At 48.9% G+C, this 54,695-nt stretch overlaps 1 protein-coding gene across 1 annotated transcript; it reads right to left on the bottom strand.

Annotated features, from left to right (window-relative positions):
- Nucleotides 1-18,278: 18,278 nt before the first annotated feature.
- LOC122481139 (arachidonate 5-lipoxygenase activating protein) lies at nucleotides 18,279-47,353 on the bottom strand. The gene is made up of 5 exons (XM_043576220.1): nucleotides 47,216-47,353; nucleotides 40,880-40,979; nucleotides 30,973-31,043; nucleotides 26,630-26,711; nucleotides 18,279-18,764 (listed from the first exon to the last, which is right to left on the bottom strand). Exons 1-5 carry the CDS (start codon nucleotides 47,283-47,285, stop codon nucleotides 18,602-18,604), a joined length of 486 nt encoding a protein of 161 aa, XP_043432155.1. The 5' UTR covers nucleotides 47,286-47,353; the 3' UTR covers nucleotides 18,279-18,601.
- Between the last annotated feature and the right edge of the window lie 7,342 nt (nucleotides 47,354-54,695).

Here is a 54,695-nt window from a genome sequence, read left to right as displayed (position 1 = left end):
AACTGGAGTTAGGAGACTGCTTGTACTTGGTGTCTATTCGCTCACTCCTCCAATTTTGTTTGCTATTCAGTATGTTCTCACTATTTTGCATTTCCTTTTTCTCGAATTTTTAATCACAGTCCACAGTGGGTGTGTGAGAGGCAGGAGAGTCACATCTGGGAGTTTTGTCAGATGGTAGCAATTGAAGAACTTCTCTGACCCCCAGAGGCAGTTCTACTCCTTTGTATCCTCAACCTTCAGTATAAAAGCTCAACACACTTTTTCACATTATATGGTGACTGTCGATATGCCTTCCCCTAGAAAATAACACCATTTACCGAGCACTTCCTACGTGACAGTGTTTAACGTACATTATTTCCATTTCCTTAAGATACGTATTCTTGGGGCGCCTGGGTGGCTCAGTCGGTTAAGCATCCGACTTCAGCTCAGGTCCCGATCTCACGGTCCGTGAGTTCGAGCCCCGCGTCGGGCTCTGGGCTGATGGCTCGGAGCCTGGAGCCTGTTTCCGATTCTGTGTCTCCCTCTCTCTCTGCCCCTCCCCCATTCATGCTCTGTCTCTCTCTGTCTCAAAAATAAATAAAAACGTTCAAAAAAAATTTTAAAAAAAAGATACGTATTCTTTTTTCCCCTATAACAGATGAGAAGCTAGTGTTCAAAAAGGTGAAGTAACTTCTCCAACATCACACAGAAAAAGATTGGGCAGAGAAATCAAGCTTCCGTTGGGCAGGCCTGGCTCCAAAGCCAACTCCCTCTCTGTTCTTCACCTGCCGGTCAACATCCTATAAACCTGAGGTCTGGGCTCAGACTTTCCTCTCTGGCCTGAAGGTTAACGCTGGGACTGAGACGTTTCGTGGGACGTGGGACTTTTGGTACTAAGACCGGGACAGTTGGTCATCGAGGGAGGGTGGACATCTGGACCTTAAGGTGGGCCTCAGGTTGGAGTGCAGATGCCCGGGGGTGAAGAGCCAAGAGAAAGAATATCCACTATGCACAGAGACGCCCCCTGCAGGACAGACCCTGCAAGGACAAGTCTTCCAACTTTGCAGAGGGTTACAACTTGAGTCTCCAGGCCAGAGCACGGTCATGATCATTTGGATAGTGGACGTGGGTTTTGTCAGTGGGTAAGATTTGCCAAACATTAGAGAAATATCCCTAAGGTTTTCTTCCCTTTATGTGAACTCAAGGAATCTAAAACTAGATAAAATTTTTGAAAATATTCATGGATCTACTGGACTCACCCTCCTCGAATGCTCATCTCTAAGAAGGCTTCTGGGCCCACATGACCCAAGGTCCTTAGGGTGCTCCAGATCCGATGCCTGCCAACAGCTCCCATGCCATCCCCCTGAGCACACACACACACACACACACATACACACTCCCCCCCCGCCACATGACCTCGTCAAAGTGTCCTTGCAGCTTCACTCCATGCTTCTGCACATGCCGTGGCCATGGGTTAGACCAAAGCTTTCCTCCCAGAGCCTCTCGACTACCTGTCCCCTGCCTGGGTCACATGGCACTGTCCTTCTCTGTTGTGGATGTGTGTTTATCTCACCCCTCGAGGCTGGCACTCCAGGGCTGTGTCTTATTCCTGGGTTCTCAGGATCCTCCACGGTGTTTGGGAAGCAGATGATCAATAGGTATTTGTTTCAATGACATGGACGCAGGGCTGCAGAGGGCGTGCTGGTAATGAGCGACCCCAGCCGGAAGGGCGCCTTGCTCCGGGTTGCAGCCACAGGCAGCTCCAGGCTTACAAGCCTACTGTTAGCTTCTAACCAGGGCTACTCAGTTCCCGGCAGCTGTGGAGGCCACCCCATGGTTGCCATGGGAACCAGCCACTCACAAAGCCTCTGGGGCCCCGAACTCCACCCGTGCTCCCTGCTGCAGAGCCTTCTCAGATGCTACCGTGGGAACGGCCCGGGTGCCAGCGGCTCTCTCCAGCCCACCCCTTAGAGTTGCCTCGGGCCAGAAGATGGAGGCCGGGCCCTGGCCGTGATCCCCGTACAGCTGCTTTTATGGAAGAGTGCACTCCAAGTTGCAAAGTTCCAGTAAGTGAACTCCTGGAACACAACCTGTGAGACAAAGTGGCTTGGCTCTAGGCAGCTGGTCTGAGAAGGGTGAGAACCAAGAAGCAGGCAGTTGGGCAAATGGAAGAGGGATCGGACCTCCTTTATCTCCAGACTGGGGGTGGGAAGTCCAATGCTGGCAAATCGGGGAGTTGGGGAACGTTGTCAGACCTGCCGGTGGTGGGTCCCAGCCGTCACTTTACCAACTGGCAATCGGTGGAGTATTTCGCAGATGAGGGAACTGAGGCTCAGAGAAGTTAGCTGAGTCCGTGTTGGTTTCTTCTTCCTGGGCACACGTTGCATGGCTTCCCTTGCAACCAGGATTGGCCATGTGGCTGTCCAAGGGATCTGAGAGGAAACAATGTGGGCCCCTTCCAGGCTTGGTCACATCTCCCATGCACGCCTCCACGCCCTGACCCTCTTATGGCCGGCTGGGCTGATGATGACCCCCAGGCAACCTTGGAAATGATCAGTGACCTGGTGAAGGTAGCAGAGCCTCCACCGGTTCAAGTCCATGAATGAGTGTGCTGAGTGGGTTCCCCCACAAATCTCTGTACCTGCCCAGAAGTATTACTTGAACAGAAAATAAACTTCTAGTGTGATTATACATGTCGAGGTCTGTTTGTTGCAAGTAGCCTTCCCTAACAGATAGGACAGGACGGTCCTGTCTGGCTTTCAGCTTCGCTGTGCCACGTCTCACAGGTCAGGGCTAGTTCCCGGGCAACTCCTGGCATCCGAGATATATAGGCTCAGTTGGACAAGTCCAGAGATGCTGGGATCAGAGCTGTTTTGTTCATTGCAACAGCTGCTTCCTATGCTCTGGAGGCCTTCCAAGAAGCTGGCTCTAAGACAGAGCATGAATTGTCCACATGACATGTTCCCAGGGAGATTATGGATTTTCTGCCTGGTCTCTGGTACTTAAAAGGTGTGCTATAAATACTTATTGGATGGATGGATGGATGGATGGATGGAAAATAGCTTCTACTATAGGGTTCCTACTATAGGGAAAGGAGAGAATGTCCCAAATATAGGGCTGAGAGTCTAATTGAGACACCGGAAGGTAGGTAAAGAGAGCTGGTCACTCCAGTGACAATACCCATTTGCAATCCAGCTGGGTTGAGGGCAGTAGGTGACCAGAGATGGACAGGCCCAACGAGGCAGCCAATGTGTCGCATTAAGTGGCCCCTACTGCTGAAAATGCTTCACACCCATCCCCAACCAGGGCTGGGCTTGCCACTTCCTCAAATAAAAGCACAGGATGTCCAGTGAAGTTTGAATTTCAAATAAACAACTACTATCTGTCTCTATAAAACTTGGGACATACTGGTACTAAACCATTATTCATCTTTTAAAATCTTATCTTCAAATTTAACTGCATGTCCCATAATTTCATCTGGCAACCCTAAAGCAGGCTGCCCAGTAATTGATCTAGTCTGGACAAATGGAGGAGGGAGCTGACATGGGCTGATCAAAGACCATTGTTTCAGGGACTCAGTCTCACTGTCAGGGCGGTTTGCCTCGTGCAGATAACCAGGAGGCATAAGACCTGTAGCAACTTCATTTGGCCTCTTTCCTGCATTCTGGAAAGTATGCTAAGTATGGAAAATGGTAGGTCTATAAATAGTGGTGTGAATTAGAACAGGGGGGAAAAAAAACAACTTTGGCCTTCAGTCCATTAGATCCAGAAAAGAAATCCTTCCAAGCCAGTGACTGTTTATTAAATGTGAAACATACAACCTCATTCATAACAGAATTTATGGAACGGGGGTACAAGGGGCCTTGCTGTTTTCAACCTTTAGAAGAACTCTGTGTGGTTTTTTTTTTCAAGATTCTCGAAACAAATATCATTCACATATAGCTACTGTCGTTGTCCAAAAGCTGATATTTAGTAAACAGTCCGCTGTCGGCACAGAAGTCTTGGTGGGTCTTTACTTAGACGCTGTTGTTCTCTCCCTTTCGATTCGACACAATTTTAGCTTATCTTAATATTCCTAGGAGCCATGGGAGAAAGTTCTAGAGGCAAAAGGAATCTAACCTCACCCCTTTTCCCCCACACTGATCGCATGACAAGTTTGCAGTAAAATCTCCGAGAGAAAAGGCAAGAGGGCTGAAGGGGTAAGGCAATCGCCATCCTGGGTCGGGAGGTTTGGTCTGAGACAGCTAACACCACATGCTGGCTGGTGTTATGATGCCTCGTGTTACCAACAAGATTCGGAGCTGCATCTAAGCATCACATTGTGCCAGAACCTCCATCATAATCACCCTCATTGGCCACGTGTTTTACTTGTCACTGTCCCCCACTGGTGTCCCTATTTTAAGGCTTGCCTCACGGCAGGCCATGCTCAGCCCAGCAGCAGCCAGAGGGATCTTTGTAAAATGTCATTCTCCCATTTTAAGCCTTCCCACGATTCCCAGCCCTCTAAAAAACATATCCACACGCCTTGGTGCGGGCTACAATGCTCATGACTCGACCTCTCTGACCTCACTTTCTTCTCCTACTCTCCCCAACGGCATTCACCCCACCCTACCAACACTGGCCCGCCTTCTTCTCCTCAAACACACCAAGCCTGATCCCTGCTCAAGGCTCTGCATGAACTGGTTACTGCGTTTGAAAAATTCTTGCCCTCGGTGTTTGGCTGGCTGCTGCCTTTTGTCATTCAGGTAACAGCTTAAAATTGCCTTGGAGAGCAGCTTTTCGAGATCATGAAACCTAAAGTAATTCCCTCCCCCATCCCTCCCCCTCTCCTCACCCTATTTTATTTTATTTTTATCATCACACTTACCGCTAGCTCATAATTTGTTATTTATCTGTTTATTGTCTGTATCCTCAAAATAAAATGTAAATTCCAGGAGGACAGAGATCTTATTTGTCCTACTCAACCCATATCCCCAGTGCCCAGAACGGCATGTAGGCTGTCACTATATGAGTCTTGCAGAAACTTTTTCAAAGCTTTGTCGTATCACCAGGCACCAGATTCTTCTGAAGGCAGCATCATGAAGAAGTCCTCATGAAGACGGCATATACACAGACTGATAATGCTAGTGAATATTGATCCAGGGCTTACCACATGCCTAAGCACTTGACATGTATAATTAATTCCCCTAATTCTCACCATAGCTCTAGGAATTCTGTTATACACGATCTCATTTTACAGACAAAAGCCTGGAGCGCAGGCGGGAAAAGTAACTTGCCCATGACCACACCGGGGTAAGGAGTTGCCTGGATGTACCCAGGGAGTCCACCTCCAAACTGTAGGAACCGTTCACTGAGCTGTGCTGCTAACCCCAAATAAACCCAAATCCTGGGACATAAATGGGGCGGAGTCCAAGCTAGTTTCTGAAAGATATTCCCCGTGGAGCTTTTGGTTGTCCATGTTGGTTTGTTTCATCTGTAGAGTTTTGGTCATACATTCAACGTTAGGAAGAAGGAGAACCAATCGTGATTTGGCAAGAATTACAAGAGAGTGAAAGACAGAAGAGGATGAAGGCCTCAATAAACCAGTGTCTTCTGCGTCTCACCCATCCATCCTTCTGTCTCTGACTCAACACACGTGTTTTGACCACCTAACCACTGCCGGGCGCTATTCTAGGCACATTTGTCCATCAAGAGGCAGTAAGGTTGAGAAATATGGAGCACCCAGGAATAGAACCATGCTGCTTTATAGGTCCATGAGGGGTCTGGGAGCAGGGTATTCGAGGCAGTGGGGGCAGCAAGGGTAGAGGCCCTCAGGCAGGAACACGCCTGGCATATCTGGAAGACGAAGAAGGAGTGGATCTGAGACAGAGAGAGCAGTGGTGACGGACGAGGTCAGAGGAGAAGAGAGAGGCCTTACGGGTGTTGTAAGGTATTTGAATTTTACTCTGAGTGGATGGGAAGCAATGATTTGACTCATCGTGTTTAAAGAATCACTCCGGCTGCTCAGACACCATGGGGTCCCCGCAGAAAGCAGAAGACCAGCTATGGTGGTGGTTCTGCCCCCTAGTGGACATTTGACAACGTCTGGAGACATTTTTGGCTGCCACAACTTGAGGCGGAAGGGGCGAGTGCAACTGGAATCCAGTGGGGAGAGGCCAGGGATGCATGCTGGCCTCCTACAGCGCCCACAAAGCCCCCACGACAGAATTACCCAGCCCAGAACGTCAGTAGCGCTGAGGTTGGGAAATCCAGAGTCAGGGAATTACTACAATAATCTAGGCAAGAACCAAGCACCTACGATGTGCCAGGCAATGCACCGGGAACTGAAGATACCACAACGAACAAAACAGACGAGGTGGGCACCCTCACAGAGCTCCCCTTGAAGCGATGGCGGAAGCTGAGAACAGAGCAGAGATTGGCAGGGGGGTAAGGACGGTCAGATTTTTTTTTTTTTTTGAATGTCTGTTGAAGGCAACACTGACAGAGTTTGCTCAGAACTGGATGTGCAGAAAGCAGAGTCAGACTTGACTCCAAGGCTTTGTCCCAAGCCATTAGTACAGATCTGCCATGGGTTGAAATGACGACCCCTGGAGGAGAAAGTGATTTGGGGGCTGGAGCAAGCGGGGGGTTCTGTTTCGGATGTATGACGTAGACAAGGGGGCAACGGGATATTTTAGTCTGGAGGTTTGAAAACAAACAAAAGGCCTGGAGATGAAAAAAAATAAGAGAGAGAATCTTAGAAATTGGCAAATGTGAAGAAGAATACTCAGGGATTCGGTTTAAATGTAAGAACACATCCGAGAGATCCTCCCCCCCAAGCCCAAACTCTCCGCCGTGGGGGAGCTTGGGGAGGAGCCAGCAAAGAAGGTTGAGTTAGGAAGATAAGCAGGCATCCAGAGTCGTGTCAGAAGCCAAAGGGAGAAAGTGTTTCAGGAGAAGAGAGTGGTCAAACCATGCGAGGTAAGGGGTCCCATGCAAGGAAGGAAATCTAAATACCACCCACTGACATTTTCTAACACTATGAATTGTTCTGGTGAGGCCATCACAAAACTTGGCCCGCCCATGTTCAGTCTCTTCCAGGATATATATATATATATATATATGCACACATATATATGAGTATGTGTGTATATGTGTGTGTATATATATATATATATATACTTACATATGAGAAATGAGAAATGTACAACAGAGGCATTTGTCTCACGGAATTTATAGTGCAGTAGAGGAAACTGGGACCGGGGTAAACACAAATGAAATATTTAGAGAAGAAATAAAGGCAAATGCCCTAGGTGTCTGAGGAAGGAGGAAACCATTCATGTTAAAAAGCCTCTCTTCCTGAGCTCCAGCCTGAACTGCTTCCCCTTTGCGGTGGTTCACATAGGCGTGGGGGATGGGAGTGGCACGGAAGGCGGCCATCAGGCAAGAAGATGTAAATAAATCAGCATCTGCCCATGACAGCCTCTGAGAAAGTGGCCCCAAAGCACACCGGCCACCCGCTGCCAGTCAGAGGAGACTTTTTCTAGGTGCTCAGCCTCATGATTAAGCATCTGCTGGGACTGGTGGTGTGAGTGGAATCGGGGCCAACCAACGCGGAGCTATCTTGGTGTCTCTTCCCATTCATTAGCTCCCAGCTGTTACTTCCCCAGAAGTAACCAGATAAAAGAGGTTTTGCATTTGAAATGTTGAGGCTTTGGAAAAATCAATTTCCACACCAATTTCTCCCTCAGTCTGATATAGTAACCCAAAATACTTCTCAATTTTGCATACCCAAACATTACAGTGGGAAGTTCATGAATTTCTGCATAATATAAGCCAATCCTCATATTAGACTGAGCCGAGCTTCGGTGCTCCCTGGAACTTTTTGCGTAAGGGGCAGATGAGCCTCAAAGGACAATCAAGGATTTGCCTCTTTTAGCCTCATTTCTGGAGTACGGACGGGCTGGGCGGTAAAGCAGCAGATTGCTGGGCACGTGTAAGCAGAATTTGCTTCAAGTTACTGTACAAGTTAGATGCCTTTTTCTATATCAATTCAAACAATTTTTAAGATAACTGTGTATGACCAGAGTAGAGAAGGGATAAGAGAAACCGTATATTCTCTTTTTGTACGAATTCCTGAAATACTATTTCACTACAGCTCAAAATAGCTCAGAAGGAAGATTGAAGGACAAATTGTTTCAAGAAAATATCTACTTCCTCTATCTCCCCCCGCCTCTTCTTTTTCAAGTCAGTTTGCCTTAGCAACAGTAAGATATTTCAATTATCCGTTCTGTCAACACCCCACCAAAGCCAAAGGAAACATGATCATTTCACTTTGGTCCAGATAAATACGGGGAGTAGATTATCTTTTCAAACAGCAAAGGACCATAGAGTTAGAAATTACCTATAAAGTCTGGAAGGCTTGTAAGGCCATTATCAGGAAAATGCCTTAAAGTCTCTTGTCTTTAGCAGAGAAACAACTTTAAACAATTTTCAACCTATTTTTATTTTTCACAGTGTGGAGCCATCCTGTTCTCTTTGAGCCCAATCCTAAATTGGAAAATTCAGAAAAGTCAATTATAAATACAAAAGATCAACTGATTTCTTTTGAACGTGATTTTTCTTACCTGACATGCTTTCCATAAATTAGGATAATGTGGCTGTGTTTTTAGATTCAAAGACCCGGTTCAGTATGTCTATCCGCGGAAGAGAAAATGAAACATCTACCTCGTGCATCCATTAGGAAGATGAACTTATGACAGGCAGTTGTCAGGCAAGGCGTCTGGACTCTGATGGTGCTGATTTAGATCTTGGGGCTGGAAGTCGTCAAGAATCCATTGAAAGTCATAGAAACTTACCACAGCCCTTCCCCACCCTCCATCCCCAGAAACATCATGTACGATATGGATGCCCACACATCCACAACCCTGGGTTTTTGAGCTTCCCCACCCCCAAGGTCCAGACCTGGATCCCACGTCCACGACTTTCAAGCTGTCCGACCTGGGTCAAATGACTTGTTCTCTTTAAGGTTCACTTTCGCTTTCCCCCTTTGTACAATGGGCATGGAATAATGACACCTGCCTCATCGGTTTGTTCCGAAGGTTAAATGAGTAGATACATCTGAAGCCCTTGGCACAGTCTCGCCCATCATGACAGCTGGTTATTATGTGTTATTTTCATGCTTGGGCCGTGAGGTCAAGATTTCCTGGTCAAAAAGAACAATATAGGTGCTTTACAGTTTATTGCTACCATTTTTTAAAAAATCCATATTACAGTTTTATGGAATAACAAACAGTTCAACGTATGGGTTTATTTTACAATGTTCCTAATTCACTTTAAAATAGTTGGACATTGAGCATGAGAACATGAGTTTGTATTACGGGAAGTCTCAACTCTAGGGGCATTTAGCAGCCCTTAGAAATTCAGGGGCGGGTGGCGCGCCTGGATGGCTCAGTCGATGAAGCATCCGACTTCAGCTCAGGTCATAATCTCATGGTTCATGAGTTGAAGCCCCGCAGCCGGCTCTGTGCTGACAGCTCGGAGCCTGGAACCTGCTTCAGATTCTTTGTCTCCTCCTGTCTGCCCCTCTCCCGCTTGTGCTCTCTCTCTGTCTCTCAAAAATAAATACATGCAGGAAAAAAAAAAGGAAAAGAAAAGAAAGAAATTCAGGGGCAATAGAGAAATTCAGCCTCGAAGCGTATTACATCAGAAAGCCATCAGCTCTTCTGATCTCAATCACCACTTGAGGCTTTAAAACTCAGGATAGTGAGTATCAGAAGTGAGTTTCTTTAAGTGTTTATTTATTTTTTAAAAAATGTTTTTATTTATTTATTTTTGAGACAGAGAGAGAACATGAGCAGGAGAGGGGCAGAGAGGGAGGGAGACACAGAATCTGAAGCAGGCTCCAGGCTCTGAGCTGTCAGCCCAGAGCCCGAGGCGGGGCTGGAACCCACGGAGTGTGAGATCATGACCTGAGATGAAGTCGGACGGTCAACCGACTAAGCTCGCCCAGGTGCCCCTGTTTATTTATTTTTGAGACAGTGCAAGAGAGGGAGGAGCAGAGAGAGGGGGGGAAAGAGGATACAAAACGGGCTCTGTGCTGAGAGCAGAGAGCCCGACATGGGGCTCAAACTCACGAACCGCGAGATCAGGATCTGAGCCAAAGTTGGAGGCTTAACTGACTGAGCCGCCCAGGCGCCCCCATGAGAAGTGAGTTTCTGTTGGCCAAAAGAGAGGCTTGCTGGTTTACAAGCCCATGTCAAAAATGGGCTCTCAATGTTCAAATTAAACGTATTCATATTTTGAGGACTGGGTAAATATTGGGCAGGTGCTCCCCAGCCCAGGTGTGAATGGGCCGTAGGAATCTAGTGAGGCTTGAGACCATGTCCTTAGGGACGGCACCTGACTCAAAAGAAGCTTTTAGACGAGAGGAATCCCTGAGCTCGCAGTTATATGAACTGTCCCAGGCCTGCTTTCTAAAGGGAGGTTTGTTTAATAAAAGATCTATATTTGTGGCCAAATCTGGCCTGAGAATTGCTTCCTTGATAACAAGATAATGAGGCCGAGGACATAGCTAACTCTCACCCACCTTCAATGCCCCAGTGCCATTATATGCCCCAAATTACCCACGAGTCGTGGTTGGACCTTTTGGATAAGGTCAGTTCACAATGACCTTAAAAAGAGGTAGACTTAGAAGCCTGGGTGGCTCAGTCAGTTTGAACATCGAACTCTTGATTTCAGCTCAGGTCATGATCCCAGGGTCGTGGGATCGAGCCCCACGTTGGGCTCTGTGTTGAGTGTGAAACCTGCTTAAAATTCTCTCTCTCTCTCTCCCTCTACCCCCCTCCCCATGCTCTCTCTCTCTCTAAAATATAAATAAATAAATAAATAATAGATTTGAACTTGGATCCGGGATCTGCTCCTTGCCAGCTCTTTAACCTTGGGGCAAAAGTCCACAAGTGAGAAAGTAATAAAAGCATGGTCATGGCTATTATTAAGTGCTTAGCAATTCTTACTTCTCCTAATTATAAGTGGCTTTTCAGTGTCCCTTGATTTTCATTTTTCTCGCTGTCTTACACAGAACTGTAAGTCAAAACTGTTCACTCTTATGCGTCTGTAACCTCTGTTGCTCCGGGTGATTCCTCGACCTCTCTGGCTGCTTACTGTCCCCTTAGAATAAATGTTCCTCAAGGGTGATCTTGTCTCTCTTTGTCACTGTCGATGCCCAGCCCCTAGCCCTAGGCCTGGGATATGGTAGGGGCACTCTGGGAATTTAATTACAGACTGATTCTCTTCTCACCCAGACTCAAAACCCAGAATTCTCTTTTACTCTCCTTCTCCTTTCCTTGCTTCCATGCAACCAGTCATGCTCCCTCTTATTTATTCAAAATGTTACATCTTCTACTCGCTTCTCCGTCTTAGGCCAGGCCCCATCTTGCATTTAAACCATTGAAATTTTCACCTACCAATGATCTCCAGCGCGTTCCTCCTCCCCCACCTAGCTATTTCCTTTCCTCGGCTATCTTCAGTAAAGCTGCCAGGTTTTTCTATGAAAATCCTGCTTTGCACAAGGCATCATTCTCTTAAAAACAAAAACAAACACTTTCAACAACCCTCAACTGAGAGCATCCAAATCCCACAGGCTGGGCGGCACTGAAGGGTCCGCGACCTTAACCCGTGGACCTTCCTTTTGGGCGATCTTTCACTCCAGTCAAAATGGTTTACTCATGATCTGCTGTTGATCCCTGTGTTCACAGTCTAGCATCTCTCAAACCTTCCTACCAGTCTCCCCAAATCACGGAGGAGGTTGACCCAAGTACACAGTGGGGGACGTGACTTTCAAGCCTTGTGTTTTATATGAAAAGCTATATCTATCTCGCATATATCTGTCAGTGGTAAGAGCTTTTCTGATGCGATGCTTTAAAATGCTTCCAACAGAGGGGCACCTGGGTGGCTCTGTAGGTTAAGCGTCAGACTCTTGATTTCGGCTCAGGTCACGATCTCACAGCTTGTGAGTTCGAGTTCTGAGTCGGGCTCTGCGCTGACAGTGCGGAGCCAGCCTGGGATTCTCTCCCTCTCCTTCTCTCTCTTCCCCACCCCAGCTTCTGCTTGCTTTCTCTCTTAAAATAAATAAGTAAACTTGAAAAAAAGGAGGAATATAAGTAACAAGTAATGGCTACTTTTTAAATTAATTAATTCGTTAGCACTTCATCAAGGTCAGAGATTTATTTGACTTGTTTCATAGTAACACACTAGTTAAGAATCCCTCACTGAAGTAATGCGGAACATTCTAGAAGAGTACCCACGCAACTCTTGACTTTCTGGCGGCCCACTTCCTTTCTCTGCCTGGCCTCCCCCCATTTAATTCCTCAATAACAGCCTCACGACAGGGAAGAGTGAAGGTAGTGATCTCAGGAAAGGAAGGGCTTTGAAACAAAGGATTATGATGAGAGTAGGTTCAGGCATTAACTATGTTTTCTGTTGTCCTCATTAACCTAGGTGATTGAGAGACAGAGAGAAAGGATGTGTCAGCTGAATCACAAAATGTTATTGTGGGTTTTGTCCTCTCTGTAGGCGCGAACGAATCACACACACACACACACACACACACACACACTTTCCCCAGCTCCCCAACCCCACTGCTAATAAGGCCTTTTGCTGACGGAAGTTACAAGAATCGTCCCATTTCACGGTCAATAGCATCAGCTAGCACTCTTTTCACACCAGCTGAAGCATTGGTAAATTTGAATATAATTGAGGTGAGGGAGGGAGGCCGTGTGCCCAGTGGGCGTGGCTCTTGGGCTCCAGGTGAGAATAGACGTTTCCAGACAGTTGCTGTGGCCGCGTTCTGGTTGCCATCGTGTTGACGTCGAGGAAGCAAACATACACGTAGGGAAGGAAGTCATCTTGCAGCAAAGGTTCAGTCTTCTGCTGTCTTGTTCGTTGGCTGAGAAGTCATTTATTAGTCTGAATTCTGCGAAGGCTTATATTTCATTTTGTTTATGCAGTGGCTTCTAGTCCATTTTTGCAAGTCTTCAACTATGAAGGCCAATTTCCGTTAAAAATTGTTTCTAAAAATTATCATAAGAGAGACAGAGTGGTTGCTTTCCTATAGGTAGACCTTCTGATATGCTTGAAGCCCGCGCTGACTTCTTTTAGGCAAGTTCGAGTGCGCCCATTTGCAGGGCTGCAGGAAATCCAAACACGTGTGCTCCGTGCAGACCTTCTGCGCTCCCTGTCAGCACGGCATCTAAGTGCTTAGGCAAGGGTAACGAGAAGAAAAGGAGGATAAACTTCTCCCGGGACTCTGGTCTATTGGTGTGCCAAGCCAAATTTTTAATTTGGAGAGCAATTCTGCAGAAAATGAACAGAAACTGCTATCTAAACATTTTAATAAGAATAAGCCCCCAAGCCAATATGCAATCGAGTGCACTGCTTTCTAGTAATTTCATTTATACAACAGCTCCCACAAGCTGTTTCTCTCTCCATATTCAGATAACCCTCGCCTCTAGGGTGACCGTAAAAATGATATTTTAATAATGTGCCACATCTGTGATCAGAAATACTTAATGAAACACTCTCGTGATCATATGGTAACAAGCTTCAAAGAACTATTTCCAGATTCAGACAGGACCAGTTTGCTTCTTGTGGTAACTTTCATCGGCACATTTTTCAATATTGTCTGCAAGAAATCATCCCTGAAGATAAGTGCGCAGGGTGGGGACCAGCACTTATTTCAGCTGTGAGGCTTGCTGGCTCCCGTAGAACTTCTAGATCAATAGGAACATAATGTGAGCCGTATACGTAATTTAAAATTTCTGGTAGTCAGATTAAGAAAAGTACAAAGAAACAGGTGAAATTAATTCTAGTAATACATTTTACTTAACACCTACAGCCACGAGAGTATCATTGCAACGTGTGATCCATACAAAAACATTATAAATGAGATACTTTACATTTTTGGTATTAAATCTTTGAAATCTGGTGTGCACTCTACGTTTACAGCACATCTCAGTTTAGAGGAGCCATCTTTCAAGGGCTAGTGGCCGCCATATTGGGTGGTACAGCTGTAGAACGAAAAGCTTCTGGAAGAGTGGTCTTCAACTATCTGCCTCGGGAAGATCCAGAGAATCTTAATAAGAATGTGAATTCCTGGGCCCAATCCCTAACCTACCAGATCATATCCCTGGGGGTGGTGCTGAGGGATTTCCATTTTCTAATGGGTCCCCTAGCTGGAGTTTGGCTTACCCAAATTTAAGATCATCCGTAAGGCTCCCTGTCCTGAATTTGCTCACAGCCCTTTAGCCATCACCACTGCAACCTACCTCCCAGTCACTTAAGCCAGTAGACACAATCATCCAACCCAGTCCATTCTTCCATTGACTCATTCTGTATGTCTGGAGCACTGATTATCTGCCTAGCACTGTTCTAGGCCATGGGAATAGAGGGATGAGCAATACAGACAAAATCCCTGCCCTTTGGAAGCTTCTGTCCTTGTGCAGGAGACAGACAATGGACAAGTAGGGGACTAAATAAGTGATCTAACTTCAGGCGACAGAGAAGAAAAAGTAAGACAAGGGTAGGAGATGGTGGGCGGGGCAGAGGAGGAATTGCACTTCTATGTAGACTCCGCGCTGGTCTTGGAGGGCTCTGTGAGGAGGTGACCACTGGCAGACTCTGAGCGCAAGGAGGGAGGGAGCCACAGAGCACCCGGGGGAGGAGCCCCGCATTACAGCCGGCAGCAGGAGGGCCAGCGGGGCTGACGCCCAGTGAGCCAAGGCGGGCAGCTCGAAGAGGAACACCGCCACCGACCGCACAGGCCCTGGAAGGCCACATCAAGGCACTTGGGGTTTATCCTAAGAGTGATAAAAATGCCCTGGCAGGTTTCAAGCGAGGGCATGTGATGTAGCACCCAATGGAGGTGGCTACGGAAATGGTCCAGGAGAGACATAACGTCGGCTCAGGCAACGGGGACAGCCAGTCAGGGACATTCTTATGAAAATAGCGTATTTTAGTCAAAATGGAAGGGGAGGGTGGGGTTCATTTCTTGTTTGTCTCAGCTTCATCTGTTCTATCACTGCACTGTTTCCCACAGGGGATAGAAAAGGTTATGAATGAAGCTTCCCTGCTCCTAAGGAGTTGGGAGAGACCCCGGCCTCCTTCCTAGTAGAATTCTCACCCAAATGTTCACACGTGCACGAGCACACACACACACACACACACTCCACCCTGCTTCTGCCCAGAAGACCCATAATCTCACCATCCATCCCGCTCCCTTTGGCTCCTCTGAGACTGGAAGGTAAGCTGGGTAGTCAGAATCCTAAAATGACTCACCCTTCTGCATCATCTGCCCCCCGCCTCGAGGGTGAGCAGGGCCTAGATTGTAATCTCACTAAGTTGCATTATAAGGTAAAAGTGAAGGGGTTTGGCAATGTCACTGTGGTGCCAAAGCAGATTTTAAGTTCATCAAAGGTGAGCTTGACCTGGGTGGGCCTGGCCTAATCAGGAGAACCTTATAAAAGTGGGTCTAGAGGTCAGAGATGAAAAAGGTACCAATGTTGCTCTCCTGTTGGCCTTAAAGAGGTAAAAATGCCATGTTGTGCAGAAGCCCATGTGTCAGGGAAGGGGCTACCAGGAGCTGAGGGCTTTTCTTCTGGAGTGGCAAAGAACCGAGTTCTGCCTACAACCAGTGAGCCTGAAGAGAATGCCAAGCCTCGGCGGAGATTGCATCCCAGGCCGACATGTTGATTATGGCCTGCTGAGACCCTGAACAGAGGACCCAGCTCAAGCATATGACCTCTGACCCAATGAAACGGTGAGGTGGCAACGTATGGGGTGATAATCAACTAAGGTTGTGGGAGTTTCTTATGCAGCAATAGAAAATGAATCAAACAACGTAACGATAATAAATATAATAAGTATAGCAATACCAGAGGATAATATTCAGCAGGTATTATATGCTAAAATTTTTCAATTGCTTTCTCTCTTTATAGCAACCCCATATTTTGACGCTATTATTATCCCAATTTAATAAATGCAAAACTGGAGGCTTGGGGGGAAGTCACAGAATGGAGGGGGTGACAGGGCAAGGGTTGAGCCCAGGCCTGGAACTCTGAAGACAGAGTCTGACCACTAGGCAGGGTCGCCTCCGACCAGACAGCAGGAGTTCTGCCCCGAGACCCTCTTCTTCGTAACAGTCAAGTCTCCTCTACCTGCACCTCAACCCCTGAGTGCCCTCAGTCGTGGACTCTCCACCCAAGCCAGAGTCTGCAGAGCCTCTGATGGGCCATGACGTCATTTCCTGTCTTTGCACTCTGGAGGTCCCATGGTCAGTTCGGACGATGCGGCCTCTGGGAGCTAAGGGGTCCCCAGGCTCCCCCGAGCGTATCCTGGCCCAGCTCGCCCTTAGAGCAACCCACTCATCTTGGTTTTCCCAGGACTGTCCCAGTTTTAAAACCGAAAGCGTCTCCTCCCAGGAAATCTCTTAGTCTCAGGCAAACCCAATATGGCGGCCACTAGCCCTTGAAAGATGGTCACCTTGTTGCCCTCCACACCAAGCCAGGCTGAGGTGGCCCTTGGAGCTCCCTCCACCTTGTGGTCTGCGAAGCCCTTTCTTTCCCACTGCCCAGTAGGACATTTGGGTCCTGGTCTCTACAGAGAGCTAAGAGCGGAAGCAACTCTGCTGGAGCCATGGGCACGGAGAAGCTTCTGCTGGTTGGGGTTTGGCCAGAAGACCCCAAGCGGGGCTTTAGTCTGGACCATCAGATAGGCCTAGGAAACCATGCCCACATGGGGGTTTTCCCGCGAACTGAGAAATCTGCTTGCCTTGGGCATTGCACGCGAAGCAGACGTCACACGGGCCGGATTCCATGTTTCATTCCCTCCACGCCCCAAGCAGGCAACTCCGAGAAAACTGGGGAGCTGTGGCCCCTGGATTTGTCTCATTCTGCCTAAGACTGTGACCATCATGACACTCAGCGGGGGTAGCAGGGACTCATCCATCGCTGTTCACCTCAGCCGAGAGCTCAGTCCTCAGGAGTTGCTGGCTTCTCTCTGTCGGGAGTCCTGGACCCTTGACCACACCCAGCTATTATCTAAATTGTGACAAGGGACACCGTGTGTGTGTGTGTGTGTGTGTGACGATTGCACCACCGTGAATCCATCTTCAATATGGGAAATGGCTCGCTCTACAGACATATTTTATTAAATACTGCTAGCCAGTGATTTATAAACTCATTCATTCATTTATTCAACCAATACTTGGGGGCCCCACAATGGGCCCGGCATTATCCTAGGCTCTGACACTGAGTTACGGCATGTTTCGTTTTGTTTTGTTTTAAATGTTTATTTCCGAAAGAGAGCACACAAGCAAGGGAGGGGCAGAGAGACAGGGGGACAGAGGATCTGAAGTGGGCTCCCTCGCTGACAGCGGTGAGCCCGATACGGGGCTCGAATTTACGAACCGCAAGATCATGACCCGACGCTCAACCTACTGAGCCACCCAGGCGCCCCACAGCACATTTTAAACTGAGATGATACGATGGGTGCTGGGCACGATGCTAGCACATAAAGATACCAACCTAATCCTCATGGGGTGTGTGAAGGATTCTTAAGGAAGTCAACAAAAGATCCTTCAGGAAGTCTGTCTAAGGAAGGATAGTGTGGGGGGCGGGAGGTTTGTTTTCGTTTTTGCTTTTGCATTTCTCCACAATTAATCCCATTAAAACATCGAAAGAAAACATCTTAATCTCCTAAAACACCCCAACTGCCCCCTACCATATATCACTTTGCAGGACGTCTGTTTGAGTTCTGAACTAGCTTGAGGCAGGATGCCTGCGATGTGACAGTCTCCGAGCTTGGCACAGGAAAAGCAAAATAGATGGGACATCAGGGATATCCAAGAGCTAATGATTTAGTGGGACGGGGCGACACGCGCTAATAAACATCTTTCCATTGTAATATGGATTTGCTGCGGTTGAGATGTTCAGAGGGTGCTGTGGGAGGTCAGAGGGCAACACTAGACCAACCGGGAGATGGGAAATGCTTCCCAGAAAGGCCACGCTCTGGCTGTGTCTCCTCTGGTTCTGTGCTGAGTGCCATTTATTTGCCGCAAATAATACATGAAAACATAAACACAGAGTAAAACTCACCCCCAAATCACTTCAGCCCAAGATAATCCTAATTGACATTTTGGTGAATGCCTTCCAGGCACGCCTGCGTGTAAGGACAGTATATTTTCTATTATCGTCGTCGAGGTTGACGAAAACCGACTAGGTGTTCAAATGTAGCAAGAAACCCACAAAAAAACTCGACCCCCAGCCTGAAACATGTCTCTGCGCTTTATTTGAGGAAAACATAAATGTGGTCACAAAACATCTTCGGGAAGTGGGGTAACTCAGGAAACCTACAGAACTACCGAACGGGTCTGAGTAAGAGATACGGGGCCACTGCCATTCTCAAGGGCGGGGGAGCGGACACTAAGTTATTTTCTTCCGGGGAAAGCGAGGTTAACTCAAGCTGCGGAGCCCAGATGGTCATTCGATTTACAGCTGTCTAAAGAGGAGCTCTATCTTTCCAAGGGCTGAGTTATGATGACTTTAGGTATCGATCAGATGGAAATGCCGACCCTGTATTCGGCGGAGAGTCAGGGGATGAGGAGTAGAGGGGAGACGGTGGTGGTTACTGTCTTTATGTAGTTTTCGAAGTCACTTCCGAAAAAGAAGATGAGATAATAGTTGAAGATTCCGGCAAGGGACATGAGGAACAGGAACAGTATGATTCGCTTCCCAAATATGTAGCCCGGTGTGCTGGAAAAGAGAGAAAACAGTAGAAGCGGCAACTGAGATGGGCTTAACAAAGAACGTCACCAATTTGAGACACAAGGGGTTTCGATTATAGTTCCTTTTACTCAGGCATGCTCCATTGACTTCCTATGAAGAATGGAAGGGTCTCTGCTACTATTAGTCACTGAACGTATTTCAGAACCAAGCTACGAGAGCCGAGACCCCAAACCCCATCATCGTTAGGGCTCTGCTCTACAGCTTCTCTGCGTTCCCCCAGTGTCCTTCTGAACCCTCATGGCGGGAAGTCAGTGGGTGCTGTCGGTCGGTCGTCAGGCCTTCTGACCCGGGATTAGGAACCCCAGTGACTCGTTCCGACCCTTTCTGCAGCCGCTCTGCTCCAGGAGTGCCTGCGAGGCCGTGCTGGCCGCTGTGTCTCCCCCAGGACTGAAGTGCCTCTCCGAGACAGGGGCTGGTTTCACGAACCAGTGAGGCTGATGGAATCTAAAAGGTGCTTCAGGATCCGAGGGTTCAATCTATTCTCCTGAGGCTGCTTGGGAATGAGCCATGTTCACACTAATGAAAGCTGGACCCCTAGCAGCGGAAGACAGGCTCTTACATTTTAAGCGAATGGAGGTGGGGCAGAGATGTTTTAGTACATTCATATTCTTCTCTCAAAGGCTCTAAATCCTACGCTGCTTAGGCAAGTCATCAGCTGGGGTCAGGAGGTAGCTCCCCAGTGATAGGTGACCACCTAATTGTGCACAGCGGCTGCCCTGGCTTCCCTCTGAATGATCCTTTTGTGACCGCTGTGGCCGGATCCAACCCGGGTAGCGTTAGTGCGTTTGGAAAGTCCAGCCAAATGGCTCGTTAAGGCTGTTAGTCACGACCCAGTGAGGGGACCCTTTGGCAATCATGGCTGCTCAACGAGAACAGCCAACTCAGCTAAACAGGTGCGTCAGTGCTGCTGAGCATTATGGTTTTTGACATAATCGAGAGAGAGCAGAATTTGGCATCCCCAGGCTCGACGTTAGAAATTTTATCTTTTTGAAATGGACCCCAAAGCTTCATCACGGAACTCCTAACTTCCCTATGTCAAGGGTCTGAAAAACGTTCAGCGGTGCGACTATTTCCTTGCTACTCAAAGTGTGGGCCGCGGACCAGCAGCATTGGCTTGTTAAGAAATGCAGAATCGCAGGTCCCTCTCTGGATTCAGCGGATCCAAATCTGCGTTTTGACAAGTCCCTCCGTGACTCACAGGCCATTAAAGCTTGAGAAACATGGCTGGCCGACATTGTCCCTGCTCCTTGGCCCGCTGTGTTCTTCTGCCCCGTTCTGACCTGTTCTTCTGTCCTCGGTTCCCTGTTTACAGTCATGCTCATGAAGTGAGACCTCCTGTTTCTTTACTGGGGAGAAAAATAATATGCTCTCTAAAGAGAGCATGGTGGGCTAAATTGTGTTCTCCCCTCCCCCTCCCATTCATGTGTTGAAGTCCTAACCCCAATTCCTCAGGACATGGCCGTGTTTAGAGACAGAATCTTTAAAGAGGTAATTAAGGTAAAAATGTAATCACCAGGGTGGACCCTGACTCAATATGGCTGGTGTCCTTTAAGAAGAGAGGATCTGGACACAGACCCACACAGAAGGAAGACACAGGGGAAAGATGGCCACCCATGAGCCAAGGAGGGAGGCGTCAGAAGAAACAAGGCAGCCAACACCTTGATCTCAGATTTCTACCCTCCGGAGACAATCCATCTCTGTTGTCTGAGCCACGCCGTCTGTGGTACTTGATTACAGTGGCCCTGGCGGACAAATACAGTCACCTGCTAATGCTGATGAGAAAGTAACAGAGTCTAAGGCTGGGGCTGTCTTTTAGCCAGAGAATAGAGGGTTCAGGGAAATTCACTTGTGAAAAGTCAAATATTGTGGTGGCTCAGATTTATCACAGGAATGAGGCCACCATATGCTCATTACAGAAACAAGAAAAAGCGATCTGCAAAGCTGTTTCAGAATGTGCTTGAGATAAATCTGCGGTGAAGGATGAAATGGCAGCGCCTGCTGCTGAAATAGTGGTGTTCTCGACTTCGGGGCAGCATTTTTCAAAGGTCTCAAGGCATCCCGCCCCCGAGGAGACGGCTGTGTGGTGCCTTAACTCTTCCCGGACTGTGCGAAGGGCGTGGAAGGCAAGGGTTCAGCACGTGCCCACCACCCGCAGGGCTGAGTGTGAATGGGGGTCCCCACCTCGGGCACTTCGGGAGCCTCAGTTTGAAATCTGTCCAGCCTGGCGGTGGGCGCGGTGGGGGCAGAAGGAAGGGCCGGGGTGGGGGGGCCCGCGGGACACGTCCTGCATAATTAGACTGAAACCCAAGGCATCTCTATGATCGTCTCTGGAAGCTGATGCACAGTTCTCTCTAAATGGGGCGGGGAAGGTCAGAATTAAACGAAGCATCTGAGGGACAGGCATTTTATATCTGTGACTTTGTGAGGTATTGGTAACCCATTATCCAGGTGGGGAAACTGAGAAGAGACAGGTGGAATGATGTGCCTAAGGGCACACAGCCAGGAAGAGGCAAAGTGGGAATTCAAACCTGTCTGGGTGAGGCCAGAGTCCTGCTCTGTCTACCTTCCCGAGGGCTCCTTTGGAGACTAGGATTTTGTTGTTACGTTTCGAAATAAACGTATCCCCCCTCACTTACACACACACACAGCATCAAACCTACGTGAAAACATCAAAAAGGCATTATGACAGGGGCACCCGGGTGGCTCAGTTGGTTGAGCATCCAACTTCCGCCCAGGTCACGATCTCTCACCATTTGTGAGTTCGAGCCCCGCGTCGGGCTCTGTGCGGACAGCTCGGAGCCTGGAACCTGTTTCGGATTCTGTGTCTCCTTCTCTCTCTGCGCCCCCGCCCCCCAACTTGTGCTCTGTCTCTCCCTATCAAAAATAAATAAAATAAAATAAAAAATTCAAACAGGCATTATGACAGACAATTCCCATCTCGAATGTGCCTAAAACTTCGAGGAGGAGGAGGTGTGGTGTGAGGTGTAGCTGGGGCCAGGCACCAGGACCCCTGAGCTCCAGCACCCCCTCCCTGCTGTGTGGCCTTGGGCAAGTCGCTGACCCTCCCCCGCCTCACATAAAAATATATACAAAATGTGGGTGGAAAAAAGAAAACTGCATGGTCCCATCTGGCCTTAAAATTCTGTTCTTTTCAGAAAGGAAATACCACTTTAAACCCGGTAACTTCTAAAGGGAATAAAAATTGTAAGGCCCACGAGAACAAGATATTGTTCCTCTGCTCACCCACGTATCTCCAATAAATCAGGCCCTCCAGAGATTTTTGTCAAATGAATCATTCTTAGAAAAGAGGCATGAACAGCCTTCAGCGATTCCCACACTGTGTGCAGAAGTTGTTAAAATGCATACTCCCAGGCTCCCACCCTAGACATTCTGATTCGGTACATTCAGGGTGAGGCCCAGGAATGTCTATTTTTTTTTTTTATTTTTTTTTTTTAACGTTTATTTATTTTTGGGACAGAGAGAGACAGAGCATGAACGGGGGAGGGGCAGAGAGAGAAGGAGACACAGAAGCGGAAACAGGCTCCAGGCTCTGAGCCATCAGCCCAGAGCCCGACGCGGGGCTCGAACTCACGGACCGCGAGATCGTGACCTGGCTGAAGTCGGCCGCTTAACCGACTGCGCCACCCAGGCGCCCCAGGAATGTCTATTTTTAACAAGCACCCCCAGGCAATTCTTGGTGCACTTGGTTGTTGGTTGGTGGGTTGCACTTTAGAAACACCAGCCTTGAGGGGCGCCTGGGTGGCTCAGTCGGTTAAGCGGCCGACTTCGGCTCAGGTCATGATCTCACGGTCCGTGAGTTCGAGCCCCGCGTCGGGCTCTGTGCTGACCGCTCGGAGCCTGGAGCCTGCTTCGGATTCTGTGTCTCCCTCTCTCTCTGCTACCCTCCCCTGTTCATGCTCTGTCTCTCTCTGTCTCAAAAATAAGTAAAACATTAAAAAAAAAATTAAAAAAAAAAAAGAAACACCAGCCTTGGTACCCATACACTCACCCCGGGGGTTCCAAGAAAGCAAGTTCATTCTCTAACTCTGGGGAAGTAACCCACAGTCCACACTTCAGGCGGAGGAGGGGAGGAAGAGATTCTAAAATATTGACACGAAAGGGGAAAATGGCTATGAGGGATCGGGACTTTTGAAAACTGTGCCCGTTATTGTTTCTATAAGGTGAGTAATTTTGGTACTGCTCCTGACTCTAGCAGACCCCGGGCCTCTTTGAGGGCAAGGGTTTTGTCGTGTTTATTATCATCTCAGCAACTGACTCTTACCACCCCGGGGGAGGGGTGGTCAGTAAATATTTGCTACACGGGTGCTGAGTGCATGGGGAGTGAAGGTGGGGCTGGTTAACCTGAGTTGCCAATCCTTGTTCGTCCACCGCTAGGTTAAGAACTTCAAAATGCACAGAGGGATTTTAGTGGGAGCTCCAACAGGGAACAGGGCCCTGAGGGACGGGAAGAGAGAGCAGCTTGGTACCAGCTAGGGAAGGTACATGATAAAAGTCAAGTAAAGGTACGGGTGCCTGGGGGGCTCAGTCGGTCGAGCGTCCGATTTTGGCTCCGGTCATGATCTTGCGGTTTGTGGGCTCGAGCCCCGCGTCGGGCTCTGCGCTGACAGTTCAGAGCCTGGAGTCTATGTCTCTTTCTGTCTCTGCCCTTCCCCTGTTCATGCTCTCTCTTTCTCTCTTTCTCTCTCTCTTTCAAAAATAAATAAACATTTTTTTTTTAAAAGTCAAGTAAAGGTAGATGATAAAAGGCAAATAGTCTTGTAATATAATGCCAACTGCCACTGAGTTTGGGTCCCGATAGTAGCTTAGAATGAAAGGGGAAGAAACTAAAATTCATTTTTTTTTTGAGAGCCAGACAGTGAGCGGGGGAGGGGCAGAGAGACAGAGGGAAAGAGAATCTCTGGCAGGCTGCATGCTGTCAGAACAGAACCCAACACTGGGCTCGATCTCACGGCCCTGAGATCTGAGATCTGAGACCTGAGCTGAAATCAAGAGTCGGACGCTTAACCTACTGAGCTACCCAGGCGCCCCTGAAATTCATGTGGTTTGAGATGCTACAAACTACGTAATCAAAACAGGGAGAAAAGTGTCAGGGAGTAGGATGTAGGGCTGAGAATCAGAGCCATAAGCTTCTAGGAGGGACAAAGGTGGGGGCTCCAAAATTCCAGAAGGAAGAAGCTTCGGTGGGGGAGACACATCAAGGAACGTCATGCTCACCCACTGCACCCAAAATGACACTAGAACTTCTGATGTGGATAGGGCCAAAGCAACTTCTGGGGAGGAGCCAAGATGATTGACAGCCCCCCGGGAGAAATTCCTGGAAGGGTCTCCCTGAGCAGTATCTTCCTCTATGGTGAGCCCAAGAACTAAAGCAGATCCCGAAGACATTTGGCCATTAGAGCATCTGCAGAGAACAAGTGTGACACGGCCCAGGGACGGAAGTGGGGATCCGAAGGAGGGGGTCCACGGCGGAAGAGGGTATTAGCACATAGTTTCCAGAAGGCAGAATTGAAAATCCTCTTGGACCTAGCCATGGAGGCTCTCGGGGTTGCATCTACCTCAAACTATATGTCGGTGTAGATTAGGATTAGACATTTCATCCCATACATGTCATTTCTCCTGATGCCAATAGCTCCGAACTCTGTGTTCAGAAGTATTGTGAGGCCGTGTCCGGTCTCAGCAGGAAGAAGCACCGTGATGGATGAGTAATGAAGGCTGTGGGTGCGGGACAGATGAGAAGGCTCCGAAGGCACCACAGACAGTGGTAAAGGGGCCGGTGGGATCTCACGGGGGAGACCAGGACAGGATTTAAGAGGTTAGGCCAATTACATTTTTTTTTTCAACGTTTATTTATTTTTGGGACAGAGAGAGACAGAGCATGACGGGGGAGGGGCAGAGAGAGAGGGAGACACAGAATCGGAAACAGGCTCCAGGCTCTGAGCCATCAGCCCAGAGCCCGACGCGGGGCTCGAACTCCCGGACCGCGAGATCGTGACCTGGCTGACGTCGGACGCTTAACCGACTGCGCCACCCAGGCGCCCCGTAGGCCAATTACATTTTAATGAGGTCCAGGGAAGTCTAGTATTTTTAAGATTTGAAGTCTAGATCTTATTATTTTTTGCCACCTCGGTTCATTCCCTAGCAGCGATTACCTTTAAAATGCAGAGAGCCTACGGGCAAATCAACAAATGTTGTCATGCTCCACAGATTGTCTTAGAATTAAAGCAACTTTAAGATCTCAGGCGAGAGGTGACAGGCGAAGAGAACAGTGACTGGGCCAGACCCCGGAGACTCTGCGGAGGAAGACAGGGATGCACAGGAGGCAGCCCAAGAGAGCAGAACCCCCTTATTTAACTGAGAGACACCCCACCACCCCTCGCTTCTTGACAACAGGTGCTCTCCCGGGAAAAGGCGGAATAGAGGCTTTCCAGAGTGGAAGAGAACGAGGAATATCACTTATGAGAGTGTTGATAAGGGTAAGAGAGATAATGGAACTGTGGTTTTCAAGGGTAAATAAGAACCCCACTAGAGAGGAATGAATAGCAGACGAGCCCAGGAAAGAATCTCTGAGAGACGAGTCATTCTTCTCTTGGCTGCAGCTCGCCATCACCCCCCGGCCCCCAGCCATTTAGTTTCACAGGCTCCCAAGGTCCCCAGACAGAATGCTTTCACCTGCCGACCTCCCGGGATGTCAATGCCTTTGTCACCGCTGCAGATGTTATCTAAACGGAGAGCCCATTAACCGCGAGAGGAGGGTGCTATCGTAAGAGACAGGGGGGGGACGTGAAACTAGACAAGGGAGAAAAATGGAGGGGAGGGCTGGAGTCACCACTCGGGCAGGCGGCAGCCTCCCAGAACACACGCCTGGCTCCTGGAGCCCTGCTGGTACATTAAGAATTCGAAAGAAGTGGGAGCGCCTGGGTGGCTCAGTCGGTTAAGTGTCCGACTCTTGATTTCAGCTCAGGTCACGATCTCACGGTTCACGAGTTCAAGCCCCACATCGGGCTCTGCGCTGGCCACGCGGAGCCTGCTTGGGATTCTCTCTCGCCCTCTCCCTCTCTCTCTGCCCCTCTGCTGCTCACTCTCTCTCTCTTTCTCTCAAAAAATAAATAAATAAAAAAAATTCTAACAAGAATCCTGAGGAACTGGTGGCAGACTATAACATGTCTCCTGTAAGTATCCTCATTTATTTTATGGAAATCCGGATTTCCCAAACCGGGTGTAGCCAAAGTTATAGCTGCTGCTCTGGGGCTTTCCGTCTGGCAGCCTCCATCAGCAATGCAACGGGGACTCTATTCACAGGCTCCGTCCTCTGAGTGTTCGTGCGTCCTATTTTTGCAACATTCTTCCTGCTGGTCCCTGGAAAATCTGTTACTCAAGAGAACTGATCACAAGGTGCACGTTTTAGTTCTCATTTCTTTAGGCAAACAATGAAATGCTTCACTCACCGGAGGCCTTGGGAAGCCAGACCCAGAAAGTCAGACTCTGAAGGGTGGGAGTAGAGCAGGGGGCAGAGGGGGGGCAAGAATGGGCAGCGTGCGGTGTGAAAGCATCCTTCGTGGGCCCGACGCCATGTGGAGGAATTCGTTACTGGGCATAGGAATCAAGTCCCCCAGCGGTATTTGCCGAGCCCGCAAAGTTCAGGGGGAAAAGGGGGAGGGATACTATAGCCCTCACCCTCCAGCCCCGAGTGACACCCCCCCCCCCCAGCCCAGAGCCTTAAATCTTGGGCAGAATATGGTGGTGAACGATCCCTCTGCTTGCTCAAAAAGCGTGGCTCACACCCTGGTTCTTAAACAGTCCCAGTGGCCTACCTCTGAGTTCTCTCCCCCAGGTAGCCGACGAAGTATTTTTGCCTCACGAACAGGTACATCAGGCCAGCAAAGGCGGCGGGAACTAAGTGGAGAAAGGGAAACACCCGTGTGAGTTTCACAGATGCCAGAACATGCTAAGTTAGCATTAATCCAGTTATTAATCCAGTTAGCTATGTTAGCATTAATCCAGTCATTATACAACGAATGTTGGTCACAAAATCTAGCAGAAGCCTCAAGTGCTGGCTGCTGGGGCTGGACTTCAGCAAATGCCCAGGGCTGGTGGAAACCTAGAACCTCGATGATAGTAATGTTACTTTCTATGGGCGTCGTGGTACGGTTCACAAAGTGTTTTCCTGCCCATCATGTAATCTGAACCCTTCGCACATGACCAATATCATCTTTGCTTATTCGAGATGTGAAAACTTGGGCTTCAGGGGTCAAAGGGCTTGTGTAAGACTGCCAGGTGGGATGGGTGGTGTGTGTGTTTGTGTGTATGTGTGCGTGTGTGTGTGTGTGTGTGATGTGGTCCGGGGCAGGGGATGGGGAACCAGACCCGGAACCCCAAGCCCAGCTCTAGGCTGGCTCTCTTAAAAGTATACCCTTCCCCTCTGGGCCACCAGGCAGTGCAATGCTCAACCTTTTCTGAAAAATTGCTGCCAATTCAGAAAACATCTCTAGAGAAGGAGATTCCCTTTGCTTTCTAGTCCCCTGAGGAGCACCCGTGAGCATCGGGAGTCCTGAACCTTGGATTTGAGAGTTAGAAAACCCAACCCCACAAGAACCATTCGGATCAGGAGCTAATACTTAACTCATTCTACATCTGGACAAAGGGGTGATTGCAGCTTTCCTAGCTCTCAGGAATAATTATGAGGGTGATATAAGTGATGGGTATAAAAGCACCCTGAAGACCTCCCAGCATTATTCAAATGCCAAATTAATTGTGTCGACAGAGTGCTTTTTATATGTCAGGCACTGCCCCCAGGCACTTTGGGTACTTGGGTCTCCAATCCTCCCAGCCCCCTGGTAAAGAACGTATCACTGTCGCCATTGGGCAGATGAAGAAATTTAGGCTCAAGGAAGTCAGTTTGCCCAGCTGCACTTACCAGACCAAAAGGCCCATGAGGACACACATTTTTGGCCAGCCATCATCTCTGTGCTTGGCATAGTGCCTGGCACATAGTGGCTTTCAAAAATTATTTGTTAACTGAATTAATAAACGTCAAGTAAGCCAAAGAAAAGTGTTAAAAAGAAAACCACACGCCCAAAATGGCATCAGTTAGGCCAAGTCCCCAAACCGGGCTTCTTATCTAACCTGATAGCAATTTCCATCTCCCTCCAAAATGCAGTCTTAATCTGCAATCAGGAATTTTCTGATCCGAGCCAAGGCAGTCATGGGTCGCATGGGCCCTCTCCCACGTGCAGGATGGAAGGAAGGTGAGGTCTGCAGGATAAGGGCCCCTCCTCTCCTCTCTAAGGGAAAGAAACCTTGCCCGGAAAAATCCTTTTCTTTTGCTAACAACTTTCTTGCCTCACCCTCCTTCCTATAAAAACCTTCCATTTTGTACAACCCCTCTGCCCCCCTCCCTCCCCCCCCCGCCCCCCCCCCCCCCCCGCTTGCTAGATGGGATGTTGGATTCGTGAATCCTTTAATGAAGCCGATTAGGTCTTCAAATTTATTCGGTTGAATTTTATGTTTTAACAAGGTGGAATCTGAAACCAAGTTTGTATAATTTTAAAACCGTGTTACCACCACCAGTGCCATCAGTAATCACATTTACTGGGCTTCTATTGTTAGGTCATTTTTGTGGATCCTAAACTGTCAGGCATCAGCAGTTTTCTATGGTTCAATGTGATCTATGTCATGCACTATGTCAGGGACTTTATGCACAGTCTCTCAAGCACCCTGGGAACTCAATTATTCCTGCTTTACAAATGGGGAAACTGAGGCTTAGGAAGGATGAGTGAAGAACAGCCCAGGGTCACAACACCAGCAATGAGTGTCTTCACAATAGTCTCTAGGGATGCCTGAGTGGCTCGTTTGATTAAGTATCTGACTCTTGATTTTGGCTCAGGTCATGATCTCACAGTTCGTGTGTTAGAGCCCTCCCATCAGGCTTTGTGCTGACTGTGCAGAGCCTGCTTGGGATTCTCTCTCTCCCTCTGTCTCTGCCCCTCCCCTGCTCATGCATGTGTGCTCTCTCTCTCTCTCTCTCTCTCTGTCCCTCTGTCTCTCAAAATAAAGAAAGAAAACACTTAAAAAATTTAAAAAAAAAAAGAATTGTCTCCAGTCTGTCAGTCCCCAGACCCTCCCAAAATACTAGTGTTATGTGACAGGTAAGAAAACCAAAACACAAAAGAAACCACTTATGAAGTTCATGCTATTATCTGAAAGTCACGAAACTGTCACAATTCACAATCTGCCCTGAACAAAGTTTTTCCTGGTTTGTCCCATCGGGATGGCTCTGCTCTAACTTACCAGCACATCTCTCTCTCAACAGGAGCTAAACTGAACATGAGCTCACAAGAGTCAGGGGTGGAAAATGGCTGTGCTCATGCCTCGTGGACCCCCCAGGCCGCCTGGAACAGTAGGAAAGGCACAGTGGGTTCGAATCTGGACTCGAAAATTCTGAGGTTTGAGCAAACCGCTTGTCCCTCTGGGACTCGGGCTCCTGCTCCTGTAAAGCGAAGAATCTGGGCGAGAATGATCTCTGAGGTTCCTTTTGACTAAACAATCCAGTAATTTACTATAGAGCATAAGAAATGACGATTACCGAAGAGGGCTTACTGACACTTTTGACCCCTAGCAATGCCAACAACTGTTTGGCAGAAAATGCATAGTTCCGGGGCTCTGAAACACCTTCACACTCCCTTTGTATTTATCTAGCTAGAACAACTCTAGATCCGCCTCTATCGAGTATCATCTAGGACCTAAAAGGAATCGTAACTCCTCGTATAAGCATAGTTTGGCTTGATTTTTCAAGTGACGCCAGACACTCGGGATAGATAGTGGTAAATAAATAGTGAGTGATGACAGCCTTATGGAGCACAGGAGGAGGCCACATGCTGTCCCTGAAGGGGTTTCTGCTGCCATCCCTCACCTCTGTTCTCTGTCCCTGCGCCTGATTCCTTTCCTTCATGGCTCTTTTCACTCTCAGCAACGATGTATCCATTCGCTTTTTTTCCTGTGGTTCATCTCACCAAGTGCCATGTGCTCGGCCGCTACGTCTTGTTATTTATCACTGTGTATCTAAGCACAGGGCTTGTCACGTAGGAGGTGCTCAAGGTCTACGCATCATATACGAGGATGATGCAGAAAAGCCCTGGTGCAAAATCCAGGACTTAGCGCCAGAGACCTGGGCTCTGTTTCTGGCTCTGTTATTCACCAGCTGAGTAACCTTGAGCCCGTCGTCTCATCTCCCCGAACCAAAGTGTTCTCCAGGCGAATAGAGGGAGGGGAGCCTGGGTGGCTCCGCGGGGTTAAGCGTCTGGCTCTCGGTTTGGGTTCAGAGCCTGTGTGGGACTCTCCCTCTCCCTCTCTCTCTCTCTGTCCCTCCCCCACTCGCTCTCTCCACCACTCTCAAAAAGAAATAAAGAAACTTAACAAAAAGATAAGAGGGAGATAATACGCCCTCTACCTACTCCCTCAAGTGGGAGAAGAGGTAAGGATTAGAGAGTCCCTCGGGGGACACTTGTGGCCTTTTCTGACACCCCCCCACGGGGGGCCACATTGTGGAAGCTGGCCAGGTCACGCCAGCCCCCCCCCCCCCGGCCAGGCACAGTGCCGATCTCCAAAGGGGACCCGAAAAACACGACTCTGGTTTCCTGGTCCTTTTAGGTCAACTCTGGGAGTCAACCTGCTGAAGTCAAGACCGTGGGCGGCTGCTAACCCCGGAGAAGGCTGGGGACCTGGAATCCGGCCCGTGGCTCTGCAGACCCAGGCCCGACAGAGGACCTGCCACCCTGCAAGCTTATTAGCAGAAGAGCAGAGTGACGGCGGTCCCAGAATAGATCCCTCAGGCGCCCTCATTTATAATGCCCTTGTATCTGCGCTAACACTGCTTAAGGATTCTGAGTCACATTTAGCCTTAAACCACCCTTGTCAGCGCAGGAGCTCTCAACCAGCCACCGGGGAGCAAGCATTAGCAATGCATTATCGCACCCGCTCCGCACAGGCGCAGAGCATGCCTGAAACACGACCTCCCGAGGGTTCTCACCTCTCCGAGGGCTTCACGGGGATCGGAGCTGGAGGTCAAGCAAAGTCTTTTCAACAAAAGAGCCCGCGCTTGAACCTCCCCACGGCGCACGCTCCAGAAAGAGAACACACAAGGAGAAGCCAGAGTTACCTTGGCTGCAGAGCAGCCCCGCGCTCCAGAGCACGACAAGGAACGTGGGGTACGCGTCCACACAGTTTTGGCTGTAGAATAAAAAAAATAAGGAGAAGAAGCATCAGGAAACACGCTACCGCGGCACCGTCTGAAAATCACCTGAAACCCCAAGCTGATAATCACCATCACACATGAAGCACGAACCCCATTCATGACTCCACTTATATCTACCGGTAGGACCCGGCTGCCGCATGAGACATAGGCAGTGGCATAAAGCAAATACATGCTCAGAATCCATTTAGTCCCTTCCTCAGTGAAGCCAGTCGGAGACTCGGTTTCTTGATGGATTCGTTTTGGCAGGGTTCCTGCTCCTGGCTGTGCCAAAGTGCTTCTTGGAATTGAAAAGTGAGCAACACAGACAGCAGGGCTGTGGCAGCTGTCAGGATTGGGGGTGGGGGGTGGGGGGTGCAGGAGAGAAGAGCCCAACTGAGAAACCTTTGTCAGACACACAAGTCAGCTCAGACCCACAGGCGAGGCTGGGGGGGGCGGCGGGGCGGGGAGATGAGCTTCGAGCGTGAAAGAAACCAGGGTCGATTCAGAAAAGCTGACGCTCAGAAAGGTCTCGTGCTGGTGGTGCGATCGCCGTGTTCAGGGCTCAGTCTTCACTCTCGGGGAGGGGCTCTCCCCTCACACCAGCCACCATGCTGATATTTTACACCCTTTGTCCCCCCGGACACTCACCGCAGCCGTGTGAGCGCGCAGGGTGACTGCATGCGTTTTCTGCGGCTGCTGGAACAGGTAGCCCCAAACGTCGGGGCTTAAAACAAGACAAATCATCTGGAGGTCAGAAGTCCAAATGGGTCTCACTGGGCCACGGTCAAGGTGGGTCAGCATGGCTGCAAGCCCGCTGGAGACCCTAGGGAAGAATCCGTTTTGCCTTGCCTTTCTCAGCTTCTAGAGATCACCTGCATTCCTTGGCTTGTGGCCCCCTTCCAACCTCAAAGGCAGCAGTGGCCGAGAGGGTCTTTCTGACACCCACTCCTCCGCCTCCTTCCTTCACAGTTAAAGAACCCTTGTTAGGGGTGCCTGGGTGGCTCAGTCGGTTAAGCATCTGACTTCCTCAGGGCATGGTCTCGCAGTTCACGGGTTTGAGCCCCGCGTCGGGCTCTGTGCTAACACCTGAGCCTGGAACCTGCTTCAGATTCTGTGTGTGTGTCTCGCTCTCTGCCCCTCCCCCACTCACTCTCTGTCTCTCTCTCACAAATAAATAAACATTAAAAAAATTAAAAGGAAAAGAACCCTTGTGATCCCATTGGTTCCACCCAAATAATCCAGAGTAATCTCTTGATTTTAAGGTCAGGTGGTTAACAATCTGAATTCCTTCTTGCCATGTAACAGAACCTACAGGTTCCCGGGATTGGGAGGTGAAGATGTTTGGGGGCTCTTTACTCAGTCTACCCCAGTTACCCTCATTGTCACATGAGAAACTGAGGTTGGGAGAAGTTGACTAACTGCTGAGTGTCACTGAGCTACAAGGTGTGGGGCCAGGATGCACGTCCTGGTCAGTCCAACTCTGTAACCATATCCGTGAGCTCTTCGACTACACTAAAAAAATAGCAAATATCCTCTGGAAAAGTTGACAGTCTCGGTCAGGACCATCAATATGCACATCCACATTGATAAAAATCCCCAACAAAGTAGGGCCAGATGGAACATACTTCAACATCATAAAGGCCACATATGAAAACACCCACAGGTAATATCATACTCAATGGAGAAAAACTGACAGTGTTCCCTCTGGGGTCGGGAACAAGACAGGGATGTCCACTCTCACCATTCACTATTTAACATAGTACTAGAAGTCTTAGCCTCAGCAGACAACAAAAGGAAATAAAAGGCATCCAAATCGGCAAGAATGAAATCAAACTTTCATTATTTGAAAATAACACGATATTCTATGTAGAACACCGGAAAGACTCCACCGAAAAATTGGTGGAACTAACACGAATTCAGCAGAGTCGCAGGATGTGAAATCAACGTACAGAAATCTGTTGCATTTCTATACGCCAATCATGAAGCAGCAGAAAAAGAAATCAAGGGATTGATTCCATTTACAATCACACAAAAACAATAAGATACCTCGGAATAAACCTAGCCAAAGAGGTAAAACCTAGCCAAAGAGGTACAGATATTTTCTACGACTCAGTCGTATATCATTCTAAGACTGAGTCCGTAGAACAGTTATGGAATATCTTGAAGAGGACACAAAGAACTGGAAAAATATTCCATGCTTACGGACTGGAAGAACAACCATTGTTACAATGTCTATACTACCCAAAGCAATCCATACATGTAATGCAATCCCTATCAAAATACCACCAGCATTTTTCACAGAGCTAGAACAAACAGTCTTAAAATATGTATGAAACCACAGAACACTCTGAATAGCCAAAGCAATCCTGAAAAAGAAAAACAAAGCTAGAGACATCACGATTCGGGACCTCTAGCTATATTACAAAGCTGTAGTCATCAAGACAGTATGGTACTGACACAAAAACAGACACATAGATCAGTGGAACAGAATAGAAGATCCAGAAATGGACCTACCACTACATGGTCAACTCACCTTTGACAGAGCAGGAAAGAATACCCAATCGAAAAAAGACAGTCTCCTCAACAAATGGTGTTGGGAGAACTGAAGAACAAGGTGCAGAAGAATGAAACTGGACCACTTTCTTACAGCATACACAAAAATAAATTCAAAATGGATGAAAGACCTAAATGTCAGGCAGGAAACCATCAAAATCCTAGAGGAGAACATGGCAGCAACTTCTCTGACCTCGGCGGTAGCCACTTCTTACTAGACATGTCGCAAGAAGCAAAAATGAACTCCTGGAGCTTCATCAAGATAAAAAGCTTCTGCACAGTGAAGGAAACAAACAACAAAACTAAAAGGCAGCCTACAGAATGGGAGAAGACATTTGATAAAGCATTAGTATCCAAAATCTACAAAGAACTTATCAAACTCAACACCCCCCAAAAAAAAGACCAGTTAAGAAATGGGCAGAAGGGGTGCCCGAGTGGCTCAGTAGGTTGAGTCAGTTAAGTCAGTCCAACTCTTGATGTTGGCTTAGGTAACAATCTCACGGTCATGAGATCGAGCCCCATGCCGAGCTCCTCACTGGTCACGGAAACTGCTTAAGATTCTCTCTCTTCCTCTGTCCTTCCCCATCCTCAAAAAGAAAGGAAAGAAAGAAAAGAAAGAAAGAAAAAGGAAGGAAGGAAGGAAGGAAGGAAGGAAGGAAGGAAGGAAGAGGAAAAAATGAGCAGAAGACATGAATAGATGTTTTTCCAAAGAAGACATCCAGATGGCTAACAGACATATGAAAAGATGTTCAACCTCACTCATCATCAGGGAAATACAAATCAAAACCACAATGAGACACCACCTCACACCTGTCAGAATGGCTAAAATGAACAACTCTGGAAACAACAGATGTTGGCGAGGATGTGGAGAAAGGGGAACCCTTTCGCATTGTTGGTGGGAATGCAAACTGGTGCAGCCACTCTGGAGAACATATGGAGGTTCCTCAAAAAGTTAAAAATAGAACTACCCTACGACCCAGCAATTGCGCTCCTAAGTAGTTACCCAAAGGATACAAAAGTACAGTTTCAAAGGCAGTGCATGTACCCCAAAGTTCACAGCAGCACTATCAACAATAGCCAAACTATGAAAAGAGCCCAAATGTCCATCAGCTGATGAATGGATAAAGAAGACGTGGTATACATAAATACAATGGAGTATTGCTCATGCTATGTGCAATGGCGTGGATGGAGCCAGAGGATATGCTAAGCAAAATAAGTCAGGCAGAGAAAGACAAATACCCTATGATTTTACTCATATATAGAATTTGAGAAACAAAACAGATGTACATACGGGAAGGGGGAAAAAAAGAGAGAGGGAAACAAATCACAAGGGACTCTTTATGATGAGAACAAACTGAGGGTTGAGGGAGGGAGGTGGGTAGGGGATGGGCTAGATGGGTGATGGGCATTCAGGGAGGGCACTTGTCACGTTGAGCACCGGGTGTTGTATGTAAGTGATGAATCACTAAATTCTACTCCTGAAGACAATATGACACTATATTTTAACTAACTATACCTTGGATAAAAACTTGAAAAAAGAAAAAAAATACACGCACATCCGTGGAAAAACCACCTTACAAGACATGGAAGCGTGAATGGGGAAGGGCAGCGCGATGGAGTGGAAAGGGCACGTGACTAAGGTTTCGCCTCTGACCTGACATTCACCATCTGTTTGTCGATGGCAAAATAATCACTTTGGATGTAGTTTTCCCACCTGAAACACTAAGAGACTGATAGTAACTCTAAGATCCACGTAAGCTTTAAGAGTTGATGCTCTAGTGAGGTGGTCCTCAAAGTGTTGTCCCTGGATCAGCAGGCATCCGGAATACCTGGGAACTTGCTAAAACTGAAAGTGTTAATGCCCATCGGAGACCTACAGAATTAAACACTCCAGGGGTGGGGCCCCGCAATCTGTGTTTTAACAGGCCGACTGTTTTAACAGGCCCTCTAGGTGACTCTGAAGCACACTCAAGTTTGAAAACCACTGGTCTAATGTCACTCAAACTAACAGGCAAAGCAAAGATGCACTCTTCAAAGCGTATTTGGCCTTTTATCCGAATTCCTTCCTTGGATTCCTTCATCTGGACCCTCCCTGATCTGGTTCTCATGACTTTCCTCCTAAATCGGCGACGGACCCTTATTCAGACTGATAGCGTCTCATGCCTCAGTGGTACCATCGAGAACTCTGGAATGACCGAGCCCTGGTCCACCCCCGCAGAGAACCCAGAGAGGATGTGCCGTGTCCCTGGCCACAGGAAGCTTCATGTCCCTCTAATGATCAAAAGATCCGCCACCGGAGAGGTCAATGAAATTAAAGGTAAGAAAGCAGCGTATCCTACCCTGGGATACGGGCACAGGGGAGAGAGCACAGCCCTGCTGAGCTTGCTGGGTACCCAGGGGTTTCACTGATCTAGCGGACACAGTAGTACTTACGTAAGTACTTCTGTGTCTCATTCCCAAAGGTGGAGAAAAACAAAAGGGAAAATACGAGTCCTTTTCTCCACGAACACATTGATGGTGTGGTGCATCATACTGAACACAGCACAGTGACCTGTCCACAAACCCGGCAAGCGCCTCAGAATCAGACCCGGAGGAAGGGCAGGAGCCTTGAACCAACTTATCATTTGGGGTGAAGTACTCAGCGAACAAACAGGTCCCGTACGCAGCTATGGAGCGCCCCAACGTCACAGCTATTACGTATTAGAGGAACAAACCCACAGCCTTGGGACTGAGAATGTGACCCTAGAAAACTAGGTCACGTTATTATTTATTTAATTGAATAAGGCTCTATGTCTGATGGGATCTAATACCTGGGGCTCCAACAATTTGATGATCTATTAATGCCAAAGATCGCCCCTACGTCCTCCTCATTCACATGCTTCTGGTTTTGTTTGTATTTGAGTACTGGTTTGGGCTGGGTGATGCAGTTTTTCAAAATGCTTAATTATCTAAGGAATTTGCTCATTAGAGAGAACGGTATAGTAATGTGACATTGGATCAGTCCTTCAATCATTCCTGCCTGTTGTCTCAAGTCACCCGGGTCCCTCATAAAACACGGTCTGTCTGGATTGGAATGAAACTCCCAATTCCTGTCCCTCGATCTAGCTCAAGCCAGTCTTTTTCCGATCCAGAGTCTCCGACCCGCCTTCGATCCACAGCTCCCCACGCATATGTCCCTCCTTGGCAGAGAGCCACCGCCGGGCTGAATTCAAGTGGCATTGGTCAGTGACAGGGCCGTCCCTTGAGGTGGAGCCGGATGGATGTTCACACGCTCTTTAAAGGCACAAAGCCTGGGTCCGACGCCTACTCTGCCGCCGCGTGAGTGCACTGAGCCTCAGTTTTTCTTCATCTATAAGAGGTGAGTGGAGACGTAAGTAATTACCGCCCTGGCTTATGAAAACAAAATGAGATAGAGCAGTGCCCAGCTCCGAACAGGCACTCAATAAACGGTGACTGTTACCTCTCCAATGCCTTCCTTCTTACAGTCCCCAGTGGAAATGCCTTTCCTGCGGACAAATTATTATTACTCCAAATTTTCTTTTGTGGCGGGTTTTGTGCCGTTCTTTCTACGAGACAAAATTGGCAGACCCATCTTGGCTCTCTTCATTTCCCCAGGTCTGATTCTGAGGCACTTGCCTGATTTGTCGACAAGTCACTCTGCTGTGTTCAATGTGATGCACGACACTCTGTGTGCTCATGGAGAAAGGGACTCGTATTTTCCCTTTTGCTTTTCTCCACCTTCGGGAATAAGTGCAGGAGAACTTACTAAGGGTTTTGTTTAGGTTAACTTAAAGCAAGTAAATTATCACTAATAATGGTAATAGTAGCTGTACTAATGGATAGAATCAATGCAGAACTATTAGCTTCAAGTTATTTACAAGTCCACCCTACTTAGAAGTGAGCCTAAAGCGGATTCTGAAGGGTGCCTGGGTGGCTCAGTCGGTGAAGCGTCCGACTTCAGCTCAGGCCGTGATCTTGCGGTTCGTGGGTTCAAGCCCGGCGTTGGGTTCTGTGTTGACAACTCAGAGCCTGGAGCCGGCTTCGGATTCTGTGTCTCCCTCTCTCTCTGCCCCTCCCCCACTCTCTCTCTCTCTCTCTCTCTCTCTCTCAAAAATAGATAAATGTTAAAAAAAATAAAAATAAACAAAGTGGATCTTGAGAGGTGCAGGGGAGAAGGGATATTGGGGTGGCATTTTCCAAAAAATGCATTTTGTGAAGCACTAAACCCTGGATATGATCTGCCCCAAAAAAGGGATGGGGGGGTGTATCTGTACTTAAAAAAGACTTCCCCTTCTTGGAGAACCCAGAATCACAGTGTTCCTCAGTACCTTACAAGTTCTCAAAAGTCCTGTTTTACAGAACTTGCTCTCCTCTGTAATACCTGTTACCAGCCCAGGAACGTGTAATCTATGGGACATGTGTAGAAAATTACATTTCTCCAGAGACCCGTCACCTCTCTGCAGCCCGTGCTTACCAGCATCATGGGGAAGAACCTTGGGTCAGTTTAACTGAGCTTTTTCTCCAGAAATCAAGCTCTGTTCTAGCTGTGTGCATCATCCGGGAACAGGGCTTTGGACTACGCCTTGCACACGTGAACAGAGTCAAGGTCAAGATTCTTTTTATCTCTCAAACCCTGACTTGGCTCTACCCTCGTAGACCATTAACCGGGGCCCCGTTGGAGCCGATGGGCCACACCCAGCCGCAATACCCGTTTATCAACGCCCCCCCCCACCCCCGATCTCGAACCATCTGCATCACTCAGCAGTCATATTTGGTGCTGAAAAATCTGCATCAGGCGTTTCAATCCGCCAGCATCATTTATCCTTTACGCTAGTTTTTCTTTACAGCCGTGGTCTGGAAACATGTATGATCTCACACCCCATCAACCAGAAGATCTGATCGTGCAACCCTGTGACGGGGATAACATACACACCGCTCTCGACCTGTGTATTAAAACCGAGCAAAGCTTAATTTCTTATTTTTTTTTTATAGCAAGATTAAATCCCTGTTCTTTTCTTGCTGCACGTCCACGGCTCAGCTCGCACCCTCTTTGGTGCTTTGGGGGCCAGACGAGCTATGGCTGGAGAAGAGTCCCTATGACACAGGACCCCTTGGCAGGAACTTCCTGGCAGACGCAGGCACACTCGCGCCTCTGGGTTCTGCCAGCACGTGGTGGCCCGTGGCCCTGATCTTTCAGCCCTTGGACAAACCACCACAGGCACACAGAGTGCCGTCAGCTGGGTCAGGGAGGAAGTGGTCTTTGTAACAGAACCACAGCAGCGTCTGGGGCGCCTCCCTCTTCCAGAAAATTCTCCGTCTCTCCCCCTTAGCTGCTCCCGCTCTGCAGCTCCCTCTCCTCCCAACTCTTGTGGCTCTCCTCCCACGGAGGTGAAGCACAGACGCGTGGCTTTGGGGAGCTGGGCCACGCGCCCACACCGTGGGGACCCCCGGCGCAGCCGGGATGGGCCACCACGGTCCTCCAGCGCCTTCTTCCCTCCCGGAACCCCGCAGCCTTGCGGAACTTCCAAACCGCCCTCCCAAATGACGCGGCGCAGCGGCCACCAAAGGGCGACTTCTGCAATTTGGAGGCTGGCGCCCCGGGCCAGGTATGGGCGGAGGCGCTCCTTAGGCGCAGAGCCAGCGCCCCCCCCGGGGGCCGCGGCAGAACCCAGACGGCCTGGCCTCCTCCTCTTCGTCTCCTCTTCGTCTCCTCTTCGTCTCCTCTTCGTCTTCGTTGCTGCCAAAACGGAAACTGAACTTCCGCACGAGGTGCGGGGAAACCACCGCAGGCCACCTGCGCCGCCCGGCTTCTGCGGAACGGAGCCACCCGGTGCAACTGCTAATAACGCGGAGATCTGGGCAGAAAGAAGCTTCTCTTTCCCAAGTAGTCAAATAGCGTCAATGTGCCCTTCGGGGTTGTTTGCAGAGAGCGTTTCGGGGCGTCCCTGATCAAAGACACCTTCTTCGCACCTCTCGCACGCAGAGTGTCTGAGAGGCGCTCTCACGGCTCCCCCTGCAAATGGCACAAAGACAGATGCGCCCTACTACGTTCCCTACGCTCCTTTAAGTGTCAGTGTCTAAAATGGCTTCAGACACATCTTTAAACTTTTTCGACTGATTCTGAGAATTAATACCCCGAAGGTCCACATGTTAAAAGAGAAATATCCCTGTAGGTAGTTTAGCAAAGGATTTCCCTGAGACCAGACTGCTGGAATGACCCTCCTCCGGATGGCAGAGTGTGAGCGAGGGGGGCCCCACAGCAGGTGGCGAGGGCCCGAGTGAAGGGGAGGTCTTGGAGGGGCTTCGAGCACTCGGGAGTGGCCTCAAGTCCCGAGCCCAAAAGGCAAAGGGCTCAGAAAGGGTGAAGGGACCTGGATATCAGCCTGTGACAATTTCCTTGGGTATCCACGACTGCCCCTGTGGAAAGATCTCTGCGGCCATCAGAGCCACCTCCGAGTTGAGACTGAAGGCCAGCTCCTTGGCCAGCTCCTCTCCGAAGCCTTTCCCCGTGACAGGCCCCTGGTCACAGGCACAGAGAAGCAGACAGGCCACTGCCTGAAACTGCTGTTCAAATACATTCTGCGTAAAGGAAAAACGCGTGTGTGAATAACGTCCATTCAGATTTGCATCCAGAGCAGCTCCCATCTCCTTCTCTGAGCTGCTCAGGTATTTTCAAACAGCTTTTTTATTCAAAAGTAAAGAATGGCGGGGGGTGGGGGGGGATGGGGAGGAATTACACAGCTCCCCCATTCTTTCTGTTCTTGTTCTGGTTGCTCAAGGAGAGCGGGCGTTACGAAAGGTCCCAGCACACCTCCAGAAGTCCCCCCAAGGGGGACGCAAGGGACAGTGAGCTGAAGGCTGTCACCATCGCGTCCCACCTGTTGCCTCCAAAGCCAGCCGATGAGTTTGCATGGCTGGTTTGCATGGTAGTCCCTTTGGACGAATTCCCCAGGAAGTCGGTAACGCCGTGGCTACATGACTGGCTCAGAGGCTTCTGGAGCACGGGGGAGCTGTGGCGATCACACCTCTCCCCACTCCCGCCCCCACTACCCCTAATTTCTTTCTTTAAACACTAGCCCTTATTAAGATGACCCAGGGTGCCCCCAACACCCCCCACCCAGGTGAGGTTCAATCGTGTCTGGGAGCTCTGCCTTCCTGGCACTCTGAAGGTCGACCCAGACAGACATGTAGCCTTGACGGTGGCCTTCACTCCAGTAGGAGGGCCCCCTTTGCCCAGGGCCCCACTCTGTTAGTTTGCAGTATCAGGGTTTGAACTCACTTGGCAGTGTAGACGCGTTCAAAGGCAAGTGTTCCCGTCCTCTGGAAGCTCCGCCCATTCTGTGTCTTGCTTTCATGCTCCACCTTGTGGGCAAAGAACCCTGACAGAGGGAAAGGTTTGGATCTGGTTTACCATGGTCACGTTCATGAGCCTGTCGTCCCCTTATTTTACTAGAACGTTAAATGTTTCCTCGGTGTGCCCTCCAAACAGCCCCGAATGTCTTCTGTCGAACGTCACTTGCCAGAAATTCACTCAGCAGCTGTCTCTACTAACCTCTGACTTGCCACGAGCCAGACACTTAGCTTGCATCCGAGAACAAAACACACAAAGGACGTTGGCCTGAGAAGCTCATGCTCTGGCGGGGGTGGAAGAGGAGGAGGCAGACCGTAAACCGCGAACAAAACACTTAGATGAAATTTATCCAGTGCGCCCAGCCGCGGATGGAGGGGAACGCAGAGCCTGGTGGGGGGCCACGTGCGGTGCCCACAGGGTGGACAGAGCGAGAAAGCACTAAGCGAGCCCAGGCCTGGAGAAGAGGATAGTTGAGAAGCGCCTGCCGGATTTGGTGGCGTGACTGTGACCTTGATGTGAGCCGCGGTAAGAAAATCAGAATTCATGCCCATCTCATGAGCCACAAGGAGTCACTGGCAGGGATAAGCTGAGCAAGTGGTGGAAGCAGGAAGCCACTCGGTCTTCTGCATGGGGAGCGTCCAGAGGGGTCAGGACCGGGACAGCGGAAGATAGGGAGCCCGCTAAGGTGGGGCGGTGGGCGGGGGGGGGGGGGCCGAGAAGCCAGAATCCCAAGGGTCTGTCTATAGATTGGATGGAGTGGGGAGGGATGGAGGTCTCTCTCCCTTCCCCTCCTCTTTTACTCCTCTGCTCCTATTTCCAGAATATCAGGGGTCCCCGTGGGATCCCTTTTCATCAGCTTGATATTAGCCTCCTCAAAAAGCTGTGAAATGGATGCCTTATCAACCGTGTATAGGAATAAAAGCCTTCTCTGGTTTCCTTTGGGGCAAAAGCACAGCCGTACCCTAGCAACGTGCCTGTCTGGGGGCATAGCAGCTACGGGCCCGCTGGTAAGCAGGGGGCATCGCCCTCCAGCAGACACCTGGCCTCGATGGGCCTTGTGCCCACTCCGCGGAGTGAGCCATGCTGTCTCCACTTTGTAGACAAGGCCCCAGTGACTCAGGGGGGTTAGGTGGCATTCTCAGAGCCACCCCACTGGGGAACAGTGAAGCTGGGGCCTCAGATCCAAGGGGGCAGATGAGGATATTTTCTTCCTGTTGCTGTCACATTGCAGCTCACCGCAGGGGACCCACGAGCCACACGGGGTTTAAGTACACATCTGTCTGTTCTGAATGTCTCTTCTTAGCACAAAGGACAGCAGGAAGCCCTGCTCACTGGCTTTCCAGAACCTAAGGGTTCCGAACCTAAGGGTCCAGAACCTAAGAGGCCCTCGCCTCTGAACAGGTGGCAGAGATAGTATTAAGAAAGTCAGAGGTGATTTCTGCAACCAGCAGCACAACGTGGCTATAGTTCTCCGTGCCTGCCTGCCTTCTCTCTCTCCTTGCTCAGACAGACGCCTTCCTCGTTTGCAGGGCTTGCCCTCGACCTGTGACTTCCAGCCCATTCCTGCCACCTCTCCGGGCCTTTGTCTCATCAGTGTTCTCCCCAATTCCTGAACCTTCCCTCTCTTTTTTCCTCCTTCTCTTGACCCTAGAAACATACTCGGACTCTCCTACCCATTAAACAAAAAAGCAAGCCTGCCCCAGCCTACGAGGCTTTCCCTCTCCCTCCTTCTTAGCTACACTTGAACGAATTTGCCTTCCTTTGCCCACGCCTCGCCACCCATTCACACCCCACCCCCGTGTTATCTTCCACCATGTTACAGAAACCTCGAGCACAGAGACCATTGATAGGCTTATCTTGGCCAGCTGCTGATGGTGAGCCAAACCAGAGAGATAGCGCCAGAGTCAGAGACACACAGAGAAAGGCTGCCGACCACTAAAGAGCACACACACCGCATGCCCAGCACCGCAGGCTACTTTCCCTAGGTTGTTCCATTGCAGGGTGGCTTTGTTTGTTTGTTTGTTTGTTTGTTTGTTTTTTGGGTAGGCTTCATGCCCAGTGCGGGGCTTGAACTCACAACCCTGAGACCAAGACCTGAGCTGAGATCAAAGGTTGGACGCTTGACCGACTGGGTCACCCGGGCGCCTCTCCGTGCGATATATTCAACAGACACGGACGGAAGTCATCGTAGCCCCACTTGTCAGTTGAGGAAGCTGGGAGTCAGAGAAGGCAAACAGCTTTCTCAGGATCACATAAAACGATCTTGAGGACTTAGTTAGGCACAAAGTTAATATGAGCCAGCAGTGCGATAACAAGTGTTCAAAAGAATAATGCACCTGTGATTATCTTAATCGGATTGATGTCTGGATCTCAGGAAGAGTGAGTTTCCCTGTACAGGAAGCGTCTGTCTGCATCTTAGAAAGCTCAGGGCAAGATGGGTGGGAGGGTGTAACCCAATGACAAGGGACTCTGGAAACCAAGTCACAAAGGAAATGATACATTGATGACAGGATAGCTGACTCTGTAAACCTAGAAGCAGCAAGCTTTTCCAGACAATAGAAACAGGACCAGTGGATAGAAGTTACAGGGCAGTAGATTTCAGCACGCGTAAGAAAGAACTTCTTGAGTAGGGAGCGTTTGAATAAATGAATTTGAGGCAATAAACATAGCATAAGCGTCTACTTTTTGGAATTGGATTGAATCTCAGTCCAATCATTGTTCTAGCCTCTCCAAGCCCCACTTTGCTTATCTGTAAAATAGGATCGATCGATCGATCGATATAGATATAATTCACAGGCTGCAAGGATTCAGTGAAATAGTATTATGCCCAGCACAAAGCACCATGCTCGACACAAAGCAAACTCCCAATACACCTAACAAGGGAAAGGGGGAGTCCAGTAGCCGTGAGCTCTCTATCACGGGAGGGTCCAGGCCGGAGCTGTTGAGAATGCTGCCAATAAGATTTCTGCTTTGGGGGCGCCTCCTGAGTCCTGTTTCCACGGCCCATTTAACCCTACGTTGGGCCGTTAGGTCTTCCAATATGGTGCCCGCGAGATTCACTTCGAGTGTGTGTGGTGGGGGTGGGAATACCAGGGATGGCACGGAAATGGAGGTGTTCCCAGCCAGCTCTCTAGCCCTCCTTGTCCTGTGCTCACAAACCCCTTCGAGAGCAGGGCCACGATGTCTCCCTTCCTGGCTTCACGGTAAGAAGAGAGTTGAGGCGGGAGGATGATGCCAGTTCCCACCGCCTTTCCCCACAACCAGAAGGGCGGCCGGAACGGCTCTCCTGCCGGAGGACATCTCTTCTCTGCTGCCGCTCAGGCTTCCATGCATGGGCTCAGTGGCCCTTCCCCTCGGCTCACCTTCTCCTCTCAAGCTAACTAGTTGGGCTGCTTATGGAAATCACTTTCTCCAAACCCATGCTTATTGCCTGCGTGTTTCTGCATGTCAACGCTGCTGGCACCTTGGCAGGAGGGGTCGGAGGCCCTCTGGATGCTATTTATAGGAAATGCATCTATCTGCATTCCCTGGGAAACCAGCCTTTGGTGGTTCTGGCCCCGCTTTCTTGGAACGACGTACTTGAAACTTGCTCTGTGCTTCCAGATCTGTGTTTTGCTGGATCGAGCTGGAAGAGGGCCACAGGTTCAAAGATCTTGATGACTCAACAACGTTTCAGAGTCGGAGGGGGAAGTTCTGGGCTCTGGGGGAAGGCTGGGCTCTGGCCTCTTTCTGGGAAATGAGGTTCTCACACAGTGAACAGAGAGCACAGACCCAGGACACCATCACGGACACACGCGGACCGGACCTCTCTGTCGTGGGGCAAAGACAACGTCTGTGGTGCCGGGCGACAACACGGAAATATTTTTTAAAACTAAGAGGAAGGGTTTGAAGTGGCATTTGGCGGGGCAGGGAGAGAAAGGCACCGTTTTTGCATATTTTCTGAACTCTCTGAGGAGGACCCATGGTTGCAGCCTTGAGGTTAATTAGCATTGCAAAGAGAGGTTCGGGACAGGCACTTGAACCTTTGCGTTTGTTCGCCTCAAAGCCCAGGTGTAAGCGAGCACAGATATTCTCTTCCGGGTCGTTTGGATTTGTCTTGTTCCCCGACATGGGCACATTTGACGGTCACAAGTAAAAGGCCTCACCCGGCGGTCTCCGCATCACACGGCAGTCCGGGTCTCGGCCTCAGAGGGAAAGCATGGCTTTCATGTGGCTTCAAAAAGAGCCTGAAAAAGTCTCCAGGGCCCCAAACGGTGGCTCCACCCTGGTCCAGGTTTGCAGCTCCCCACCGGGCAGCCTTCATCCCGCATCAGCGGCTGGAGCTCTAGCAGCGAGGCCACTGTGTTGTGTCGCCATCTCTCTGAAATGGCCTGCCAAGAGTCAAGGCCCCCACGCCGCGGCTGTTAAGGCTCAGACATTTGGCCGCCTGTCATCTCCCCTTCCACACCGTACCAAGGAAGGAGACTTAATCTCATCTGCCAAAAATAGGAACTTCGCCGTCCCCCTCAAGTCGGATCAGGGCTTGCTTTGCACTCGGGGAAGAGCCCGGGACCCACTCGACAGGCCCGGACCGGGTTCTGCATCTCGGGAGTGATGAAGAGACTCTATTCTCACAACAGGAGACCCTGCGGCCTCCCCCAGCTCAGCTCTGAACCGAGAGGCAGCAGTTCGGGGTGACCTACAGCCTTCCAGCTAGCTTAGCCCCATCCACACTGGCCAGTGACAAGGCACTGGCTCCCGGGTCCACCGGTATTTGTCAGTTACGTTGCCATTGACAAGGGGGAGGGGGGGGGAGACCCTACACAGAGCTGGAAAAGCACCACCCACTCACCCAACCAGACCGGTCTTCGAAGGCTTCCTACTGACCTTGCCTGGTCATCTCTTTTCGCTATCCTTTCTTTCCTGGGACACCCACCCCACAGCTATGTCCCCATAAAGCCAGGACTCTGACCATCACAAGGGCGGGGGGCGGGGGTGTCCCTGCACGTTGAATAAATGAGTCCCTTGCTGATTCGCAAGGCCAAGGGAGCTCCTGACGCCTGCAGGAAATAGCAATGGCTCGAGGAATGGCAGACTAAACAACCCACCCGTTCCCTCTCGGAGCTGCAACTTTATTGTGTGGATTTAACATGAAAATGGTTGGGTCAAAAAGCAGCCAACTGTTGTTCCACAGAGGAAACATACAGGGGAAAGCGGGTCTCTCTGGTGTGGGGAGGTCTCAGGGAAGCCTTACTCAGGGCTCAGAAGGCGAATCCTCAGCCTCTGTCCAGGTTCAAGTTGGGGGGAAATAACAGAGGATCCCAAATTGGTGAAACATTCAAATTTCCAAAGTGTGACAACAGTGTGTGAACACGTAATAATTACCATTAAGTGGTAACAGCCGCCCTCGGTAGTTACTTTTTCCTCTATCTTAATAAACTGCAAAACACAAAGCCACTGGAAATACTTAGAAAAAGAATCTGTGGCAGTCCTAACTCGGAACTTTAAAGAGAAGATGCTACACGGTCTTGTCTGTTTCAGGTCCCGGTACCTTGCGTATTTCTTTCTTCCTTGCTCGGTTTTCTTAAGTGATGGCGAGGTGGATGGAAATGCAAACCCCACGCAAGAAAAAATGTTTCCTCTCTCTCTTTACATTAATAGTTAATATATAACGCGTATGAAAAATGCTTCAAAACTATACATCACTAGGAAAAAAAAAAAGTATTACAAAGAATCTCTTTCTTCCAAAGAAAAAAGAAGCAATACAGAGATAAATGATAATAAGGTGATTTCTTCCTCCCACTATCCAAATTCAATTTTTTTTTTTTTTTGTAGCCTACAGGTGACAGGTAACGTCAGTTTCGCTGAAGTCAGCCCAGCTGCGCTTAACAAAAGCCCAGTGTCTTGGGACAACATGTATTTCCCTTTCCCTTTCTAGGCTTCTTGCCTCCCACCCGGTCTCTGGCCACAGTAATTAATAGTTAAAATGCTGACTGCAGACACTTTAGTAAGGGTTTTTATAAAGCTTCTAGATCGCAGCCCCGGCTTTACAAACATGGTTAGTCACCAACATTGAAGTGCAAGAAATACCAGGAGGAAACCCCCAAAGTCATGCATAAATGCATATATCCTATACATTCAAAGCAAAAAGAAAACAAATACAAATAAGGGGGAAGTGGGCAAAAGTGTGCACAGACACAGAGAACGGTGTGAGCCTCTGACTTCCAAGCGACTGACAAACAAAATCGGTTTTGTCTCCCCCTCTGAGTGAGGGCGTTCCCTTACCGTTCTGGACCACGCTGATGAGGGTGACAATGGCCAACAGGACAATATTGCCCACGGTTTCCTGATCCATGTTTGCTTCAGGCTCCCCGGCAAGGACTGCTCCTGTCTGGTGACACCCTGTGCTGCTCAGAAAGAGGAAGTGAGGGCCCTGCCTTTCATCACTAGAATTTCCAAAGGTCCCAGCACAGTTACACAGTGACTTCTTCTTTTTCTTCTTCTTCTTTTTTTTTTTTTTTTTTTAACTAGCCACCAAAGTGTCCTGGCTCAGTGTGACCTGCCAGGAGAAGCAGGGCTTGGAAGCCGAGCCGGAAGGAAAGACAAAATAAAACTTATGTTTTAGGGGCACCTGGGTGGCTCAGCTGGTTAAGCGTCTGACCCCTGATTGCAGCTCAGGTCATGATCTCTCGGTTCATGGGATGGGGCCCCACGTCGGGCTCTGTGCTGACAACATGGAACGTGCTTGGGTTCTCTCGCTCGCTCTCTAAAAATAAATAAACTAAAAACAAAACTTGTGTTTTATTTAGAGAGCAGCAAAGAGATCTGTGTTTTGAATGCTGTCACTGCTTTCTTGAATTCCCAGGAAAAAACCCTGAATACATAACACATGGCAGGGTCCAGAGTAGCAGCCACAGAATAAGGCCTGGATGGGTGAATAAATGGATGAATGAGTGAGAGGGGGACAGCTGACATCTCTATTTCCACAAGGGGGGAAAAAAAAGGCAACAAGAGAATTAAAACTAAACCAAAGAATTTAGATAAGGAACAGAAATGAGGTTACAGATGACCTTTAAGGAAACTTTGAACAGAAGTATTATTAAACACCGTGGCTTGACCCCTCAGAGCTCATTGTTGAAACACCTTCCTGCAATGGCCTCACTGTAATTAATGATAAGAGAGGAGAGAAGGTGTAAGCGGGCTGGGGCAGGTAGGTGGCGACCTGGCATTTTACGGGACAGCTTTCTCCGTGTAAATGGCAATCCCTCGGAAGCCACACAGAAAATGCGAGATTCCTGCGATCTTCGGCCCAGACCCAACAACTCTTTAGCAGCGAGGAGTGGAGCTTTTATCAAAACCTCACTTTGAAAGAGAACGTTAGCCACTATACTCGGTGGCCGCAGGGAGCTGCGCCGTAGTGTGGGAGAGGCCGGCTTGAGTGTCCTCCGTTCAACTGAGAAGAGACAGACGTCCGTGGAGGCGGTGTCCAGAGCTTGGAAGCATGGAGGTCAGTAGCTAGGGCGATCCAGATATGGTCTTGACACTCTTGAGTACTCGCTGAGTGCCTGGGGCACTCTGCCAGGTGTGATGTCACAAGACCGCTTAGGGGGCTCAGCACCAGCGAGATTTGTGTATTCGCCTTAATGAGATCTGATTCGTATGGGAAGTTTGGTGAAGTTTCAGGAGCTGCTTAGGGCCGTGTAGATAAGGAGTCTGACCCTCTTAAAGAGGTTGCCTTTCTAATGCTCATCATAACTTAGAGATAATGCATCAGAGGCGAAGGCTAGTCCCTTTTTAAAGTACTCCCGTTGCAAACAGTGGCAACTTAGCTCAAACTAGCGTGGGCAAAAAGAAAAAGGGGGAAATGGGGCTCAAAAAAATCCAAGGAACCAAGCAACCAAAAGTTGGAAAGAACAGAGATGTGGTTGGGCCTTGGAGATCAGGCATTCTCACTCTCTCTCTCTCTTTCAAATAGAGTTCTCTCTGTCTTTCAGTCTCTCTTCCTCTCTCAACTTTCTCTTGGTTTGTCAGCTTTATTCTCTCTGCAGATCGCTTTTCCCCACACTCTAAAGGACTGACTTCTCTCATCTGAATTCTTAGAACGATCTCACGGGCTCTGGGTAGTCACATATCATTCGTTGGACAACCAGATGGCAGGAAAACGAACGAACTGGTGGTTTCCATATCGTTCCCTAAAGAAAGATTGGGAGGGGTGGAGGCATGCCAGGTGTATGTAAATACTATCACGCTGTGACTGTCCACTCCTTGTAATTCCAGATCGAAACACCCACTTATCAAAGAAGTGTCTCTCTCATACAGCCTGATGTCTTTAAGGCTCAGCCTAGTCTCCTTCCTGCTTGGGCGTTTGTGTTTCTGGCGTGTAAGTGTGTGTCCGCAGGCACACAACAAACAGCATCGACAGAGTCCAACGATGTCTTTGAAAATCATCCCAGCCTGGGCTCCTGCCTTCCAAGAAGGGCAACCTCTCCTCTTGCTTCCCAAGCCTCCAGGGGCCCCGCAAGGTGGGCGTGGGGTGGGGTGGGGTGGGGGTGTGGGGATGGGGGGGAGGGGGTTGGCGGTGGGGGTGGGTGATGCCCAGCCATCTCCCCTTTAGAAGAGAAGGCCCTGGTAGGAGGTCAGGAGCTGCACCTCCCTCCCTCCCACCGGGGGCCAGCCACATCCGAGCTCCCCGGAGTCACCCTGGCAGCGTGAGCACGTGCCGATGGAGCGAGTTCACTTCACCCGGGAAGAGCGTTTTAATAGTCAGCCGAGATGGCCGTTAAATTACAGGGCGCACATTAAGATTCCCGCTGCCGCCGCAGAGGAACACTTATCAGAGGTGAAGCCTCTGGAAATGCCATTCATCTCAATAGAGAGCTGCTGAGACAGAAGAAAAAGACGAGGGGCGCCCGGGGAGCGGGGGAGGGGAGCGCACGGCCGGCTCTCCTTTCCCACTGCTAACGAGATGGTCCCCGGGTGGGCAGCCGGGCCTGGCCGGGCCCAGACCAGACCGGGCACAGGCCCCGAGGCCCTGATCGGCCTGTGCTTTTGCTTCTCAACACAGCGCCCTGTGCACAGGTTACTCCTGCCATTGCCCAAAGGGCTAGAACTGAAGTTCAGAGGGGTTAAACTCCACGCCTAAGGACCCACGTGTAGTAAAGGAGCAGGACCAGGATTCAAACCCGGGCTCCTCTAGCTTCAAAGGCTAGGTCCTCAACCGCTCTGAATGCTGCTTCGGGAACAGTTTTCAGAGTTTGGGACTCGCTGGTGCTTCTGCATCGGTGCTGGGCGGGCCCCTCAGAGGCTAGGGCATTAATCAATGGCCCAAGGCCCCTAAAGAGAGATTTATTTTTTATTTTTTTAATGTTCAGTTTCTTTTATTTTAGAGACACAGAGTGTGTGAGCACAGAGGGGGAGGGGCAGAGACAGAGGGACACAGAATCTGAAGCAGGCTCCAGGCTCCGAGCCGTCAGCACAGAGCCTGACGCGGGGCTCGAACTCACGAACTGCAGGATCATGACCTGAGCTGAAGTCCGAGGCTTCGCTGGTGGAGCCACCCAGGCGCCCCAAGAAAGATTTTTTTAAAAGGAAGGAAAGGAAAACAAATACACGTCACAGGAAATAACATATTCCCCAGACACCCCACTGTTGTAAAGGTAGTTTAACTAGAACTATCCCACAGCTCCAAGCTATGAGCCCAGCCCTCTGCTCCCAGATCCCTGCTCCCAGCACCCCCGTGATCATGCCTGTGCTGCACTTACAGCGTGTGACAGGTTAGTTAGACAAATGTGCTGGGAGTAGGGAAGGATAATTAGCACATTCATTAATTAGAGTACTGCTGGTAGTTTGACTGTGAAGGACAACCATTTGTCAACAGAGATCAGGACAGCTGGGGCCACGCAGCCACTCAGGGGGGGCAGCAATTCAGAGAAGGCAGTGGCACTGACCAGCTGCTATAAAAAACATGGGAGCTGCTCATACACTTAGCGTCAACAGGCGTCCGTCACCATGGCAACATGGGGCCACTTCGTAGGCTGTCAAGCAACAACATTCACATATCCTTCATCTCACCTCCAGTACATGTTGCCGTTCCATGATATCTCTTCCCTTCACTTTCCAGACAGGGTGGCCCTCCGTGTTCACCAGGACGAAGACTTCCCTGTACATAAGTGCTGGGAGCGAGGCAGCAGGCACAGAATTCTCCCGGGCTGGGGCCATCAACTCTAGCTGGGACGTAGAGATATAGCCCAGGCCCACGGGCGCACACTGTGGAGGGGTACAAAGCAGTTCCTTTAATTTCAGCTATTCTAAAAACTATTCAGACCACATTGATCTGAAAGATAGGTGATATCAACAAAGACCAGGCCATGGTGCATTCTAGATATCACACATCAATAGTCTCCAAGAGAACCAAATCAGCCTGATTAAAGTGGTCAAGTCTCCTTCCCCAGCTACTATCAGATGGTCTTTCTTTACATGAACAAACAGCCCATGGTCCTGACTTGAATTAAATAGAGATGAGCCTTCATGCCAATAAATAGATGAGGAAACTGAGGGATAGTGAATTGGCCATAACCTCAGTCCTACTGACTAAATTGCACACACGCCCGGGGCATTGAGCTAGGTGCTTTACAAAGGAAAATGACATTCACAGATATGATCTCCATGTCCTAGAGTCTCAAGCTATAAGCTGATAATACCAGCGCAAAGAAACGAATAGAAGCTGAAGTCCGCAGGTACTCAATGCAGACTGTAAGAAACCGAGGTAGCATCCAGGAAATGTCTTCCCTCCCGTATCACAAACACACAAAACACAGTGTGTGGCTATGAGCTTGTGGAAAGATTAAGTAAGCCACCCATAAGAGCAGAAAACATCATACGTGTATCGTACAAAAACAGGTATCTCGTGTGGGTTCCTTTCCCCCAGCTATCAGTTTGCCTTACAGGCTCTCTATGGAAAGGAGGTCAGTAGTGGGCATGACCAGATGTGGACGCATTCAGTTCTAATAGAAATAAAAAATTGTGAGGCTCATATACGCCCAGTTAATTTTTGACAGAGTAATTCAATGAGGAAAGGAATGTCTTTCAAACAAAGGGTGCTAGAACAACTGGCCATTCATGGGGGGGGGGGGGAAATGAACCTTGACCCTACGCCCAAATCGCACACGTATAACTAGAAATGGGTCTTCAACCCAAACCTAAAAACGAAAACTGCAAAGCTTCTGGAAGAAAAAAATAAAAGGAAGTCTTTGTGACCGTATGGAGGGCAAAGTGGTTTTTCTTCCATTTTTTAAATTTTTCTTTCATTTATTTTTCATTTTATTTCTTTCATTTCTTTCATTTGTTTTTCATTTTGTCATTTTTTAATTTTTTCTTTCATTTTTTCACTCTGTGTACAGTTGACATACAACATTACATGAGTTTCAGGCATACAACATGGTGATTCAACTTGTCTGTATGTTATCCTGTGCTCACCACAAGTGAAGCTGCCATCTGTCACCAGACAAGTCGATTACAATGCCATGGACTAGATTCCCTAGGCTGTAAAAAGTTGTTGTTTTTTAAAGACACAAAAAGTGTGAGCTAGGTAAAGAAAAAAATCAAAATTTAAAACATTTGTGCTTCAAAAGACACCGTTCAGAGAATAAGAGGGCAAGCCACAGACAGGGAGAAAATATTTGTAATACATAAACTTGATGAAGGATGTAGTCTCTCCAGAATATATAAAGAACTTATTCCCAGCCAGTGATAAGAAGATGAACAATCCCCATTTTTAAAAAAAAATGGGTAAATGACTTGAACAGATATGTCACAAAAGAAGATCTACAAATGGCCGATAAGTGCGTGAAAAGATGCTCGGTGTCATTAGTCATCGGGAAACGCAAAGTAAAGGATCCCACCATAAACCTTCTGGAATGGTTAGCAAGGACGTGGAGCAAATGGGACTTTAATCTAACCCATTTCTGGTCAGAGCGTAAAGTGGTAAATGTAAAAAAGGGGCAAAATACAAATAAAACACTTCGGAAAAAGTTTGGTAGTTTCTTAAATAGCTAAATCCATATTTACTCTATGACCTGGCAGTCCATTCTCAGATATTTGTCCAAAAGGGATGAAAACACATGTCTTGTCGCAGTCAGGGTTTCACCAGAGAAGCGGAACTGCTAGAAGATTATATACATGTTTATATATTTATATTTATACATATAATCCATACACGTATACGCATGTGTCATAGGGATCCGAGCTTACACAACTGTCTATGTGAATGTATTTGTTTTCTAGGGTCGCTGTAAAGAAATTTAAGACAATAGAAATCTATCGGGACACAGTTCTGGAGAGTAGAAGAAATCCAAAATCAAGGTGTTGGCGGGGCCATCAGCTTCTGAAACCTAGCCTCAAATCCAAAAGGGCAAGCCGACAGGCAAACAGGGGCAGGTAGAGAGGTACATGAAGCGGGGGAAGCAAGAACTGGACAGACGCTAAAATCTGTGAGGAAACCACGAGGACAGGCTGGAACCCATATCTTTCACACACCGACTTTAAGCCCAAACCTCAATGACTGCGGCTTTCTGCCGGAGAATCTGGTAGCCTCGTCACAGTCCAGTCAGAGAAGCTGAAGGAGTTCCTAGAGCAAGCTGGAAGAACTGAGGGCCCAGCCAACTGCCCTAAGTCAACTGGTTGAGCCAGCAGATAGGCAAGAATGTGTGTGCCAGAGAGCCATGTGCCCTGCCTAACTGCTAAGCATAAAAAGATGGCTGCTGGTTCGCGTCTACCTTCCAAACTCATGTCAAATGCCTCCTGTAGTCCACACTAACCCAGAACTATGCAGGGAGATGAGAGGAGGGTGGGAGTCAATTTCTGCCAACCGCCTGTGCGTGTTGATATTTTGACCTCCTCCCACGAATCGTGAATGTTCTTAATGGCATCTAGAATAGTGAATCCTTTCCAGAAGATTTTCAATGGACTTTGCCCAGATCCATCAGAGAAATCACTATTTATGGCAGCTCTAGCCTTACAAGATGTATTTCTTAAGACTCCTAAGTCAAAGTTACTTCTCGATTCATGAGCTATAGAATGGATGTTGCATTAGCATGCCTGAAAACAGCATTAATCCAAAAAAAATATTAATCTCCTTGTACAACTCCTTCAGAGCTCTTGAGTGACAGGTGAATTGTCAATGAGCAGAATTGTTGGAAGGTATCTTTTTTTCTGACCAGAAGATCTCAACGGTAGCTTCAAATATTCAGCAAGCCATGTTGTCAACAGATGTGCTGTCCTCCAGGCTTCGCTGATCCACTTATAGAGCACAGACAGAGCAGATGTAGCATAGTTCTTAAGGGCCCCAGGATTTTTGGAATGGACAATGTGCATTGACTTCAGCTTCAAGTGATCAGCTGCACTGGCCCCTAACGAGAGAGTCAGCCTGTCCTTTGAAGCTTTGAAGGCAGCCATTGACTTCTCCTCTCCAGCTCTGAAAGTCCTCGGTGGCATCTTCTTCCAACAGAAGGCACTTTGGCCTACACTGAAAGTCTGTTCTGGAGTGTAGCCACCTTCATGAATTATCTTCGGCAGATCTTCTGGAGAACTTGCTGTAGCTTCTACACGAGTGCTTACACATTCACCTTGTACTTTCATGGTACGGAGACGGCCTCTTTCCTTAAACCTCACGAACCCACCTCTGCTGGTTTGAAACTCGAGTGGCTTCCTTACCTCTCTCTGCTTTCATAGCGTTACAGAGAGCTAAGCCTTGCTCTGGATCAGGCTT

This window comes from Prionailurus bengalensis, chromosome A1 (assembly GCF_016509475.1).
Source record: "Prionailurus bengalensis isolate Pbe53 chromosome A1, Fcat_Pben_1.1_paternal_pri, whole genome shotgun sequence".
NCBI lineage: Eukaryota > Metazoa > Chordata > Mammalia > Carnivora > Felidae > Prionailurus > Prionailurus bengalensis.
Note: the sequence above shows the minus strand (reverse complement) of the source record. Positions and strands in the feature narration are given on the sequence as shown.

Excerpts from the sequence above, each read along its gene's own strand:
- LOC122481139 (XM_043576220.1), bottom strand. The coding sequence starts at position 47,285 with ATGGATCAGGAAACCGTGGGCAATATTGTCCTGTTGGCCATTGTCACC. Across the intron at positions 40,980-47,215 it reads CATCAGCGTGGTCCAGAACG|GGTTCTTTGCCCACAAGGTG; the intron begins GTAAGGGAACGC and ends TCCCTCTGTCAG. Across the intron at positions 26,712-30,972 it reads GGGGCTGCTCTGCAGCCAAG|TTCCCGCCGCCTTTGCTGGC; the intron begins GTAACTCTGGCT and ends TTCTCCACTTAG.